This window comes from Rhynchophorus ferrugineus, unplaced genomic scaffold (genome assembly GCF_030347505.1).
Source record: "Rhynchophorus ferrugineus isolate W39M unplaced genomic scaffold, kcgeb_rfMv2 rfM8, whole genome shotgun sequence".
NCBI lineage: Eukaryota > Metazoa > Arthropoda > Insecta > Coleoptera > Curculionidae > Rhynchophorus > Rhynchophorus ferrugineus.
Window position 1 is genome coordinate 1,660,920 of NW_027472587.1, and position 61,296 is coordinate 1,722,215.

General features: G+C 33.1%; 1 protein-coding gene across 1 annotated transcript; it reads left to right on the forward strand.

Moving 5' to 3' along the window:
* The first annotated feature begins 40,989 nt into the window (after positions 1-40,989).
* LOC143201456 (GPI ethanolamine phosphate transferase 1) lies at positions 40,990-44,145 on the forward strand. Its single transcript, XM_076412544.1, has 2 exons — positions 40,990-41,081; positions 41,360-44,145. Exon 2 carries the CDS (start codon positions 41,368-41,370, stop codon positions 44,065-44,067), a length of 2,700 nt encoding a protein of 899 aa, XP_076268659.1. The 5' UTR covers positions 40,990-41,081; positions 41,360-41,367; the 3' UTR covers positions 44,068-44,145.
* Positions 44,146-61,296: the final 17,151 nt, after the last annotated feature.

The window sequence follows — 61,296 nt, forward strand, 5'->3', positions numbered from 1 at the left end:
CTCAGAATACATCAGGTCTTACTACTCAGCCTGGTTAGTGGTATGACTGGGACGGTTATTCCTTGCCGGATTTTCCACTGTTATCTAAAGATATTTACAATTACAATCACAAACATAAACGGTTATTTTGATGGATATAAAAGGCCTAGCAATACTTTCTTATTTATATTGACCATTGCGTATATTAAAATGTATTTTTATGGTATTAAAGAAGATGCTCCCTAAAAGTAATAACTACCAATGGATAGTGGGGCAGAGCAGGGTTATTTAATCAAGATTTTGTTCAAATCAGCGCACGAACGACTGAAAGAAAAAATTAGCAAAGAGTTATTCTCAAATCAGTTGGTTATTTATTTTACAGCATATTACGATGAAAAAAACGTATGGCAAAAAATCGTATGACTTACTAGACCAATGGTGGAATCTATTGAACTACCCAAGCTGGCCACTTAGCCAATGGATCATACAAACCTTACACTCATTAAAACATACGAAATATGGAAACAAAAGCATAACAAAATTTATTGGATACCTCCTAGAAATAAAAACAAAACTTAAATGAAATTCTAATTGAAGAAAAAGTAAATAAATTAATTTAGTCCCGGTCAGATTTCATGCAAACTTAAACAGCATTATATGCAACTAGCGCATTGTACCCACTCTTCCCTTGGGGGACAGTCTGAAATAATAAGACAGTGAAAATAATCCAATCCTTCAGTATCTGAAGGCAGCTTAGTTTTCTTTAGATTCTTGTTGTTGAGTGTTTTGATTATTTTTTTAACGGAGTGGTTATCTTCATCAGACTCTACGGAAACTTTTAAAACTTACTCTGCTCTGATTTTTTCTTGAGCTCTGCTATCTTCCTGTATTAAAACAGCACAACTTCTCTTTCTCCCTCGTGCTTGTTGCTCTATAAGCTCTCCTTTGCAGAAATGTCTTAAAAATACATAATTATTCAAGCATAGCGTGACTAAATATTTTACATTAAAATCATATAACATAAAATCAGTACAAACAAGCACCATAATAAAAATTAGTGGTCAAGTGAAGAGAAGAAAGAACTTAATATTAATTCAATATAGCTTACTTTTGAAGGTTAAGCCACTAATAGTAATCATATTGAAATCATAATACACTTAATTGATGGCTGTATGATGACATTCGTAATTTTTAAATAAAAATTCGTATAACAAAAAATAGAATATAAAAAGTGTTACAAAACACCATAATAAAATTTGGGGGTCACTTGAACATGACTCAATCAACCCCGGTTTTTTTTTGGTTCAAATGACCACTTCCTCGAATTACTTTTAATATGTTAAATAACTAAATATTAACTGAAAATACTTTATTTTTAAGCTTAACCCATTAATAGTAATCATGTTGAAATCATAATAACACAATTTTGTAACCAAACTGGCAGCATTGCGCACTCAAACCCAAAATAAAAAGCCGGCCGGCAACTAAAGTAGGGATGCTGAAGATATATCGATATATCGATATTTTGTCCTACAGTTTCTTGACCGATATATCGATATATCGATATATTTGTTAGTGAATATTTTTTGATATTTTTTCAAAAAAATTAAAAATATTCTATAAACATTATTAAAAACACATTTTAATTATTTCCAATACACCTTTTAAATTGGTAATATTAAAAGTTTATTAAAAATATCACTACTAATTAAAATATTTAGAGAATATCGTTAATTTTTTGGGCCGATATATCAATATTTTTATTTTTTCATATCAATACCTATATTTTTTGTAAAATATAGATATTACATTTGATTTTATTTTTAAATAAATTTAGAAGAAAATGTATTTAAAAGCTTTGGCGCAGTGGTTAAGGCGGCAGGACGATCCTCCTACTGATGCGATAATCGCGGGTCCAAATCCTGCTGGGGAGTGATATACTTCATGTTCGTAATTGCAATTGTAAATGACTTTATAGGCAACAGTGAAAAATTCGACAAGAAATAATCATCCTAATCACGCCAGTAACCAGGCTGGTTAAGACCGGATGTATTCTGGGATGGTCTCTAAATTGGTCACTGGCCAGCCGATAGGCTGAAAGCCGAAGATCGTCCTTCAGAACTTACATTACGCAGTAGGTCTTATCCAGATAAAACCTGGTTGGTAAAATAGACTCTAAAATAAAATGTCTCAAATATAACAGTCATCAAACCATGAATTATCAACAAATACTAATATTAGCACCATCAAGAAATTTTAATTACTAACTGATTAATGATCGAACTGTCAATATTAGCTAAAATCCTTGAAGAAGCGTTAATAAAAAAAATTAAAAATACTCAATTTATTAAAAATATTTATACAGGTACACAGAAGCAGCCATTTTCCTTGACTTAAAATGGTCGTAAATGAAACTGAATCGAATGATATCTGAGCATATACAATACATTCAAATATATGCGCCTTTCAACGTAACTAACAGCAAACATTCGTTTAGGATTTAACGTAAACACTCAATAATACAGACGTACGACGTAGCTGGCGGGGAAGAAAGAACGCTGTGTGGTCGCCTATCACGGGTACCCACTTCCATGCTGCAATGACTCTACCACCTGGACACAGTCATTAATCTGAATTTACCGAGAAATTTCCAACACCGCGGTTCAAACGCGTTTGAGTAAAAAGAAAACAATCCTTTCTCGCTTTTAATTTTAGAATGTTTCTTAATAGGTAGTAATTCTTATTTTCATCTTCGCGTATCGGTCATTTATACATCGATTTAAAAGAGAAATGCAAAGTTTTCAATTAATAGGTTTAAACTAATAAACGTTTATACTAATATAAACTAATATAATGTATATATATATATATATATACATATATATATATATATATATATATATATATATATATATATATATATATATATATATATATATATACTAGCGACCCGCCCCGGCTTCGCACGGGTGCAATGCTGATACTAAATTAAATACACTACAGAAAAAATATGAACGTTGTATATAAAAACATAGCGGCCCGCTCCGACTTTGCACGGGCATAAAATATATATGCCTATGTCACTCAATGAAAACGTGATTAAAATCGATCCAGTATTTTTGGTTCATTCATTACTGCCCTTGGCCTGCACGCATTAAATTTGGAGTAAAACAATTCCTCTTCCCCTATACTTACTATGAAGATTTCCTGCTATCTTTGGAATATCTAAATTAATACAATTTTTATTACATTACACATTTTTAAACGCAAATTTTAAATTTGTAATATCTCCGAAAATATTTATTTAATTTACATGCTGTAAGGAACCATATTGATCTATATTAATTGCACACTGTATTTAAGGTACTTAATTCGATAAGGATTAATGCCGTATTGCTTAAAATAGCTTCGTAAATAAGCCATTTTCTCACGTAAAAAGTAAACAATAAAAATGGTTAATGTGGGTTATCCCTAAAAGATAAACATATACCATCGCGGACTTTTTTGTAAACCTTTTTATGGTGTACAATACTGTAGTACATTAATTTGATCTAACTCATAGGGTTAGGCAGCGTTTTTGCTAATTGCTAAATAAGCCTAAAAAATAGGTTAATTTACGACATCACGTTAGAAACCTCTAAAATTAGCAATGTTGCCTTAGTATATTATGCATGTATTATACATATAAACCTTCCTCTTGAATCACTCTATCTATTGAAAAAAATCCATTGCATAGTTTTAAAGATTTAAGCGCACATAGGGATATAGGGACAGAAAAGGTGACTTTGTTTTATACTATATAGTGATATATATATATATATATATATATATATATATATATATATATATATATATATATATATATATATATAAATCACTAAAAAGCAGAACGAAAAAACCCAAACGAAACTAATATTGAACATAATTTGCCGGACATAGAAGCTGAAAATTCGATGATTGAATTAGTTACGCCGAAAGAGTTAACCAAAGTTATTAAAACTGACATTAACCCCAGGAAATCACCAGGCTACGATTTAATAACAAGAGAATTACTGCAAAAACTACCAAGAAAGGGAATTATAAAACTCACCAACTTGATCAATACAGCATTTAGATTAAAACATTTCCCAGACAGTTGGAAGATGGCGGAAATTATAATAATCCCAAAACTTGTTTTTTTTTTGTTCTGGCCTAAAAACCAGGCGGTGGAATGCATGACGCATACCTGGTCGCGGAGCCCTGGAGTGACAAGTTGGACCGGGTTATGTGGGACTGCCTCTGGGCTTACCAATACACCTACTGAACCTCCTCACAGTTGATCCCTGTGGATCACTACTGCTACTGCATTAAATTTGGGGATATGGCACCCGCTGATAGGGCAGCCGTTATTAGGCATGAGGGCCCGGCGATTCTATTGATTCGCGAACCTGAGTTAACACAAAACTGGATACTGTCGTATCGGGACAAAAGTTATGACTGTAGCGACGGATGAGGTCGTTTCAGCCTGGAAAAGGGGGGGAGCTTGGCGGTGACGCGGTGCTAAGCTCCCAACATGTCGACCAGCTCGCGAACAAGCGCGTTTTCTGAAGAACTAGAGCTGAATTGTTGTTTATAGAATGATTGAGATATGAAGTGCTTGATTTATGGAGTGTCAGTTTCCCTATGAATTTGATTATTTCTGACAAACCATGAAGCGGTTAATATTCTCCTGAGGAGCTTATTTTGGAAAACTTGAAGCCGTTTGACCTGGTTGGGTGTAATAAACTTGAAGTAGACATTAGATCCGTAGAGGAGTACGGACCGAATTAACATCTTATAAAATAAGCATTTGATGGAGATGGGAAGTCTGCTAGAAGGGCAGATCAGAGAAGATAGCAGGTTTGCTATCCCCGAACCTTTTTGGATTGCTTTCTGGATTTGGGAATGCCAACCGAACCGCCGGTCGAAGTGAAGACCTAGGTACGTGACGTTATCCAGCCATGGAATTATTGCGGTGTCGATCTTAAGTTGCGAGACGCGCAGTGCATAACGCTTCTTATGGAAAATGATGCCCTGGGTTTTCAGGGGGTTGATTTGCAACCTCCAGAATTTGAACCACTTAACCGCATGATCAAGCTGCTTCTGTAAACGTTCATGAATTGTAACTTTTACTTACTTTTCTCGGCAGATCTGAAATAAAGATATGTCAGGAGATTGAAGCAAACAAAACCATACGAACTTATGTAAAGTGTATACATTTAGTGTAAACTATAGCTATAAGTTAATAATTAATAAATAATTATAATTTTATAATAGAGGAATACATACTGATGTATTTTCTTGCACTCGTCTTGCTTGTTAATTAATCCAAGTACATAGGAACAGTAGTAATAAATTAATTATAAATTAAGATTGTACTAAGCGTATTTACTAAAGATGTTATAAAAAAAATCTCTGTTGGCTGCCTATTTAGACCCGTACTTATTGACTAAAAATAATCCGCGTTCCTCAATCATTACGTTCATAATGAATCTTCAAGACCGAAGATGTGATATTGAAGGTTCCTTAATCAGATCATCATATTTAAGCAAGTACCTACCACGGCGAATGATCAACCCTGCTTTGTTGGATAATATCTCTGCTTTTTCGTGGTCCGCTGACTAATTCAAATACAGAATATGTTTATATGTATTATGTTTATAGTCCTCGTTTTTGTTGAGATTATTTTGGTGTATATGAACCTCAAAATCCCCTCTATTTTTCTCTTAAATTAGACACATAAAATTAGCGAAAACAAAACCTCAGCTTTATTGAACTAAATATTCATGGGGACAGTATTTTTCTAATCTTCAGTCAAAGCTAACACCTTCCTCTCTTCCTTTGTCCTTTAAATAAAATGTTGATCTTGTGTTCCATTCCATTACCTTTCCAATATGACCAGAAAAGTTTGTTGATGTAATGCGAGGACCGCGTTATTTCAACATTTCATTTTTCATTTTTATCTTCTCCTATTTTCCTCTTTATAGTAGGAGAGCTTGCCATGACAACTGCATATGTAGGTACAAGGCTTTAGTGGGGTGCTAGCTAATATTTTGTTTTCAAAATATTCCATGAAGATGCTAACTGTGAGAGGCATATGTTCTCTCATAGTTAAGGTCTCATGTCTAAGGTAACCTTGAACTTTTGCTGAAACTGAAAATATGTGAATGAAATAACTCTTGAACCGAACACTGTTTTCGCAGGAGCGAAAAGGTTGCTTAATATTTTTATTGACTTTTCGATTATTTCTAGATATAGATGATATAAATTGATCCCTGTTATTAGAGAGTTTTAGTTAGGTACTTTGTAAGGTCGTAGGTTGAACTTCCGAAGTTGCTGACGACATCATTTCATCCACTTTTTTTGTTTAATCAGTAAGAGGCATACTTTCATACAGGCAATATATAGGTGGCGATAGTCCAACAAATGTAGCAGCTTTCCTTGAGTTTCTTTCTATTTGGTGCTTGAAGTTCTCGTATTCATCTTAAATTAAATAGTAATTCAGTAAAGTTTACAATTCCTCTCCCATGCTCAATGGCTTCCAATACTCTCCAAGGGCCAGCTAGTCATTAACTTTGTTATAATTTCCGAGTAATGATAGGTTGATCCCGCCTATTAAATAGATTCACTTATTCCTAACAGACATTTTTCTAGAATATTTCATTAGCCCGTAAGTTATTTCCTCATAGATCTTGATTTTTAATCATAAATTTATCTTAATTTCATCAAATAAAAAATCTATATAAACGCTAAGTTAACCTAAGAATATTAATTCATTAATTGATCAATGTAAATTTCTATGTCTATGTATGTTTCGCATGTCTATTTACAAAAAAATTGTAAAAGTACAATTTTGATAGTTAAATATATTCCTTCCATAACTAAAGTTTGTTACAGATTTTGTCAGTTCATTTCAAATGTTTTCTTTTACTTAAATCATTGACCACACAATTGTTCTTGAATGTTACACTCTAAATGAAATTTCAGACAGAAAATTCGTTGAACAAGACCTCACTTTTGAAAATGTATCGACAATTCGTTATTCATTAGTGATATTATATTTATTTCAGAATTGGGCTATTTCGAGGAGATAAACTGGATGGTAGACTAGTTCGGTTACACATTCGAACTTATCAGACTTTTTTTTAACTAAAATAAAATGAGAAGGAAAATATTGTCTTATTCTGAAACGAATTTATAAATTGCGGCAAGCAATATAATAAACATCTTAATGACGTATGTACAATACTTCTTTGGATAGACTATGCTTTAATATTATATATTCAATATATTAATATTATAAAGCACAGAATTACTTACAAAACTCATATCGTCAACGTAATAACAATATTTTGGCATCAAACCATTTGTAAAGGAACAACTTCTTTTCGGCTATAGCAGTTTCGTGAGACTGAATCCTATCAAGATCCTAAGAATCAATGAATCGATTTCATACAATCATCCCCGCGTTCAAAGGTCCATTGTTGCGGGTTAGTTGTTATGACCGCGTATCGATATAATTACAATAGAAGATGCCATTTTATCTTGGCATTTCGTTTCGTCAAGTGTTACGTAGAGAGCGTCGCTGAGATAGTATCGGCCCTGATAGGCACCACCCATTGTTCGCGGCGGTACCACCGTAAAGACGTTTTCGATCCTTTCACGCGGGTTCGTGTTTAGGCGTGACGGTATATGCGCTGTTTGCATTTATTGTTACAGTTTAAACACAATCTTCCGTATAGATAGCGCTAATTTGCATCCGGACGGTGCCGAGGAGGTGCTGGGACTTGGGACGCGAACGCCGAGAACGGACTTAACGGGACGACGTGGATTTGTGCACTGGCCATAACAATGAAGCGATAATGCTGCGGCATTTGCTTAAATTACTTACGGATCTTTATAACGCTCGTAAAATTGTCTTCTTTTTTTTAATTCATTAGTGTTCTATTAGATAATTTTCCAACAATTTAAACAGCTACAACGTTAATACAGATAATTAACAAAAACAACCAAAAATTATATATACAGGAAATGGATAAAATAATATGAACACCTGCCATATGCACAATATTTATTTATTAATAAGGTTTAATATACATATTAAATTATTAATAAAATTATTAAGATTAAGGATAACCATAGAAGGCAAATTAAACATGAGTTTCCTGCAAGGGCCAAATTCCAGATTATCGAAAATATTGCCTCCCTTAACACAAAAGGCGGACATTTAGGGACGTAAAGTTTGGCACGGTTAAATCTTCAATCAAGGGAGAAATTTTAGGTCTAAAATTTTTATATAATATTCTATAAATAAGTGAATTTCAATAAAAACGACTAGCCGTCAGATTGGTGACACAAAATATATAAACAATTATTTTAGGCTCTATTTTCATTTAACCTAGCCGACCCACTGTCAGCTACCACTCTTATACGACAGATTATTCGTCGTTTCTGTTGTACGTAATTCAACCACGGAAACGTAATCTTTAAAATCAAAATCTGGCAGTGCTCTACCGCAAAAATGCCGGCAGACATATCCCTAAATTTTACATTAGAAACGATATTAAAACGTACAGTGAGTGTGCTAAAACATTATTATACGAAGTTATTTCATTTTAAGCAGTGTCATTTAAAGTTCTGTCTTACTTTCGGTTATTCCAGTATTTTTGGAACTATTAAAGAGTTATGGCAAGTTTGGATAAAAAACGATTATAAATAGTTTGTCTACTAATCATGTAATGTCACACTTTATATTTTTTGTAGAGAGAGTCCGCTTTATCGAAAATTCGATTTTAACGTAAATTTCAAACTAACAGAGATTAACAAAATTCAAGAATAACAAGAATCCTCTATCCTCTTTGTTTATAACGCATTTAGGTTTTCGCAAGTAACTTTAGCTTCAATTTGTTGTTTAACGAGTACAAAATAGCTAAGCAAAATTAATTTTGCTTAAGAAATTTTGGTAATTGATATGATTCTGGTGAAATAGTATATTATTGTACTGAGGCATTTCTAAAGGTTAGTAAGATGATTCTGTAAATTTTACATGTGTTAACTTCTAATTAGTTTTAGATTTCATTAGTAAATATATTTCCTAACAAAGAACTAACTGAATATCGCAGGAAATATATACGTTAATTTGCGCATCAAGAGTTAAAATGAATGTTGCAAAGAATATTAACAATTATAAAATAGCTTCATAAAATGTTAATTCCTTATTTGTTGGTCAGTTATTAGTTGTTATGTGGGACATAAAACAAAATAGAAGGCAGTAGATTAAGGATAGCAATAGAAGGCAAATTAAACATGAGTTTCCTGCAAGGGCCAAATTCCAGATTAACATAAAATACCTGAAATACTAACTTAAAATAAATACATCTAGTGGTAGGAAAAAAACAGCTACTCTTAGAAAAATGGAAGAATGGTATAAATAAGCAAAAAACGAGGAAATTTTATTTAAAAATATATCTAAAGAAATTATCCTTCTAAGTATCCTGGTGTATTTATTGTTTTTCAATATATATTATAGGTCAGGAATACGGATAAAATATAAAGATTATATGAATATGCATAAATGAAGTAATGAAAATATGCAGCAGTAAAAACGAAACTAACTACAAAATTTACCTAGATAGAATATATAGAACAGATAAAAAAATTAATTATTAACAGCAAATTAAATTAAATTTTGTAAACATTTTAAAGCATCAATCGATTATTTTTATCACTTACTTTATAGATTTGATATTGATATATAATAGATCAATTGAAAAGTCCCCGGCCTGACACATAACATAGCTACTAGAATTAAATCCATAGGTTTCTTACTAAGCCCTAACCATCAAAAGATGTATGTATAAATTTGACAGCTGTCGAATCACTAGTTTGTGAATTAGAGCATTTTGAGTGAAGCAACTTTTGTTATTCTGAAAAAATGGATAAAAACAAATTTCGAGTGTTGATAAAATTGCTTTTTGAAGGGAAAAAATACAGTTGAAGCAAAAACGGAACTTGATGCCGAGTTTCCGAACACTGCTCCAGGAAAATCAACCATCAAGGATTGGTATGCTAAGTTTAGACGTGATGAAATGAGCACCGAAGACGGTGAACGCAGTGGACGCGCAAAAGAGGTTGTTACCGAAGAAAACATTTTAAAAAAGCACAAAATGATTTTGAATGACCGTAAATTGAAATTGAATGAAATAGCAGACACTCTAAAGATATTAAAGATGTGAATTGAACGTGTGCATCATATCATTCACAAATATTTGGGTATGAGAAAGCTCTCTGCAACGTGGATGCCACGCGAGCTCACATTTGACCAAAAACAGCGAAGAGTTGATGATTTGGAGTAGTGTTTAAAGATGATGAAGCGTAATAACCCCGAGTTTTTGCGTCGATATGTGACAATGGATGAAACATAGCTTTATCATTTCATTGCACTCGAGATTCATCCGAGTGGACTGCACACGATGAACCCGCTCCAAAGCGTGGGAAAACGTAACAGTCGGCTGGCATGGTTATGGCATCTGCATTTTGGGATGCACATGGAGTAATTCTCATTGACTACCTTGAAAAAGGAAGGACAATCAACAGCGACAATTACATATCGTTATTGGACCGTCTGAAGAACGAAATCACCGAAAAACGGCCGCATTTGAAGAAAAAGAAAGTGTTGCTTCACCAAGACAATGCACCGTGTCACAAGTTAGTGAAGGCGATGGCAAAAATCCATGAATTGGGCTTCGAATTGCTTCCTAGTCCGCTGTATTCTCCAGATCTGGTCTTCAGCGACTATTTTCTGTTCTCAGATCGCAAGAGAATGCTCGCTGGGAAGAATGTTCGCCGAATGAAGAGCTGATCGCCGAAACTGAGGCCTATTTTGAAGCAAAGGACAAATCGTACCACAAAAATGGTATCGAAAAGTTGTTGTGTCACCCCCCTTATGATGAATAAAAAAAAACTATTTTGAACAAAAAATATGTTTTACTATGGTAGGCCACGGACTTTTCAATTGACCTCTTATTATTTCATTTATTATTCCATGCCTATGTTATGATATTATTGTTATAATGTTAAGTGCTGTAGTAATTTAAACTTATCAACACTTTGTTGATTATTGAAACTTAATGAAAATTAGCTTTAATTATCTACAATTTGAAAAAGAAACTGTTAGTTCTTGAGAAAGTTCGCATATACTTTAATAAATTATTTTAATGAAAATTATTTATCAAATATATCTATCTTATGTTGAAAGTATTGCCAAAACAAGTTTTAGCACCATAATCTATCATTTTTGAATTATAATCTTTACCCTATTATATGAGAAACATTATTAGCATAAAAAATTGTGGTCGAATTTCGACCATTGGGTTATTACTAGTTATTTGTTAATATGCCACCATTGCTTATATAACAACTACAATTCGTCACCGAATAAATTTGTAGAGTTTCCAACGATATGTGGCTCTATTCTTGTACCAAAACATCCGCTAATTAATCCAGTGACATTGGAGATAGAAATCTACACCTTAATCTCTGCTCTAAAATTTATTATAACGATTCAATTATTTTGAAGTCTTATGATTGTGCTGGCCAGAGAAGATGTATTATGATATTCTGATGATATTTAAACCAAGATTGACTTCTTTTCGCTATGTGTATGAACTCATTCTCACGTTGGAATATGACAGTGTTTGCTAGCAATAGTAAGATGGTAAGGATTCATTATTAAGGATGTCGAGATATTCATTCGCAGTAATCCTCCCAGTGATGTGAATGAGAAGCCATCTAAGTATTCCAATATTGCCACCTAAACCATATAAAGACCTTCCCCATGCTTGACTGTTTCTCTTCATTTTTTTCTGGACTGTTTTGGAGTTCTGCAAACATAAATCCGGCCGTTTGTATAAAGAAATGTAAACGATGATTCATCAGACTACATTCTTCCAATCATTAAGTGACCAAATATTATGATCATTGCACCACTTCTTTTACAGCTTAGATTTGGCTTCCGTTATAAAGGGTTTCCCAATCGCAACACTTCCATGGATGTTACTCAAGCGAATGTTGAGTTCTGCTGTCACTTGCTACGATAGATTTGTGTTATCCTTCTTAATGTTTGTCGGTCACTGTCAGTTAATTCTTGGTTTATCCCACTATTAGTTTTCACCGATGAAGTTTTACAATGTTTTTCGGTCAATTTAACTTTAAACAATTCTGCTATTTTCGTCACAAACACTCCAGCTACCCGAACAGAAATGATTCTGAAGTCTGAAAGATCACATATAAAAGCAGTATTGCTAACATGTAACAAGATATCTATTATTTTGTCTGCCCCTATATTGTGTGCTTCTATGAATAGTGATTATTTTTTCACTTTAAAAGGGCATTTATTGAGAAACATTGGTGCAGTATATATTAATCAAATCATTTCCCATCATTTTCCACAACTTTTTCCGATTTTTGTGGCCACGTGGCAATACCATGTCGAAAAAATTGTGCTGGTTCGTCAGCAATCCAATCATCGATTAATATTGTCACAGTGATTACAATGTCCTATCCTTCACAACTCTTGCAACGTGGACCTAACGCTGTCATATAAGAGGTTGACTTTGCTCAATTGGCGAAGATAGGCATCCATGATGTCACTAATGCTTGGACAGATTTTTAAGGTATTTTATTTTCTGGAAATAAGTATTGTTCCATGGTGATTTTTAATAAGTGACCACAAACAACTCTGCTCTCATATTCAGTTATTTTATTGTTTACAACGGAACATATAGGTTAATATTGTCTTGTAAGTCCACCCTCAATCTTTTTCAGGCTGTTCATTTGTTTGTTAGTGATAGCAAATAATAGGAGAGTTATCTGAAGATATATTATAATTGTTTCCAATATTAATGTCATTACTTGATATATTCAATTCAATACGAAGTCCAATAATTCTGCCAAGATCTGCTGTTTTGGTCACAACTGATGGCCACTACGTCGGTTTTCCAGTAGACTGATATACACATTTATTTTAATGGCGTTATGCATAGTGTTTACGCTTTGTGGTAATAAGTCTCGACCCCAAAATTAACAAAAGCTATTATTTTAATCTTTTCCAAATATGAAGTGATCATTCACTAAAACACCCAACTTATAGTGACAATGATTACATATCTATCACGCGACTGTTACGTCACTAACTCCGGACTACACTGCATATTGAAATGCTTATGTTATGATCGAATGGCATAACACAGTGATATGTGTAAAATAGACGTCATCAAGATAGGTGTTTTGTGTTTTGTAATAGATAAAAATCCTCAGTGTCGTCTTGTACCGCTGTTCAGCAAGTCTTCTTCTTTCAATATATTAAAATAGTATTATTTAGTAAAATAATTATTTTTCTATCTTAAATCCTTTCACATTTTATAACTGGTGCAGTCGGTAAGATTTCAAGAAGATCATAAACCTATACTCTATTAAATCCATTCATTCAACCGGAATCAAATCAATAACTATTAAATTGAGTTGGAACGTTGAGTTGGCAATCGTTCCGCGGTTACTCACAGCATTCCTTGATGTAGTTAAGCACAGTTCAGAAAATAGTACCGCTGATGAAACTGTAAGATCACAAAAGGTAGATTGAAGGTGCTAAAAGACCTCCGGCCATAAACTATTCCAACTAGAAAGCAATCAAGCTTTGGAAAACGCCCCTACTCCGTATAATCTCGGAACAATCATCACAGTTCAAGGTGTAACGCTACCAAAAGCAAACTGAAGTTGCTGTGAACAAGGATAACCTACTGGAATTTGGACAGAATCTTGCAGTTGAAGCAGATTGCAGTACTCCAGTTTCTGATCCGTGGAGTATTGGAACTTGAAATCACCAAAATTATTGAGAACCCATTCCAATTTGGGCTTAAACAGCGTAATTTAAAAGATCAATAAAGGCACACGCGACAATCATAAATAATTTTACAATCGTTATTTCATTGGCCACGCACTACGCGGCATATTCAAGTACTTGTACTTAGATTGAATGGTACAGTGAATAACATGTCAAGCCATAGACGTTAGCCAGATAAAATCCCTCATTCATCGTAACACTTACGCCGTTCAATAATTCGCCTCTTCTTTCCATAAAATAAAATAGTTTTTGTAACTAAAATAATAGCTTTCTGTTTTGAACCTTTACACATTTCATAAATTATGTAGTTGCTTATATCTCGCATGTTACATACATAAAATCTTTATATAGTACATATCCAAAGTAGCAGTGAACTAATGTCATCTCATTTTATGACGTCATTGCAATGTTGCCGCTTTTAACGTTGACAATTTACCCATTTTAGTATATTTTGAAACAAAACAACTTTCTAATATAAATAAAATAATGAAACAAAAATATTATAAAATATAATTCATTTTAACGTTATATTATATCTAATGCATACATCATCGAAGAACTCAAACTACAGTTAATTAGACAGCCGCTATAGTTTGTAGGTTAGAGTTATTTTATTTTATTTACATTAAGCTCCTTTGTAAACCACCTATGGTATCCCCTGGAGACTTAAGGTACATAATTAATAATTGTACATCCAATCAATCTATTTTATTTTAATTAGAAAACGTATCTGCCTTTCTATGTGTAGTACTTCTTTCCTTCGTTACTGTATGTCTTTTTCAGATCACTCTGATATCACTGTATGTCTCCCTAGTTGCTTCTGTTACTAGCTGTGTACATTTTTCTTGATAAAATTAAATTTAATCACTGCATTATCCTTAATGCATTTGCCATAACTCCAAAAGTAATAGTATTCATTCTCTCCTAGAAAATTTTAACCAAACGCTCATATATATTATGAACAATTACACAAATATCTACATTACGATTTTCCACAGTAATTCTATATTAATTATATACTCACCTTTAGTTGTTTCCACTCTCGTCACTCTGTCTTGGTATTATCAATAATGAATCATAATCTCTCATCCAGGAAGTTTCATTCGCTCATTGTCACATTCTGAATCACTATACAAGTCAATATCTAAGCTGTTATTTTCCAATCTAATACTAGTTCAAAATTCCACCATTTGTCAATTTCTTCTTCTGTATGTCTGATGGAATTCATCCAATCCGAAGGGTGTTATTGTATACAATCCTTTCCACATATTCAAATAGTTCTTGTCTGTATATCCTTCCCATAACAAATCGATTTGATTGAATATCTAATAAAGTAAATTGTATAAAACGATTGAAGATTTCATTTATATTTACCAGGTAACAATTTGAAATACTTGACCTGTTCACATAGTATCTTCAAAACATAATTTATGTTTTGCAAGCCGTTTCTAAATTACAGGCTTTGCCAAACACTTGTTGGAATCTTTTTATTCGATTCCTGTTTCTAGCATGAAGAGAGAGATATCTGCAATGAATTATTAAAAAATGTTATGATTTACAAAATTTAATCAAACATTATTCTAACTTTTACCTTTTTCCATCAACTTTTTTATTAGCATCTTGCCAAAGGTGGCCTAATGTTCTTATTTGAATTCCTATATCTGTACAAAAATTGAAATAACAAGTCTTTAATTTTATTATATACTTTTAACCATTATTCTTTTAAAAGAAATGTCCAGAACTTTTCCATTGGACCTTTTCGAGGGTTATCTTTATATCTTTATATCTATTATTATGTTTTTTCATTTTTATTTAAGTACTGTATTTACTAATAGATGTAACAGATCAATTGAAAAGTCTCCAGCCTACCATAGTAAAACACATTTTTTTGGCAATTTTTTTTTATTCAACATAATTCCCTTCAAGAGTAACACACTGATTATAGCGACCCTCCAACTTTTCGCTATAATTTTTGTAGTACGATTCGTCCTTTGCTTCAAAATAGGCCTCAGTTTCGGCCATCACCTCTTCATTCGACAATTTCGAATTCGAAAATTTCTTCTCAGCGATCATTCTTTGGAGATCTGAGAACAGAAAATAGACGCAGGCGACCAGATCTGGAGAATACGGTGGATGAGTAAGCAATTCGAAGCCCAGTTCATGGATTTTTGCCATCGTTTTCACTTACTTGTGATACGGTGCATTCTTTTGGTGAAGCAACACCTTCTTTTTCTTCAAATGCGGTTGGTTTTTGGCGATTTCGTCCTTCAAACGGTCCAAGCACGCTATGTAATAGTCGCTTTTGATGGTACTTCCTTTTTTAAGGTAGTGAATGAAAATTATTCCATGCGCATCAAAAAATACAGACGCCATAACCTTGCCAGCCGACTGTTGCGTTTTCCCACGCTTTGGAGCGGGTTCATCATATGCAGTCCATTCAGATGACTGTCCATTGGACTTCAGAGTGAAATGATCGAAGCATGTTTCATGCATTGTCACATATCGACATAAAAACTCGGGTTTGTTATGCTTGATTATCTTCAAACACTTCTCCGAATCATTAACTCGTCGTGGTTTTTGGTCAAAAGTAAGCTCGCGCGGCACCCACTTTGCACAGAGCTTTGTCATACCCAAATATTTGTGAATGATATGATGTATACGTTCAGTTGATATCTATAGAGTGCCTGCCATTTCATTCAGTCCACTGTGTTCACCGTCTTCGGTGCTCATTTCACCACGTCTAAACATAGCATACCAATCCTTGATGGTTGATTTTTCTGTGGCAGTATTCGGAAACTCGGCACCAAGCCAAGTTTTTGCTTCAACTGTATTTTTTTTTCGTCAAAAAACAATATTTTATCAACACGCGAAATTCCTTTTTATCCATTTTTTTTCACAATAACAAAAGTTGCTTCACTCAAAATGCTATAATTCACAAACTAATGATACGACAGCTGTAAAATTTATACATCTTTTGAGGGTTAGGACTAACTAAAAAAACAATACGGATTTTTTAAACTTTACTTTAAGCGGATTTAATTCTAGTGGCGCCATCTTTGTGTCAGCTCGCAGACTTTTCAATTGACCTGTTATACCCCTAAGCTTTATATGAATACCTTTCCCACTTTCTATCAGTTATTGTACTAAATTATGTTTGTATTAAAAATTACTCACTATTATTATACATTTCATAAATTTAATCTTGAATAGAACTATACATATGCAGATGCTTTCTTTTCAGTGAATCCAAAATTATATTGTTCTTCTTTTCTTGGGACATTGCACCTTTAATAGTATCAATACTTACCTCTATAACAATTAATTTACTGGTAAGAACGGGTGACGGTAGTTCGAAGTTATTGACTAGATACGTAAACTGTTCCTGACTGACTATTTATTTGGCGTCGCCATTTTCAACCTGAGTAATCATAAATATTAAGCAGCGATTTGAAATTAATTAAAACAAGCAAAGCGCCGAAAGAATGTTTGCCGGTTTTTAATCTCTTATCACTTATTATGTGTTGAAGAATTTTGCACACATTTGACAACCGAACGACTTTTGCATGCTGATTCGATTGCGTGTTCGAACGTATCAGACAACAGCATCTCTGTTTAACTAGAATAAAATGATGAGGGAAATATTGTCTGGTATACATCTTAGTGACATGAGTTACTGTTATTTTGGATGGACTATAATAGTTGTTTATAAAACATCTCGCTCTATTGTCTAAGTGAATAGTATGATACAGCTTGTAAACTTACGTTTTTAATAGCGGATATTTAAATTATTCCTTCCCTGAAATAAACGTGTTAATATCTAACATCAAATATTTTTCATTCCATTTCAAGAACAACCTGTTCTTATTGCAAAACCCCATAGAATACAGCAAGTTAAATAATGTCTAATTGCCCGACTTTATAATATTTTCTTCCTATTAACATTTATACCAGGCTTAACAACATAACTCTTATGCTCTCAGAGAGATCCTGTAACCATCTGCAAGCCCCAGGATGTCCAACAGTATTTTTCCTCATCGATTGCATCCATAGAGAGTTACCTCGACACGACACCCGTCCGGAAATCTAAATTATCCTGAAATATCCGCGCAGTTTTCACCACTGAAATATCGACCCACGTCCGGTACACTACCTGCTATCGATCCATTACGAAATTAAAAAATCCATCCACATCTCCAATCGCACATTACGGAATTAATTTTCGCGGAAGAGGCAGAAATATGATTATTGCTGTGGCGAGTGTGCCCGGTCTTCAGTCGCCAAGAACACGGAATATCTCTCTAATAAATGATTGGCGGTAAATCATGGGAAGGCTGAGAGAGTGTAGACCCGATGAATCTTGTCCGTTTTTCTTCCTCCGTCTTTTTTCTCCATTTAAATCCGAGCCATAATTTAATTAAGTTAATTTACGATATTGCGGGATGGCAATTTAGTGTCATAACCATGAAATGAGTTAGTTATGTGCCTTACGGGGCCGTGTCCAGCTGATAAAATTCTACCAGGATCGCTGTGTCTTTTTCTCCAAAATAATTATTTCGCTACACAGACATGTAAGAAATGCATTCACTTTCTATACGTTGTGCGACAGTATTCGTCACTAATTTCTTCCTCAACTGTGCATCTATCATTGCATCTTAATTGAAGGACATTTTTAACACAATCTCGTAGAGAAATCTGTAAAATGCTCCGTCAGTCAGTCAATCTTACAGATGCTAAAACTATTCCAATATCAAAATTTCTAAAATATACAGAATATTTGTCAAAATAGCCATTCGAAAAAGCAAAAACTTCTACAGCTTAGTCGATTCGACTTATTCCTTGAGCAGTAGATTTCTTCTCCTACTGACCTCTACTGACCGCAAATACTTGAAATACTGCAGTTACTCAAACTGGATCCCGTTGATATTTAAAATAGCAGGCGATCCATCAGTTTTCTTCTCTATTAATTCTCAAGCTATATAGCTCTGCAATACCAACTATATCATGAAGAATGTTAGAAATTATATTGAACTACTATGTTGAACGACATCTCTTTGGCGATCATCACGTCGGATCATAAAATCGTAAGATCCTTGAAGTAGTTTAATAATTCTTAAGGGTCATATTCAAGTTTCAAAGTTGTTCAAAACTAGGACCAATATGGATAGCTCAAAATAAAACGAACATTAATAAAACCGACAACACCATGCTTTCCACATAAAATACGATCGGTCACAATCAAGACTCGATTGCGAAAATCTTATCTACACAATCGCGATTCTATCTAAATCCCATATTATCTTCTGAGCTTGTCACTGGTGACCCCTTTGTAGTCTCATTTATATGATTTTCATAAATATTTTTCGATAACTAATAGAAGGCTTATTCTTCGATAATAACACACAAAATTGTCTATCTTTCAAACACTCCTTTCAAATGATGAGTTTACTTATGAAAAGAAGGAATATAGGAAAAAGCAAGAGCGAAAATAGACGCACTTATATAATAAAAATGTTACAATTAAAATCCATAAATAATTTAAATAAAATTAAAATTAATAATGGTTTTGATTCTAAGTTTTTGTTTCAATTACAAAAAAGGAAACTTTTGCATTTGGTTTTTACAGATAAAAAATAGCTCTGTTATAACACTTTTCAGAATATTTTAAAAACTTCAATTTACCACCATTTTTAATAAAAATGAAGTCCTATAACAATGCGTTATACATTGAACAATATTTGGGGTTGTTCATTTATTATATACAAAAATTTTCACTATTTTCTCGCCTCTCTTTATACAAGAAATTATAAGACTTGGTTGAGTAACTTCCTTTTCATTCAACGTTACTTAAACTTAGTTACCTAGTTACTTAGTAAAACTAAAAAATATTGAGAAAGAGAAACAACAGTTAAATTTACGTTTATTTGTGAGAATACATTTCAATGGTTTGGTAAAAAAAATACACTAAAATCTGAAATAATCACTCAGATGCATAGAAGATCAGTCTCTGGAAATTATCTTCTATGGATTCAACATTCAACGATATCAATATTATTTTCTCATCTTAACCTTGTCCGCAATCGTAAGAGACGTTTTCATAATCTTACGCAATTATCATAAAGACTCCTTTATGACACCCTTGTAATAAGGAATATAAATAAACACTGTTCAAACTCTCTCCCCCAAATTGTCTTAGAAATGAAAGGTCCCATTTCACCATTGTAGTTTCATTATTAACATGGTATCATACAGAGAAAAAACATAATAGCAGCACACCAATTTGTCAAATAGATCGTACAAGCAGCAATAACATTAAATAATACTATAATCCCATATAGCAATAACCCTAAATATCTCAGAATGAATTTTGATGCAAAACTTCGCTGAAAGGAACATATAAAAAAGAAAAGGAAAGAACTGGAATTGAAATAGAGGAAAATTTACTGGCTAATTGGAAGAAAGTCACAATTATCAGTACATAATAAATTGCTATCATATAAGCAAATACTGAAACCTATATGAACATACGGAGTTCAATTATGGGGATGCTCTGCAAAGAGTAACATAAATAAAATACAAATTTTTCAGAACAAATTCCTAAGAGGTATTGTGGGCGCACCCAAATACTATAGGAGTGATTACCTACATCGAAACCTTCAGATACCCACAGTCAGTCAAGAAAGCAAGAGAATTCCAAGGGGGTATGAGGAAAGACTCCATTCTCATGAAAATATTGAAGTATTGCAGCTTTTTCATACCCCCAGAGTAGGACAGAGGCTCTAAACAATCAAACTATCTGATCTTGCGTAGTGAGGTGCATATAATAAAAATACATCGGTGACATATATAAACATTATTTCACCAGATACTGAGATAGGGCCTATGGGTCCTCCTAGTTATATACCTAGATTTAGGTTATCCTAAAGACAAATTGTAGGTTAGTCCGAAACGACTAGCAACAATGTAATAAATAAATAATAAAAAAATAACAGATTAAATCGAATATATCGTTTTTAAGAAAAATTATAGCGTCAGACTTATATTTAATAGCTCTACTCGGCTGGCCTGAATTTCTTCTGAAGGATGAACATAGTTGTATTGAATGCAGGAAATATGTATTGAATGCAGGAAAGTAGCAGTGAACCTACGTCGTCTCAATTTATAACGTCAAAGCGGCGCTATGTTGTGGCATCAACTCTGAATTTTAATTTATTTCGACTTTGACATATAACAAAATTCTAGTCTGAATAAAATAGCGAAATAAAAATGTCATCAAATATAATAAATTTTAACATTATAGTTCATCTAGTGCATATATTATCGAATAATGTAAACTACAGTAAATTATACAACCGCAATAGTTTATAGGTTAGAGTTGTTTTATTATGTTTACATCGAACTCTTTTCCACACCACCTATGAGGTAGAGATCTAGACGCGTTTTTTATGTAATGGTATCACCTGGAGGCCCAATCCACCTAATTAACAATTGTATACCCAGATAATGTACTTTAGTTTCATTAGAGAGCATATTTAAGTTTCTACGTTTAGTTCATGTTTCCTTCGATGGTGTGTTTCCTTGTCAAGTCATTTTGATACTACTCTAATTTTTGTTTCTTCTGCTGCTACCTGCATACACAGAATTGTACCCAAGTATTCTCCCTATGCATTTATCATATCTCCAGTTAATATATACACTATCCTCAGACATTCTCACCTAATTCTCATATATAATTCTCATATATAGTTCACTCGTTTATAGTCACGTTTAGTTGTTTCTACTCTTATCACTTTGTACTGGATATTGTCAGCTTTAAATCAAATTCCCACTTTCAGAAAGTTTAATTCAAGTGAATAACTAAGCTGTTAATTTCCAATTTATTTAACATTTGCTCACGATTTCATCTTTTGTCATTTTCGTCTTCGATCTATCTGATCGAGTTCATCCAAACGAAAGGTGTTATTAACCATTCCAACTCAACAGTTCTAAGAACAAGAACAATATATCTGCAATGAATTATTAATAAATGCTATGACTAATAATACCTAACCATAAACTTTTATTATATTAACACTTTTTATTAACATATTGCCATCAGTGACAGAATGTCCCATTCTGAAATATCCTTGTCTCATCTAAATATATAAATTGAAATAATAAGTCCTTCCTTGATTTTATTATATGTTTTTAAAAATTGTATTCTTTTAAAAGCATAATCTGTATGAGTAATCTTTACTGACCATTTAAATCCTATATTACCTAACAGTGTACGAAGAGATATTCTACATCCCTCAAAGGCCATATCTCATAGCTTTAAGCTATCTATGGATACATTGCAGAGAGTTTTCTTTGAAATAATTGTATTAAATTTTGATAATAATTAAAAAAACTACTCACTATTCTTATACATTTCATATATTTGATTTAATGATAATCGGTACAATGTATTTCATTCAAAGTATTGTCCATCGCTAACCGCCATTTTTCTCCCATGTTTCAGTCAATTTCAATTTCAATATCAAGATTCCATCTCGAAAGGACAAAGTATTTTGAGGCTAAACCAACTCATTTTTGGTATCTTCATAAAAAGTGTTCCGAGTATCTTTTCACCGGTTTTACATATAGCCGAGCATTCTCATGCTGAAGAATAAGCATTGTTGTGCCTTTGCTCGTACTCCGACCGTTTCTTGCGCAGTGCTTGGCTCAAACGTATCAATATTGATCCCTATTGATGGTTCCATTAACAGCTCATCATAACTGATACCACCAAATATAGAGTATTAGAATGAAGCAATCGATATTCGGCTTTACCGTTAATAATGTTACCATATGGGCACCAAGTAGTCTCCAAATATTTATTGCTTTGGATTATCGTAATAAATCCACTCCTCCCTACCAGTAAGAATACGATGCATAAAACCTTTCTGAGTTTTCCGTTGGACCAATGCCTTTCAATGTCTCTTGGTTTCCATGCAGCACTATATTTTCAAGCATTCGAATCATTCCCATGTTCCTCAAACGATTGAAAAACATTTCTGGTGTTACTCCCAACAGTTCTACGCATTCCTCTTATATTTTACATTGATCAGCATCGAGTAATGCCATAAAGTCCTCATCTTCGCATTTTGTTGGCTACCCAGGACGCTCTTTGTCTTCGTTGTCAAAATCACAACTTTAAAATATCTAAATCAGTATTCACATGTTAATATTAATGTAACATGCTTGCTATAAGCTTCATACGGCATTCGATGACCTTCAACTGACCTTTTCTTCAAATAAAAAATAAAAATTAACACTTCCCACAAATGCGATTTACTCGGCACAAATTCAGACCTTTTTAATACATATAAAAAAGCCAACACTAAAAACTTCAGGAAACTGTTGAGTAGTTAATTAATAAAGAAAAATAAACAACAAACGCTAGGTATTAACTCCAAAACTTAATATATTGTTATTATAATCCAATATGAAGAAAAAATACTTATTAATATATTATATATAATAATAACTTATTATAATAACTATTAATTTAAAATCTATATTGTTTATATTATTATCAACTCAAATCATTCAACAAAATACATTGCCAGTTAGTCACGATCAAAAATGATAAAAGCCAAATTAGTAAATTAATAAAGAAATCTTTAACAATTTCTACAAAGTAAAAATTGGGTGGTCGACGTAATTTTCATAGTTATCTCGAATATGCCGATTCACTTCTTATCAACTCTTCACGAAAAAAAAACTCTAAATACGCAATTATTGAATGTATCCCTCTCGGTCGAAGCATATATTTGTTGCGCGTGTATCATTAATAAAGTATAATAACCGAAAATTTGAACGAACCATACTGCCAAATCCGTTTTCTGGGTGGCCACCAAATTAAATGCATCAGCTCTTAAACCGGCTATTACGGTTAATGACTGAATTATATTAGTCAAAGCTGCCTGTACCTAAACAAGACAGGAAGACAGCAACATTAACGATTTTGTAATTTTAATCGAGTCAACTTCAGAAGCTTTAAATATAATTTAACATTCTGCTCATTCTGCTTAGATATATATATATATATATATATATATATATATATATATATATAAGCGAGGACGAGGTGAGAATGTGTGTCTGTCTAAAGTCGGCAAACGTTGTTTTAAATCTTTCTTTTAAGAGATTTGAAATCGCCGCGGTTTTTATTGAAGATTTTTTACGCCTCTTTTTCGCTAAAAAGAAACCGTGTTTATGCGAAACAGGTGACGAATCAAGATCAGCTTGGTGTTCCAGAGATCAAATATATGAAATGTATAAAAATGTATAAAACAGTTAACACAATTATTTCAGAGAAAATTGTTAGTCTGGAAAGTATCCATAAAAATCCAAAAGATATACAGCTATTTGAGAGATGTAGAACATCCGTTCATACATTGTTGGATGATATAGGATTTAAGTGGTGTAAAGATAACCCACGAAGGGGTTTAATAGAACTTCCAGAGATTGCTTTTAAAAGATTACAGTTTTAAAAACATATAACAAAATCAAGGAAGAAATATTTAAATTTTCAATCAACAACTCTAACCTATAAATTATTGTGGCTGTAAAATTAATTGTAGTTTTCTTAAAGTTCTTCGATATTAAATGTATTTGATGTACTATAATGTTAATATATATATATATATATATATATATATATATATATATATATATATGTATGTATACTAGCACACCCTATCAAACTTTAATTATAATATTTGGTTGAACTACTTCAATTTTCACACCGAATTGTGATGTAGAATCAAGTTTTCATTTTTGTTTGAACACACGTGTACGGATATCATGACGATACATTGACCTGGCAACAACAAAATTAATTTAATTTCATTTTTCGATTGCCCATAAATGTGATGAATAGATTTTGTCGACCGTGTGCACACACAAAAATCATGGCGTCTTGAATATATTCTTGCATAGGACGCGGACTACCAGCAAATGGTGATGGAAGAATATATGCGGTACCGATGTTGTCGATATCAGTTGTTCCATCTACGTTACTGATGATAGCATCAGGCAAATATGTATGTAGTCCTCAGAATGAAGCTTCGCTTGATTAAACTTATTATAACTCATGGACAGAAAAGTCTTGGGCCTAACATATAGATGGCGCTAGTTTTATTGTATTCAGCGATTTTTCAATTAGTACTAACGTTGGGAACCATTGACTGAAAGCAGTCGGAACAGTCAGTAGTCGAAAAACTAATGACTGAAAATAGTAATTACTATTATGTAGATATGCTTTCCTTTATAAATTGTGAGAGAGGAAAGGACGGAGATAATTGCTTGGAGAAGTTAATTCAATATGCGCTTATATTTTTCAACGTTATTACGGTAGTATAAGCGAAATGGAGATGTTCATATCCTTTCATCTACTAACTTTAAAAAAAAGGAAAAAGAAAGAAAGAAAAGAAAAGGAAATTATTACTGAATACTATTAACATAAAATTAATAATTTCATTTTAAAGGAAGTAGAATTACTTTTAATTTTGAATGTTTTGTGAATCTGTGAAAAGGAATGGAATAATAGCCCACAATTTTTTTTATCGTATTTTAATATGTTAATTGCAATTTTTAAATAATACACTATAATAAATGTAAAAAAATAAATACAATAGATCTTAAGCAAAACCTAAAAACTAAAGATCTACAATAACCATAAGTACTAAATAAAAATTTAAATATATCTAATCATAAAAAAACTAATCCTTGTGACATAATTAAAAATAATCGTACAATAACTACTAGAGTTTTTTAAATGCTTTATTTATTATTGAACAGAAATATTTTTACCAAAATATTACCTATTATTATCATAAGAACAGTCAAAACTGTTCTACTATTTATCATTCATAATTTTAATCCTTTTGTCCTATTCCATTAACATTCTTGAAAAATATCGTTCCAAAATGCTGCTATATTAATAGACAATATATTGTTATTTACAAGCAAACTACCAAAAAAAATCAAAAAACTATGTATATTACATATAAATCTATGTAAGCATAAATTGGATACATTATTGTCAAGGGCCCGGCTAGGACGACAAGGCCAGAACGTTAAAAATTAGTCGAATGAAACCAGTAGAACCAAAAATGGTAACTAAAAGGTCGACTGAAACAGTCGATAGTAAATAGTAACAAAATCAGTCGGACCGAATATAGCGACCGAAACACTCACTGGTAAAAAGTAGTAAAACCAGTCGAACCAAAAATAGCGACTGAAACAGTCGATAGTAAAAAGTAGTCACTTAATAAACAGTCGATAGTCAATTTCAGTCGAAAGTTCCGAACGCAAATTAATACTAACCTTTTAAATAAAGCTGTTCAAATTTCATGATATTCGACTCATAAGTTTGTAAGTTATTGTGCTAAGAGTGATAATACTTTTGTTATTTTCAAAATAGTGGATCAAAAATAATTTTGTGTTTTAATTTTACACTGCTTCTTTGAAAATATATCGTTCAAGCGAAGCAATGGCTTGAAAAGTGTTACAAGGACTCCGTTACATCTGAAACAACAATAAAACGGTGGTTTGCTGACTTCAAACGCGGTCGTTCAGACACCGATGATGCAGAAAGCAGTAGACGTCCAAATGAGGTGGTAACACCAGAAAACATTTAAAAATACACAAAATCGTTTTGAATGATCAAGAAGTGAAGTTGCGTGAGTTAGCTAACATCGTAAATAGATCAAAAGAACGTATTGGTTTTATATCTCATGAGCATTTGACTATAAGAAAACTTTGTTCAAAGTAGGTACCGCGTTTGCTCACTTTCGACCAAAAACAAGAACGTGTTGATGATTCTGAGCAATATTTGTCCAACTTTAAACGTAACTAACTTGTGGCTGTGTGGCTCTTGATGCAAGGCCAATTTTGAACTAAAATAAACGTGTTTTCTTTGTTACTTCCGGCACTTCTCAGCCCATATGTTATAGTAATCGCTCACTCACATCTCATCAATCGTTATGTATATAAGTTGATTACGGTAACTTCCTTGTTAATTTTTGCTCCTGAGCAATGAAAAGATAAAAAAATACAAATAAATTACTTGTACAAAGAACACAGGCCACAGGATTTCTTTGTTTAGTATTTAAACGATACCTATTTTGTGATACCTCCTCTTCATATTCATACGTGCTCTTCATATAGTAGTTTGTCTGTTTCAATTTCTACTCATCGCCCATAAAATAGAATTTTAAAAATTTTAGATCGGCATCAAACAAAATAAATTATAATAACAACAAATAGTAAATCCTGATAACAAGACTTTAACATAAACTTTTAACTCTTACAAAAGTATTTCATGCGATGTAGTATAAATTACGGAATCTATTGTGAATACCTCAACATTCTTTCCACAATCCTAGTTTAAAAACTTAAATTATAATGTGACAAATGTAACTTTTTTTTTTAATAATTAAGTCACATTAGATTTTAATTAATTTACCACTACTTAAAAGTTTGTGAGACGACTAGAAATATAAATCTAACATATGTATTGAAATATTTTTCGTTGCTATTTTCACATATTTGTTCGTTAATCAATATATTTAATGTTACTTTATTTTATACAAGTTACTCTACTCTTGATACTATATTACCCATTAAATCAAAATAAGAAAAAAAAAACATATGCAACTTCGACTTTGGAATCGTCATTCTAAATTACATAGAGAAACTAGTAAAAATAGACCCGAAATCATTTTAAGGTAAATAGAACCGTTGCTAATAATTCACATACTTATCAGGTAGCTATAAAGAAAAAAAATAGCTTTACATTAGTTTGGATTTATAAACAAACATTTAGCAATTGACAATAATCATAAATTTGTTTGAAAATATCTACGTATATAAAAAAATATATTCAGCAAAACTATTAGAACGTATTAACTGTTAAAAGAGGGCCTGATATGTTAAAGTATGTCTAAGCACAGATTTTGTTAAGTAATTGATGAAGTTTTGTAATTTCATATGCTTATAAGATTGTAAGGCTATTATGAAAATGAACTTCAAAATTGCAATTTGCACATTTAATTTATCCAAATATTACAAGGTAATTTAATACAATATCGCGTACACCCTATTGTTCTACAGAGCTGCTAAAAGTTTAAGAAAATAAAACATCCATCAATAAATGCTTATACTTTAAACTTTTTTTTATGTTGTAGTTACTATCAAATATGCAAAATAAATATTTTGGTAGCTCTGTCAAATACATTTCCATATGTATCTTCAAATTATCATCATAGAATGTATCAGTAAGTTTGATATCGATAAATATTTTATTTATCTCCGCGAACACAGAGTACTCGATTTCAATAATACTATGCTCGCAGTTCCCAAGTGGCGATTGTGTTATTATGGGGTACTCTTTAGAGTTATTACCTGTTTAGGGTAGATGATGTGGCTCTGTGAATGGAGGTAAAATGAAATGAAACAGAGGTGTTTACATGATGTGACCGTTATTTATTGGCAATATAAAAAAAATTGAAAAATACAAATAATAAAACGGATGGCAGCGGTGTTACCTGGAGACGAGGCTTGGGCAGTCGATGGTGCCACATCTAAACCAAACGAGGGTTCAGCACTGAATGACCAAAATACCCTTCAATAACATCCCAGATAAACGTCTCGGGGTTGCCGCCAGCTATTCGTTGTTGGGTTCTAGTTGGCGCTGCTAAAACCCCGCCCGTGTTCAACATCTGGGATTATATTTCTGGGTATTTTGTAGACCGTTATTCCACGATGTAAAATTCGACACGCCTGCATTTATTGATTTTCTTGCCAACTGTTATAATTATAACAGTTTTACTTAATGTTCTTCACTACTCTACCACATTACATAATTAGTGTGTCTGGAATACTCACTCACTTCACAAATTTAGGTTATTTGCCTTGATAAATCCCAGTTCAATTTTCTCATTTATCTTTTCTTTCCGTGAAATATAAAAAATACAAGATAAATTATCCAAATAAAATACAAGCGCGCTGCTAATTTTAAACCTTGGAATGCGGATATGATGATTAAGGAACGGTAAGTGATGTCTATGTTTCGTAGCGCTTCTGATTGGTGTTTGACTTCATGTTGACGAATTTTGAAATGTTGTGTTTTTATTTGGTATACCAATATAAAATCTTAATAATCCCCTCCACTTCAACTTATAATTTCAAAATAAATGTATTTTTAATAATCTCTTTATACTATATTATTATTATAAACCAATATATTTGTGATTCTTTATTACAGTCATCTAGCTCATTCACATGTTGACATCTCTGGAGCATGGTTTATATAAGCTTCACAGGGCATTCGGTGTCCTTCAACCGCTTTGTTCTTCAAAATTAAGAAGTAGGCTTCCCGCAAATACTATTTACCCAGTACAACGCACTGAAAACAATTTTTTCAGATTTCGAAGAATCAACAGATGTTGAAAAGTGAGACTTAAAATGAAGTTGGTTACAAATGTACCCTATTCGACTAATTACAGAGTACCACCATCTGTTGTCGGTCCCTTAAAATTAATGTATATTCCTGTATATTGCACCTGCAATAATTTTTAACAAATGACATTTTAAAGTAAAAAATAAACAGAATACATACACCTAACAGAGCCATTATTGTAGAAAGCAATAAGATACTAATACAGATAGAGATAACGATCAAAAAACAATTTCGTCCTCTCCAATATCTATTACAACGAAGGACGGCCCGCCATGTTGTGCCAGGACCTCGACTCGATGGTGGTTGCTATGTTTTTTTTTCTCCTTTTTCGTAACAAGTTCACGAAATCATAATTATTAACGACTGAGAGCACGTCGAGTCACAATAGCTCAGTAGAACCGAAAGGTGAGTTCACGACAATCGTGATCTCGCTAATAATTAAAACAAATGTAATTATAGAGTCGTACGATCGATTTCTCGGCGGTCGATGAGCAGCAGGGTCTTTTCCGCAATTTATAGGTTATTGCTATCCTTACCGGTTGCCGAGATGATGCTCGCCGACGATGATGATGACGACCCCGATAAAGATAATCTAACTCTTGAAAATTTTATTTCAGAGATTGTATAGGGACGTTTATAGGAGAGTAGAGAATAAAAAATGCAATTAACTGCCACTTATACCATTTTTGGTGTTTAATCAATAACTAGTGCTTGCCCTATGGTCGAAATTCGACCTAAATTAATCAAAATTAATCATGTTTCTTTCGTAATAGGAAAAAAGGACTAATTTAAAAATGATATGTTACTAAAACTTTTTTTCATAGATTTTCATATAAGATCAGAAATGTATCTGATATATAACCTTAATTGAAATAATAAATGTCTGTATATTAAAACATTAAAATGTATGCAAACTATCTCAAGAACTAACACTTACCAACATTTTTAATAAATATAACTTACTACGCCACTGAGCATTATAACAAATTATCATAAGTAAGATTATTTTCAGAACTCTAACAATTTCAAAGTATCAAATATAAGTATACATGATCTCTCTTTACTTTTATGTTATAAACATGATGGAAGTATGGAATAATAAATAAAGTAATACACATTTGTATAATAAAACAGAGAACATATGAAAATGGAATATGGAAACATATGTTAAAGGAATGTATTTACAATTATTAAATTAACTATTGATTTTCCAAAACTTAGCCATATAAAATAAATAATCAAACTAATTGATACCATCAAACTAATATGATTACAAAATTTGAATTACATAGCTAATAATAACCTAAATATCTTGAATGTAAATATAACTGTCCATTCTTGTTATTCTCGAATTTGGTTAATCTATGTTGGGATAACATTTTTGCATATGTCGATTTTTTTTCACCGTCTATTTCTACACTGTACATGATGAAGTGAACATATTAGTTCGTTTTCTTTGCAAAAAATGTAAAATATAACTTTACGTGACCATGCTATTCTTAATTTTTTTTTATCCAAACTTACCATAACTCTTTGGTAACACGACTCTACGAAAAAATGTTCGTTCTTTATCCTAAAGCTTATTTTATGATTTTCCACTTAGTTATGAACAAAAATGAAAAGAAAATACCTTTTGTTGGTATAAAGTTTGCTTTTGTAACAGTTATAGTAATAATACTCATATTTGAAATATTTATAAATTTTTATTATTTTTAATACATTTAAAAATACCGCACGATCAGAGTGGGGTTTAAACGTTCGCATAGAGCTGATAAATGGTACTAGAGTGATAAACAATGATCAGGTATTTTGTACAAATATAGAATACCTTAAAATGTTGTCGCGAAAGTGTAAATATGATGCTGATGAATTTTGTTATATATGTGGACAATTTAATAAAGTTCGAGACGTAAAATACGAATTAAATACATCTCACGTTCTCTGTGAAGCCTACGAAGCATATTTTAACTGGCCTGTTCGGAATCAAGACAAGACATGGGCTCCACATGTTGCTTGTAATAATTGCAAAAGATGTTTGGAAGGTAATCAGCAAATTTAAATTAAATGGTGAATTAAGTATAATAGACATATTAAATTCTATTTCTGTATTTAGGTTAGTATTGAGGTGAGAAAAGGTCAATGAAATTTGCAACACCAAGAATCTGACGAGGACCAAAAGATCACGTTAACGACTGCTACTTTTGCATTGTGAATCCGAGTAAATGACGTAGAGGTAAAATGCAAAACCTATCGAATATCCTGATCCGGAATCCTCTTCTGCTCCAGTCGCACATGATCTGACACAACCAGTACCTGAGCCACCGAAAAACTTATCGCGGAGAAGTAGCTCATCTCTTAGTTCTCATAAAAGTAGTTCCGATAAGAAGTTTTTACCTACACCAGAACAATCAAAACACCATCTTATTACTACAGAAGATTTTAATGATTTAATTCGGGATTTAAATTTTCCAAAAAGTAAAGCAGAGCTTTTTGGGCTCTCGCTCAAAACAATGGAATTTGCTTGATGATGTTATACATACATGAATACAACGAAAACATGATAGGAGACTTATTTGGGGTTTATTAAGAGATAGTACCTATGAACATAAAAGAAAAAGTAGAAGCGTGCACTTCTAATTTATTTTCTGCTTTTTTGTTAGTTATTTTGATAGTAAAAGTTAATAAAAATAATTAAAATGTTCATTTAAATGGTTTCATTTTCAATTAAAGATTAACACCACAGATTTTGAAAAACATCGTTCGAGCAGATATATATATATATATATATATATATATATATATATATATATATATATATATATATATATATATATATATATATACTAGCGACCCGCCCCGGCTTCGCACGGGTGCAATGCTGATACTAAATTAAATACACTACAGAAAAAATATGAACGTTGTATATAAAAACATAGCGGCCCGCTCCGACTTTGCACGGGCATAAAATATATATATGCCTATGTCACTCAATGAAAACATGATTAAAATCGATCCAGTATTTTTGGTTCATTCATTACTGCCCTTGGCCTGCACGCATTAAATTTGGAGTAAAACAATTCCTCTTCCCCTATACTTACTATGAAGATTTCCTGCTATCTTTGGAATATCTAAATTCATACAATTTTTATTACATTACACATTTTTAAACGCAAATTTTAAATTTGTAATATCTCCGAAAATATTTGTTTAATTTACATGCTGTAAGGAACCATATTGATCTATATTAATTGCACACTGTATTTAAGGTACTTAATTCGATAAGGATTAATGCTGTATTGCTTAAAATAGCTTCGTAAATAAGCCATTTTCTCACGTAAAAAGTAAACAATAAAAATGGTTAATGTGGGTTATCCCTAAAAGATAAACATATACCATCCCGGACTTTTTTGTAGACCTTTTTATGGTGTACAATTCTGTAGTACATTAATTTGATCTAACTCGTAGGGTTAGGCAGCGTTTTTGCTAATTGCTAAATAAGCCTAAAAAAATAGGTTAATTTACGACATCACGTTAGAAACCTCTAAAATTAGCAATGTTGCCTTAGTATATTATGCATGTATTATACATATAAACCTTCCTCTTGAATCACTCTATCTATTGAAAAAAACCGCATCAAAATCCGTTGCGTAGTTTTAAAGATTTAAGCGCACATAGGGATATAGGGACAGAAAAGGCGACTTTGTTTTATACTATGTAGTGATATATATATATATATATATATATATATATATATATATATATATATATATATATATGTATATATATATATATATATTCTTTCGTCTAATTACGGCCTAAAGAATTAGAATAATTGAAAGTAGCACACAATCTTACATAACTGCTTATTATTAAATAATTTCATTTAAGATTTTTTTAATTACTAATTTTCCGTCTTCCGATTCAAAAATGGCCAATAAAAGATTATGTGTATATATTTTATCTGTAAAAGAGTTTATACGGTCTTATTCGTCGATTCTGTTGTACGTAAATCAACCACGGACTCATAATTTTTAAAATCACACAAAATTTAAATTATTTAGCGACTTGAAACACTCACTTAATTTTAACGAACACTATACTTTACTTTATAAACTTAAAAAACCTTTAGCGTCCGCGAGCTAAATTTTTAGCCCGTACGAATACGCGCTATGTTTGTTCATATATTTTGTGTCATTGATGTGACGGCTATGCCTGATTGCTTGATTTGGGCGTTTTTCGTTTTATTAAAATATATTTTTTTGTAGCGCAAATTAGCCAAAAACTGTGTAAAATATCTTAGTCTAAAATATATACCGATAATTATTTACAGAAATCACCTTTAAGTGAAAAATGTAAGAAAGAATGCTTAGAATTTCCGAAGAAAATATCTCATGGAAAAAAGTGTCGTCATGTAATATTTTAGGACTAAACGAAATTCAATTTGGATGGTCCTGATGATTTTAAATCGCAGACAGTTGAGTGGGAGAAGTGCTACGTGTTGGGCTGCTATAGGTTTGGAAGAACAGAAGGAACATATATGTAATATATTGTAGAATTTTGCTGATAGTTGAAAATATTTTCTGATTTTAAAACGAATTTACAAATTGGGGCAGGCAATACATTAAACATTTTGATGACGTGAGTTCACCGTTATTTTGAAAAGACTATATATATATATCTTCTGTTGTTGTTGGTGTTTAAGTTTGAAATAATTTCACTACGGCGTATGTTTTTCGCTGATAGACCTCTCGCCTTTCAACTGTCCTGCAGCCAGCCGGTCATTTTTGCAGTTTTGGAACTGGCGGATGCGATACACGTGGTTTCTGCCGTGAAGCGGGCGGCCAAGAAGGTTCCGCCGAGGCAGAGGGAGCGTGGGAACAACCTGTGTGCCGACCGGCACTACACATTTCGCGAGAGCCTCTCATTGCAACGCTGGGCGTACGTAGTACGTACCGTCCGGGCTCAGCCGGGTACCGTACGTACCATCGTCGATCTTTTCACGCGACGACAGCCAGTACACACGCAATTAAACTGATTTTAACGATAATAAAAATAGGAAGCTCTAATTTAACCATTACTAATCAAAAAATCTGTCGATTTTAATACATGAATAATAATAACAGGGGAATGAGGGTTATATATACCGTGCTTAATGCCAATGTTGACATATAGTTCAATTTGTGGATACCAAAACTTGTCTTACATATTTCCAATCACACCTTCACAAAATATTTTCAGAACTAAGTCGGTTACAATTACGGGGTTAACAGGTCAATAACAGGTCAAAAGTGCACGGCCTGACACATAGATGGCGCTACTAGAAATATATGTATAAAATATATGTATAAATTTGACAGCTGTCGGATTATTAGTTTGTGAATTATAGCATTTTGAGTGAAGCAACTTTTGTTATTGTGGAAAAAATGAATAAAAAGGAAATTCGCGTGTTGATAAAATATTGCTTTTTGAAGGGAAAAATACAGTTGAAGCAAAAACTTGGTGAAACGAGCACCGAAGACGGTGAACGCAGTGGACCCCGAAAAGAGGTTGTTACCGACGAAAACATTTAAAAAATCTACAAAATAATTTTGAGTGACTGTAAATTGAAATTGAATGAAATAGCAGACACTCTAAAGATATCAACTGAATGTGTACATCATATCATTCACGAATATTTGGGTATGATAAAGCTCTGTGCAAAGTGGGTGCCGCGCGAGCTCACTTTTGACCAAAAACAACGACGAGTTGATGATTCGAAGCAGTGTTTGAATATGATCAAGCGTAATAAACCCGAATTTTTGCATCGATATGTGACAATGGGTGAAACATGGCTCCATCATTTCACTCCGAAATCCAATCGACAGTCATCCGAGTGGACTGCACACGAAGAACCCGCTCCAAAGCGTGGGAAAACGCAACAGTCGGCTGGCAAGTTTGTAGCGTCTGTATGTTGGGATGCGTATGGTATAATTTTTATTGACTACCTTAAAAAAAGAAGGACCACCAACAGCGACCATTACATAGCGTTATTGGACTGTTTGAAGGACGAAATCGCCGAAAACGGCTGCATTTGAAGAAAAGAAGTGCTACTTCACCAAGACAATACACCGTGTCACAAGTCAGTGAAAACAACAGCAAAAATCCATGAATTGGGCTTCGAGTTGCTTCCTCATCCACCGTATTCTCCAGATCTGACCCCCAGTGACTATTTACTGTTCTCAGACCTCAAAAGAATGCTCCCTGGGAAGAAATTTTCGTCGAATGAAGAGGTGATTGCCTAAACTGAGGCCTTGAAGCAAAAGACAAATCGTACTACAAAATTGATATCGAAAAGTTGGAGGGTCACTATAGTCAGTGTATCACCCTTGAAGGGAATTATGTTGAATAAAAAATACTAATTTTGCCAAAAAAATGTGTTTTACTATGGTAGGCCGGGGCTTTTCTATTAACCTCTTATATATAACAAAATTTTATAGTTTTTATATTTATTCATATACTGGCTGGCTCGACAGGCGTTATGAATGCTATGAACTATGAATATTCAATTCGAACTGAACTAAATAATTTTGTTTTAATATTTCAAAACCATGGTGTTTATTGTAATGCTTTATGATGTAAAACATTGTTAGTTTTGTTTTTGTGACACTTAAATAAAGAATATTGATGATCTTCTACCTTTTGAACGAAGAAATTCACAATAAAACACTAATTTAAATTGAGGACAAATGCTAGATGTGTACAAATCTATATATTAATTGCCTTCGCGAAAAATTTGCCTCCCTTTTTTGAGGAAAACCTTAAGACGTGAAATTTAGCACGCTAAAAGCTTATATAGAGGGAGGAATTTTAGGCCTTAATTCTTTGAACAATATGGGCTACCAAAAAATATATTCCAATAAAACAAAATGCGCCCAAATCAAGCAACCAGAAATAACCATAAGATCGGTGACATAAAATATATTAACAAATATTATAGGCTCTGGCCGATGGGCTGCCAGCTCCAACTTTTATATATTTCAGTAGTTAAAGTGAAACTAACTACAAATTTGTATAGATTTGTATAAGTAAATGTGTAAACATTTTGAAGCTTTGATAAGTATTAAGGTGTTTAACGATTTATGTTATAAGATATATGATTATATGAAATTTTATTGTTTTATCTTTGTATCAATTATTTTGATGATTTACCTTATAGATCTAAGTTTCAAAAAATCAAAAGTTAATCTAATGATTGTAAATGCATTCCTTTAATATACATTTCTAAATTGTAAAAATTAAATTACCTAAGTCTGTTCGTTATTGATTTAACATACAAGCTAAACTCCAATATCAATTTCATAATTGTTTTATTCATATATTATCTGCTGTAATATACAAACATGTATTACTTCATTTATTATTCCGTATTTATGTTTATAATATAAAAGTAAAAAAAGATCATGTATACTTACATTTGATGCTCTGAAGTTCCAGTTCTGAAAATAATCTAACTTATGATACGTTGTTACAATGTTCAGTGGTGTAGAAATTTAAAGTTTTCAATACTTTGTTGTTTGTTGAAACTTAATGGAAATTAAATTGAATTAAATGCCGTTTAAAAAATGTTAGTGTGTGTTAGTTCTTGAGATAGTTGTTTTAGGATATTTTAATATATAGAAATTTATTATTTTAAATAATGTTATACATCAAATACATTTCTGAGTACTACGAAAGTAAGTTTTATTATCATATCCTTATAAACTTAGACATGATCATTAAATTGTGGTGAATTGTGGGAACTTCGACCACAGGGCGATCACCAGTAAGAGATTAATACAATTAGGAATGACAACGCCCAATGCAAGACGCATTTAACCAAGAGTTGTGATCAAGAGAGTGAATCAAGATTCTGTGATAGCCAAGGTGTTGCAGCAAAATTTATGAATGCATGTGAAATAAATTATTTTTATAATAAATTAATAGTTGTGCCACGAGACAGTTTTAATCTAGAATTAATTTAAAGAAAGTAAAAACAAGCTCATGAATGTAGTAGCTCTAGTTGCTATACCAATAGCGACACTCTCACTTGACCACTGGCGCAAGAAGTCGAGGGACTTTATTCGAAACTTAAAAGCTTTGCAATGCCCACACACAACCTGCATTGGTCCAATAGAAAGTATTTGGTGTGAAATATAATGGATTGCCGCATTATATTTGAAAGCGGCTTGATGAAGATTAAACGCAACATTTCTACGTTATTCACATCGATTCCACCAATTCCGTTCAACTTCATTTTACGCTTCGCATTGCTCGACGGTTTGTGGACGACCTAAGTTAGTACATCTAATTGGTGGCATGTTGACGAACCTAATTCAAACGAAAGTAAAAAATTGACTCCCTTATTTTTCCTGTGTAACCATGTGTACAACGTGTTAGTCTATGAAAACTTGCTAAATATCGATATCAAATAACACTTTTAATATAAGGCGTGATTGCGATGAAAACTGCCAAAAGTTTTCAAGTAAATTTTTCAATATTCTGCCTAATTATCATATATTTTCTTGATTAATGAATGAAATCGGTAAAGTCGTTTATAAGTTATGGCGTTACCAAGGGAAATAGAGATTCAATTACATATATATAGATGTACCGGAAAGTCATTACAGGTTGTTCTGACAGATTTCGCTAGACTTAAATATGGAATGTTATGATTTGACACATATGTCATTTTATTCCACTGACATGAAGCTTCAAAGCTGTACATGTTATATTTTGTGAAAGTAAGACCGTCATAGATTTTTGAAAATGTAAAGTTTCGTGCCTGTATACTGAAAAAGTTTGAAGATGCGAAACTGCAAGAGTTATTGGATGAAGACACAACCCGGACTCAGAAACAATTGGCAGAAGCGATAAATGTGGCCCAAGAAACAATTAGCAACCGATTACAATGGGGAAGATGAGCGCCACATCAATTGAATGACAGGAAAATGGAAAATCGGAAAATCGTCTGTGAAATGCTGCGTCAAAGCTATGACCCGAAGTCACTTCTGCATCGAATAATGATGGTTAATAAAAAGTGGATTTTTTTGAAAACCCTAAGAGCAACAAATCATGGTTATCACGTGGCGAAGCCGGCCTATCAATTCCAAGGCCAATTCTGTGTTTGGTGGGACAAGAGTGGCGTGGTGTATTACGCACTGTTGACTTATTTTGCCCAGAATGGGCCCAAAGACAGGTTAAAATGATATTACAGCACGATAGCTCGCGTCTCATAAGGCAAAACCGGCCAAGAAGCGTTGAATGCACATGGATGGGACATACTATCGCACCCGCCGAACACTCCAGAGCTTGCCCCGTTCAACTATCAACTTTTCCCATCAATGGGACACCCGCTTGCAGAGGAGCACTAAAATAGCTCGATGAATTGTTTTACCATAGATTGTATATAGATGTTTTACTTAAATAGGCGAAACCGAGGAAATGTTTTGCATGGTCCAACTAATGGGGGCTCTGAGACCACTTTTTTGATTAGTTCATTTGAATTGCCCTACAGAGAAAATTCCAATTGAATTGACTCATTTCTATAACGCCATTAATTGTTTCGGTTTGTTTATGGAGCCATTTAAAAAGTTGCCCTTTAAAAAGTTGTTTGTAAAGCACCATTAATTAAAGACTTAATTATTTTTACGGCGTTCATTTATTTGATACGAAAGCATATTGGTTGAGATACTTATAATAAATATTTTGACTTAAGACTTTTTAACCGAAATAGGTGAGATTTTTTGGTTTTGCTTTTCAACAACGATGTTAAAAAATACATTAGTACAAAATAAAATAATACAATTTTTAAACCAACAAAGTAAGCCTGATTCTATAAACGAGCAGGAGCCTGATATATCATGATTGTTTTGTTATATTATTAATATATCCTTAAGCTGACTCTTTAACTCCTCCATTTTACCATAATAAGAGCACAGTGGTAATTTTAATATAGAATGTTGCCAATATGTATATATATATATATATATATATATATATATATATATATATATATATATATATATATATATATAGAATTGCCTTAGAGATGGGCAAAATGATGTATAAGATAGATAAAATAAAATGTTCGATACTTTCAATCAATAAATTTTTCCATTTTCTTGAAAATTTTGTAGGGTTTTCCGAAAAAAAACGGTAATGCCTTTCTGGTACGCATGGTATATATAGATAGATTATTTTACGCATATACGCATAGATACGCATGGTATATATAAATTTTAACTTTTAAATCTTATACTGGTATTTTTATGTTATTAATATATATTTATTTTTATTTTGTCTCTGTATTTTAATAGACTATCTAACGTATTATATATCTATTATATTCATATGTAATACATTTATACAATATGTAGAGATAAATTATACATACTCTCTATATGTATAATAATAGTTTACTTAATGTATTGCAATACTTAATAAATAAAGCTAAAAGGTTCTCTAACTCAAACCAAATTTTAATAATTTTATGTTAATTATCTGAGATTTAAGCATGCTAATTACAGTTGGTGGTGGCCCCCAGCTATGGCTTGGTTCATTCAGTTGAGTCCATTTGATTTGTAGGTCATAGCAATTCACAGTAAATCACTCCCTACTGGTCCCCACAAACATTCAGATTGCATTTGCAGCTTAAAGTGGTGATTTGCTTAAACTATGACTTTTTACGATAAAATATTTATTCCTTTTTATTGTCAAAACAGCAGATCGGTAATCCAAAAACTTCTCCAATATCCCTGTGTTTCAATTCGTACGAAAACCAACTTTCTTATGTATCATTTCCAAGGTCAGTCCCAATAAAATGGCTGACACAAATTTTTATCGATAAGTTCCTCCAATTCTTCATAGATGAAGTTTGTCACCTTTCCAGGTGGTTCGTTGTCTTTGAATAAAAAGTAAAAAGTAAAAAGAACACTTCTAAAACGAACAAACCATTTACAACACATTTACTCAGCTAGAGTATAGTTACTATATATTCCCATAAAAATATCCTGATACACACACACACACACAAACAACAATACATGTCCGAGGGTCCAGCATATTTGATAAAGTAAAAATTATTGTAAATAATAATCCAAATAACAACATGTATGCTCAATATCCACTCTTTTAGGAAGAATAAAGTGTTAGAGACACTGCAATACTTTATTATCAACGCTAGCTTTTGTAAAACACTATGAATTAATTACAACATATAATATTAAATTCAGTAAAGAAGCACAAATAAACACTGGCATTGTATTACAGTAAGACAAAGTCCTGAACATCTAAGTGGTGAAAATTCATTATAGTTCATACTTTCCTCTCCAGCTAATCCCATTATCAACACAACACATTAAAAAATCGATTAAAAACAGGTACAATCTAATCAGTTAAACTATTTAAAGAATAAAACGTTGAATCCTTTAAACTATATAATGGTTACTAATAAATATGCATTCAATTCACTTGCTAAAACATAAACCATTAACTACAATTAAAAACATTTTATATGACAATTAAATGTTTCATTACATAAAAGGAACCTTATCTGATAAACGGCAACGTCGCATCCATTAATGTTTCCTCAGAGCGACGCTACAACACAGGCGGACGAAATTATTTTTGAGGTTAAGTGATGTTTATATCTTCATGTTTTTAAAATTGCCTTACCCAAAAGTAAGTGATATTTAATAAATGAACAATTTAGATAAGTTAACGGAATCACTGGCTTGTTTTATTACATTCTCATAGACATAGTTTGATAGAGTTATGTTCGTGCATCATAATATTAGTTACGGTAGGCATGGTGGCGACATCTCTGAGTATTTTATCGAACTACGGAGTTTTTCTTTAATAGAATTCTGTATTTAATAAACTTTTTGTTTGACTTTACCATGACAAGTTCGTGATAGTTTTACAATGGCGCAAAATTGAGACATTGTTATTTGTTCCAGCTTTCGCCATGTACTTTAAAGAAAAACTACTGGTTCCCAAGAACAAGAAATACCAAATCATTATCTTAGGCTTGCTAATACATTTAGTGATGTTGTTCGCGGTGTTCGACATATATTTCTCCAGTCCTTTGGACCACGGCATGGAGTCCGTGCGATCCACGTTCGATCCGCCAGCTAAGCGATTGGTTCTCTTCGTAGCCGACGGTCTCAGAGCTGAAGCAGTTTATGACGGGAAAACCGAGCGAATCCCGTTTCTGTCCCGCGTCATGAAGAAAGACGGTTCTTGGGGCGTTGCCCATACCAGAGTGCCCACGGAGTCGAGACCAGGTCACGTGGCACTGCTTGCGGGCATCTACGAGGATCCCAGTGCCATTATGAAAGGTTGGAAGGCAAACCCTGTCCACTTTGATTCGGTGATCAATCAAAGCGCCCACGCCTGGTGCTGGGGGAGTCCAGATATTTTGAATATCTTCAACAAGGACGCACGACCGCACATCAAACTACAAACCTACGACGCGGAGTTAGAGGATTTCGGCGCTAATGACACCGGACTCTTAGACAAATGGGTCTTCGATCGTGTCCGAAGTTTCTTGACCGAAGATGTGAAAAAATGTCGTAAACAGGACTGTGATAGATTCCACGACTCGGGGAATGTATTCTTCTTGCACTTGCTGGGGATAGATACTGCAGGTCACGGCTTCAAGCCCCACTCGAATCAATACATCGACAACATCAGATTGGTGGACAGGAACACGGAGATCATCTACCAGTTATTTCAGGACATTTTCAACGACAACAATACAGTTTTCGTGTTCACAGCTGATCACGGCATGACCGATTGGGGTTCTCACGGTGCAGGGTCGTCCCACGAGACTGAAGCCCCTTTCATTGCATGGGGAGCAGGAATTAAGACGGAGGGTGCCCAGAAGGACGTCAAGCAAATCGATATAGCTCCCCTATTGTCTTCTCTGATCGGGATCAATATACCCGTCAACTCCATCGGTGTAGTTCCACTAAATTATCTCGATATGAATGACGAAGGCTTGGGGGAGATCCGACTCTCCAATACGCTTCAATTATTGGAGATTTTTAACGTTAAACGAGAGAGAACCGAGAAGAATTCCTTGATATATTTGCCCTATAAAGGATTATCTTCTCAAGAACTGAACGACAAAGTACAACACCTAAAAAGACTGAAATTAGAGAGGAAATTCCGGGAATTAAAAGAGGACTGTGAAATATTTATGACGACATTGATTGAAGGACTGGATTATTATCACAATTACTATCAATTTCCCTTGCTGATGTCGATCTCTTTGGGTTTCATCGGATGGATATTGTTCCTCGCTGTGTCAATATTGTATGAGAATATCACCGACCAACAAATGCCCGGAAGAAGAACGTTTCTCTATAAGTTAAATTTAATTCCAATCATTCTGTGTTATATGCAAAGCTTTCCTTTGTCATATTATATCCATTTTAGTTTCCCTTTTTTGTCCTTTACAGTATTACATCAAGATATATCGAAGCTTCGTGGCATGTTCATCAAACTAAGATGTGTTCTATTTAGTCACAATATTTATAACATTCTTATTTATTTTATTGGTCTAGAGCTACTAGTTTTCGGATTCTTTGAACGAAAGGCTTTCTCTCTTTTAACGGTGTTGATTGGGACTTGGATTTTCTTCACTGATTCATTTGGAAGACATATAAATGACAAGGATAAAATTCTATGGGCGGTACTGTGGGTGATACTGTCGATATTCCCTTTGTGTCCGGTGATGAAGACCACTTTCGACCTGCCCATGTACGTTTTGGGTAGTGTGGCGTGGTTTGTACTGTTCTACGTAATGTTTTGTCGTTCGAAACTGCAGAATTTGGTGGGACGCAACACCGGAGCCTACAAGATATTCATCTTCCAGTTCCTGTGTCTGGTTTTAGCCTCTTTATACAGTATTAGTTTGGAACTGGGTTTCATCGCTAACAGTTCTTCGGTAAAGTATTTCTCATGGTGTCTCTTGTTCATGCCCGTATCATTAATACCATTCTCTGGTCATCAGGTTGCTGATCGCCTCACCACAACTTTCTTCGGTTTTGCTCCGTTTTATCTTCTGGTTTCGTCAAATTACGAAGCGTTATTCTCGGCAGTGTACGTTGCACTACTTTGTATTTGGTTACTAATAGAGAGCAAGATCCTCCAAGCTATGGATTCAACGAACATCATCTACTATTCTACTTTCGACACGTACAAGAGCCGCGCCAAGATCAATTCGGACATGTTCCGCAGGGCATTCCTGTTTATAGTTTTCATATTCATCGGTTTCTTCGGCACTGGTAACATCGCCAGCTTGAATTCCTTCGATCCCATGTGGGTACGAGCGTTCCTAACCGTATTCAGCCCGTTTAAGATGATGGGTCTGATCTTGATGAAGATCACTGTCCCGTTTCTCTTCAGTTGTTGCGTATTCAGAGCAATTAATTCGATCGGAAGAGAGAACATTCTTCAAATGTTCTGTATAATATTGATCTTTTCTGACCTCATGGTGTTACAGTTTCTGTTCTTGATCACCAACAAAGGTTCTTGGCTGGATATCGGTTCCAGTCTATCCCATTTTATTATAATGGAAGGTTTCGTTACCATTTTATTGCTATTATATGGGTTTGCTCATATAGTTACGACTGCATCTTACAAAAAATTAGTGATATAATGTATTTATGTCATGTATTTATAATATTTACCGACTTTATACCTGTTATATTATACACAATATATTTACTTAATTTTCTTTAGTGTTTTATTATATTATTTGTTTTCTAGTGTTTTTTTATTTATATCTGCATACAAGTACAACAAAGTGACATTTCAGTGTTGTTTCCTTTTCTTTCGACCCATATTGCTTTCAATCTCTCGGAATGGGTTCTTATTAGTTCATCTGACCACTTGGATCCAGGTTTCCTGGGCTTCTCTGTCTGGTCCACCTGTCGCAAACTTGCCGTCTGAAAACCTTTCTTTCCTATATATCTTGTTGTGTTATTTTGACTCCTTCCAGATCCTCCCTAATCTCAGCGATCCGTTTCATTGTTTCAATCTTGGCCTTACTGTGAGCTTCATAGAATTCCACCACCTGTCTGGTCAATCTCCTTGGTTTCATTGTTTTAATATGTGGATTAATTTTATATTTGGACTTCTTCAATGTCTCTGTTCCTGTTCAAAATAAGAGCTTCAGCTCTGTAAAGGCACTCCAGCTTGATTACGGTGTAGTAATGTCTCAGTTTTGTATATTTAGAAATATATTTTTTGTTATAGATGTCTTTCGTCTAAAGTCTAAAAGCTTTATCCACGTTTTGACAGCAAATTATATAGCTATCCTTTCCAGTTCAGTTTCTTATATAGTTTCCCCAAACATTTGAAATGATACACTTTTTGGATTTTTCCGTATTTAGTTCTAAAAATGTTGGTGTTAATTTGTTGTCAGTCTTAAACACTGTTTTCTCTTTCGATGTCTCACAATATTGATCATATATCTATACTCAACTAGTACAACCTAAGTAGTATTAGTATCTTATATTTTATACAGGACGGACCATAAAAAACTGTACGCTTATAAAGTTACGACCGCATCTTACACAAAAGTAGTGAGTACTGTATTAGTGAATTTAGTCATTGAACTTAATGACGTACTTTCAGTAGTGTAGGGGAGGAGTCTTAAAGAATTCTTCAAAAAACTAGTTGTGGGCGTATGTTCTGAAGGATATCTTAATAATATATTTCCCAAAAAATTAATTAAAATTATATTGCACTCATTTGAGCTTAAAATATATTTAAACCTTATTAATAACTCTTGTAATTTTATTTTGTAAGGAATAAAAATTTAGTATGATATATTTAAACAAAATCAAAGACGAATGGTGTTAAAAATTGTCTAAAACAATTCAATAAACAAATAATTATTATATATTAAGATTTAGGAAGAATTATGTTAAAAAATCTTTTATCTGTACAGGAATGCATTTTTTGTTTTAACAATCTATATATATATATATATATATATATATATATATATATATATATATATATACATATATAAAATATAATCGTTCTTCGTTAGTTTCGCTAAAACTCGAGAACGGCTGGACCGATTTGATAACTTTGGTCTTGAATTATTTATGGAAGTCCGGGGAAGGTTCAAAAGGTGAATAAGTATGAAAATGCTCGATATTAAATAAAAACAACGATTTTGTTTTTTCGTTGATGTCGAGGATCGAATCCGACAATCTACGTGCGCGAGAACTTTCTTAACTTCGGTGATCCTTTGTGATAGGGACATTTCGAATTATGTGCTTTTTTGTTGTTGATTTTTGTGATAGTGACACTTTACTGCTAAGTGCGCGAGACATTTTTTCACTTTGATTAATTACAATTTACGATGCCGAGGAGAAGACTACCTGACTTAAATCAAATCTGTCAATCAAATGTACGAGGAGCTACCTCACGTGTTAGCCGCACTATGTCAGAATTGCATTCTTTAGAGAGTGACAATGAAGTAGATAGGCTTAGAATGCAACGAGTTCGTGCACACTAAACACAACAACAGCGAGCACGACATAATGAAATTGAGCGATTTCGACACAGTGCTCCTGTAATCCTGGAACGAGCTGCATTCCACTATGATGCGGCAATAATGACAATAATTTGTAAATATTGTATGAGTTTAAAATACAGTGGTGAATCTACTGGATTATATTGTTCTGCAGGTCCATTAAACAAACTCTCCGATAATTTCTATATATTTTTATACCTAGCTGGATTTAGATTTCATGAATATTCAAATAAATTTTTATAAGCTCAGTTTATCAAACGAATGCATATTTAACATTTTCTCCGGTAATTCTTTGAACTGAGAAAATATCGATGAATGTTTTTTAATTCCCGATTTTGTAAATTTAGAGTAACAGGGAAACACAAAGTACTACGAACACCATGTAACAGTAAGTAACAGTTAGTATATCTTCTTGCATGTTGCCAACATTGATTCCAAATAAGTTATAGGACGCGTATATATTGCTCAGTTTACATCTTGTGGGATTGTATCTTGTATCTTTCACTTTATTATACACTTTGTTCTGCAACAGTTAAACCAAGCGATCGGTGATATATATGATCTCTCAGACTACTAAAAAAATAAAATTGTTGGTGCTCGGTTAGGGAGAGCTTCTATGACGAAAGCACCTGAATTGTTTAAGGTTTCACGAACGAGAGTATCTACGATAATGATAGCATATACAAAATGTGATAAAACACCATCGGTGAAGAGGAATATTGAAACAAACCTAAAGTTAACTAACAGAGACCGAAGAACGGTGGTAAAGAGGTATTACAACGATCATGAAACCTGGACACTTAATGATTAAAAGAATGTGATATGGCCCGATTAAACATCAAGAACCTCAAAAGAAGCCTGCGCTCCGGACTGTCTGCTTCCTACAGTCAAGTATGACGGAGATTCCTTATGATTTAGGCAGAAAGATCAGAATACATCAATATCTCGATATCCAAAATGATGAAGTTCTTACTATGACTAACATATTGCTGCCAAATACCAAGTTGACCAAAATATTCCAAGATGATAACGCCCAAATACACAGCAAAAAAGATTCAATCTTGGTTTGATGCTCTTTAAACCAAGATTGATGCTCTGAATATCAAAAAACATCTTCCCTGATCGGCATAATCGCTAAACCTCAACATAATTGAACCGTTAGGGCGTGTTTTACAGCAAAGAGTAAGGAGTAGATATTCTCCAACAACATTGCTACAACAGTGGGATAACATTACGTTGGAAAAAATTCTGGAGTTCTGATTGAGGGATCGGGCATCCGTCAAGTGATATAATTAGGTTTTTATCAAATTCTTACTATGACTAGCATATTGCTGTCGAACACTGTCATATTCCAAGATGATAATGGCCCCATACACATAGCCGAAAAAGTTCATTCTTGGTTTTATGAACATCAGGATATTATCAAGCATCTTACCCAGCCAGCAGCACATAATTGAAACTTTATGGGGAGTTTAACAGCATAGAGTGGAGAGTAAATTTTTAACTTCAAAATCATTGAAATAATTGGTGAATGTTTTAGCACAAAAATAGAACAACATTTCGTTGGAAATTATTCAGACGCTCAACATGAATCTATTACGCGAAGCAATACAGAAACACAGCGGTTGTGTTGAAGCAAATAGTTGCTCAAGACCTTATTAATAAATTAATATTATGGGTTTCATCGGATATATATTTCCTTGCTATGTCAATATTGGATGCGAATATCCCCGACCAATAAATGCCCGGAAGAACGTTTTTTTTATAAGTTAAATTTGATTTCAATCAATCTATGTTAAATGCATAGTTTTCCTTTGCATGCATAGTTTTTTTACAGTATTACATCAAGATATATCGAACTTCGTGGCATGTTCATCACACTAAGATGTGTTCTATTTAGTCACAATATTTATAACATTCTTATTTATTTTATTGGTATAGAGCTACTAGTTTTAGGATTCTTTGAACGATAGACTTCCTCTTTTATAACGACGTTGATCGGGGATTGGATTTTCTTCACTGATTCATTTCGAAGACATATAAACGACAAGGAGAAAATTAGATGGGCGGTACTGTGGGTAATACTGTCGATATTCTCTTTGGGTCCAGTGATGAAGACCACTTTTGACCTGCCCATATACGTTTTGGGTAGTGTGGCGTGGTTTGTACTGTTCTACGTGATGTTTTGTCGTGCGAAATTACAGCGCAGACTACAAGATATTCCTCTTTCAGTTCCAGTGTCTGGTTTTAGCTTCTTTATACACTATTAGTTTGGAACTGGGTTTTATCGCCAACAATTCTTTGGTGAAATATCTCTCATAGTGCCCCTTGTTCATGCCCGTATCATTAATACCATTCTTTGGTCATCAGGTTACTAATCGCCTCACCACAACTTTCTTCGGTTTTACTCCGTTTTACTTTCTGGTTTCGTCAAATTACGAAGCGTTATTCTCAGAAGTGTGCGTTACTATACTTTGTATTTGGTTTCTAATAGAGAGCAAAATCCTCCAAACCATGGATTCAACGAACATCATCTACTATACTATTTTCGACACGTACAAGAGCCGCGCCAACATCCATTCGAACATGTTCCGCAGACCAGTCCTGTTTATAGTATTCATTTTCATCGGTTTCTTCAGCACTGGCAACATCGTCAGCTTGAATTTCTTCGATCCCATGTGGATACGAGCATTCCTAATGGCGTTCAGCCCATTTAAAATGATGAGTCTGATCTTGATGAAGATCACGGCCTCATTACTCTTTCTCTCGCAAAGAGAACATCCTTCGAATGTTCTATATAATGTATAATATAAAATATTCTGTACAATATTCTGTACCATATTCTGTATAATATTCTGTAATTCTGTAATAATATTCTATATAATATTTTTACTAAATTCATATTGTATATGTATTTCCGATTAAATCCTTACAAAAATTATTTTGTCTTCACTGTTAATTTAATATTTTAATAAGAGTGTAGGTTGAAATAAGAAAACAAGCCAAAGGTCGAAGCGACTGGAATTGTTAAGGTAAAAACATAAGGTCGTGACCCGACGCGTTACTTCTCGAAAAGTCCGCCATTCAATCTGATCCGGACCGGCGAGTTGTTCCATGCAAAATGCGCAACCGATGGCGTATCGTCCGCTGAATACCGTGCAGGTGTCGGGTACGGTCAGATAGAGGCCGATAGTTTGAACTACGAACTCGGAAATAGAAGCACCGGGCGCTACGGTCGGAATTAATTTTCCCTACTTTTTCCCGAACCGCACGATTCCAGATACAAGTCAAATTTATTCCGCCGTACAGTTACCAAGTGCGATTTCTCGCTAATGGAGAAACAAATTTACACGTCGTTAATTGCCGGTCTTACGTAGCTTCTTTCTTTATCTTTATCGTGCCAATTTTATATACTACGAGACACGTTTGCGCCGATAAAAGAGATTAACGCGTCTCGACGCGAACGATCCCCATCAATAAATTTCCTGATTTTATCATTCGGCCATCGCAGAGAAAGAAACGCATTTCTTGATGTTCCCATCCAATTTCTTATTTCTTTGTTTTGCATGGCTTCTGATTTAATACAATCTTAATTTATAAATTAATTTATTGCTACTGTTTTGTTGTACTTGCGTTAACAGTCAAGCTAGGCGAGTACGGGATTATAACAGGTCATTTGAAAAGTAACAGGCCATAGTAAAACATATTTTTTTGACAAAATTAGTTTTCTTTTATTCAACATAATTCCCTTCAAGGGTGATATAATCATTATAACGACCCTCCAACTTTTCAATACCATTTTTATAGTACGATTTGTCTTTGCTTCAAAAAAGGCCTCCGTTTCGGCGATCACCTCTTCATTTGACGAAAATTTCTTCCTAGCGAGCATTCTTTTGAGATCTGAGAACAGGAAGTAGTCGTTGGGGACCAGATCTTGAGAATACCGTTGATGAGGAAGCAATTCGAAGCCCAATTCATTGATTTTTGCCACCGTTTTCACGGACTTGTGACACGATGCATTGTCTTGGTGAAGCAGCACTTTTTTTCTTCAAATGCGGCCGTTTTTAGGCGACTTTATCCTTCAAACGGTCCACTAACGCTGTATAATAGTTGATGGTTCTTTATTTTTTAAGGTAGTCAATGAAAATTATTCCATGCGCATCCCAAAATATAGACGCCATAACCTTGCCACTCAACTGTTGTGTTTTCCCACGCTTTGGAGTGGGTTCATTGTGTGCAATCTACTGGGATAACTGTCGATTGGACTTCGGAAGGAAATTATGGAGCCACGTTTCATCCATTGTCACATTCTGACGCAAAAACTCGGGTTTATTATGCTTGATCATCTTCAAGCACTATTCCGAATCATCAACTCGTCATTGTTTATGTCGAAAGTGAGATCGCACGGCACCCACTTTGCACATAGCTTTCTCATACTCACGTTCAGTTGATATCTTTAGAGTGTCTGCTATTTCATTCAATGTACGGTCATTCAAAAACATTTTGTGGATTTTTTAAATGTTTTCACCGGTAACAACCTCCTTTGGGCGTCCACTGCGTTCACCGTCTTCGGTACTTATTTCACCACATCTAAATTCAGCATACCAATCCTTGATGGTTAATTTTCCTGAGGCAGTGTCTGGAAACTTGGCATCAAGCCAATTGTTTGCTTCAACTGTATTTTTTCCCTTCAAAAAGCAATATTTTATCAACACGCGAAATTCCTTTTTATCCATTTATTTCACAATAACAAAAGTTGCTTCACTCAAAATACTATAATTCACAAACTAATGATCCGACAGCTGTAAAATTTATAATCGCATCTTTTGAGGCTATGTGTCAGGCCGGAGACTTTTCAAATGAATTGTTACATCAGCAGGTATTTCCAAAATTAAAATAAACATCTTTTATGAGAGATGGATTGCATCCCTTTTCCTGGAGTGCTTCTCTAACTTGGTCGTCTGTTATTGATTCCAGTAGGCCTCTGATGATGCCCTTCAGTTTCCTCTCTTGTAAGGGTGTTTAGAAGTGGAAAGAATACTTCCTTCCTCCAGGATATTGGTTGCCAGTCTGTAGTAGTCAGCGGTTTTGGGGTAGAATACCACTCCCTCGGGTCTTGTCCTCGTGTTGCCGAATTCGATTGTATTATTTTTAAATATACGGACGATTTCCATATATTTGGTTTTGTACCGAAGTTTTATCGGCGTGATTCTTCCTTCCTTCGTTTGTTGTTTTGGGTTGGGCTGGATTGGTTTGTTAGTTGTTTCGGCAGTTTGTTGTTTTTCCAAGTCCTCTTCATTACACGAGGAAACAGTATAGTTTACCGCCCTTTTCCTCGTCTGTGATGCCTGTAGGAAGTTATGTGTTTCTTGTTCCATTTCGTTCTGTGTTTGTTTTTCATTTTCAATTTTCCTGATTTGCTGTCTTAATTTTTTTCTCGTGTGAGCTCTTCGTTGCGGGCCTGTATTTGCTAAAATGCATCCTTGTTCATGTCTTGTAGGGCTTTTATCCTTCCGTCTTTTCGTATAACTTCATGATTGAGTTGTTTTATTTGGACTTTTAGTGATTCATTGTTCTTGTCGTTGAATTTTCCATTTTGAAGTGAGTGATCTGTGATTTTAGTAATTGTTTCCGTGTTAAGGTGGTGTTTGGAGTTGATTGCGCCATTGGTGTATCTTCTGCTTTGTTTTTGGTTTCCATATTGGATTGCGGTTCGGCCTTTTTTGATTTCTTTGAAAAACCCTTAAAATCTCTTCAAAGAGCTTTTCATCTTGGTTTGATCAACCTCGACTATACTCGAATATAAGTTCTAAAATGTTATTTGAGTTTTTTGAGTAATTTCGATTTTTTCAAATCCAATCTATATTGCTGTTCGTTAGTCCCGTTAAAACGGAAGAACGGCTGGAGCGATTTGGCTAGTTTTGATTTGGAAATACTAACTACTGGGGGTATTAAAAATACAATTAAAAATATTATTCATATTGTAAGGGGTAAATTAAAAAATAAAATTTTTATAAAATATTTTATTTAAGTACTACTTTACATTTCTCAAAGTACATCAAAAACAAAATCTAATCTAACATCTAATAACTTATTTTCCAATTGTGTATAGCCTTAAATATTATAAAATAAAAAAATATAAACTAAAAAATTATTTGTCCGAAATATATTTAAAATTACATTATTTGAATTTACTGATCATAGTAAGTATATGTTACAATTTTGATTACTCCTTTTCTTCTTTATATAGTTTTATAAGTACACAATTGAACACCATACATATTGTATGTAGGTATACAACATTTTTCATTTCTGCCCTTTGCTATCCTATTAATTTTTTCAATCTACCAGAACAAGCAACGCCTAATTATTATATTTTTATTACATTGTCTTTGCTCTATATCTTGTGCACAATTAATCACTTTAAAAAAGATCACCATTTCGTTATATTTAGTTATGTACATTCTTTTACCAATAGCAGAGATAGCTGGAGATCTAGAAAGTCGAGAGATAGCTTTCCACACAAACAAAATAGATTCCAGGTACCTTTTAATTAACATTTAGATAATATAACATAATTATGTAATATAACATAAAGATATGATATTTGTACTTACTTTTACTGCCTTTTGAGGATTCTAATATGGATTGAGCAACTGCTAATTCCAATATTTAACTTAGCCATATTTTCCTTTTCGATAGGTTAAAGGAAATGATCTGTGAATTTACGCATATTATGGATTTCAAGTCAATTAACAATGTCAATTTTAATGAAAGATTTACTGTTAAAATTACAATTAGTAATAACATCATCTTAAACAATGATATTCCACATTTGGATCAATAATCATCTAGTCGATCTACAATGCAAAATTTTCTGTTGAAACACTTCATGTAAGAGATCATAAGAGGTTTCGTGAAGTATATCTTTATTTATTGTTAAAAACCGCTTCTGCTCTAGCGCAGAATCCTACGGAAAATACAGTCATATTATCATTTCACGTTTAAACAAATAATATTTACATATAACAAATGTCTTACAATTATGCACAAAAATATCGCATGTTACCCGAAAAATTAACATAGTAGACAGTATTTCTCCAAATAAACATGCATTAGTTTTTGTATAATAATGCTTTCAAATATACGAAATAACGGTGGGCTTCAATTTTAACCCTTAATAGTTATAATTGACGATTATTGACTTCGAATGTTGCTGGAAATTTGGGGAGAAATAGTGATTAACGAAAAACAATTTTTTAATGATTTGAAAAATTTTCAGGCAAAAACAGGCGGAAATTATTCAAGATCATAATACAAAATTAAATTCGCAGAAAGAAGCATTTTTATTTTCCAGGAAATTCGCGGCGTTTTGCACAGCCGACGGATTTATGATGCACTATAAATGTCGTTTAAATAAATTAATCAAGAATGTCATTGTTATATAATTTCCTAACCGCATTCAGATAACTAAATAGTAAGATAATTATTTTTTCTCACACCGAAATTCGACGGAAATAATTTATAATGTTGACGGAGGATTAATTGAAGATCTACCGAAAAAATTGACAATAAAAAATTATAGATGATATATAAATTAATGAAGCCAGTGAATATATATTTTATAACGATATGACAAGGTCGAATCATTTAATATATATACGAAATCATCATACATAAAATACACACAAAAATAATTATGTCAAAACTCTTCCGTTATTATCTAAACGCCATGCTGTTAGAAACTTATAATGGAAGTTAATGATAAAAATTAGTGAATGTTGGTTTCGTTGTTTAATCATTGATTGATACGCATGTCATTGATAGACAGTTTAATAAAAGATTAATACACAGACCGTATATCGTCTATCCAAAGTTATTTTGTACATACGTCATCTAAATTTGTGATGTCAAAATGTCGCAATGTTGTATTAATTCTAACTTTTAGTTCCGTTTGGCTTCACTAAAAGGCTTTAGTTTACTTTAATTTTAAGACAAAAGCGGCGGAAGGTCATCGAATGCTGTGTGAAGCATTGTCATAAGCTTCAGTGACGGTGGTTTTGACGTTTTAAAAGTGTTAATTTTGACACCGAAGACAAAGTGTGCTCTGGTCTGCCAAAAAAAAAATTGAAAAAGAGGATTTGAAGGCATTACTCGATGAAACCATCAATGGGTGGCACTATCGACTACAATTCATGGGTTTGAGTTCAGCACTCTGCGAAAAACAGCCGGTGTACGTAAATGGGTCGATTCGTGGATAGTCTCAAAAGATACATTCTTCATTAGAGATGGAATCCGTAAATAGCCTGAGAGGTGGGAAAAAGTGCGAATACATTTTCACAATAAAGCTTCTAATTTAAAAATGATCCTTTAAAACTAATTTATAGGCCTAATATTCACGGTTTTGGTAATATGTACTGGAACGCTCTAACAACGTTATTTTGCATTATCCCTTAATCACTTGATAATGGTATTCCATATTCCCCTGATATGTGTTACTCTCAATATTTTACTATCTTAGATGTATTGAAACTTTCGATTCCTCATCTACACCTTACTTCTTCCACTTTGTCTGTGACTACAATTTCACCATCTTTAAGCTTTTGAATCATTCCGGACAACTTGTTTCAACTTAAGTCAGCACTTCAGAAAAAATTATTGTCTATCATCTCCAAGTTTCCTTAATTCAAAGAAGCTCCAAGCAAATGAAGATTAGACAGGTACCCAATCTTAAAATATGATTTTTTAACAGACAGTGCTTTATTACCTATATTACCTATATACATATATATATATATATATATATATATATATATATATATATATATATAATCTCCGCTGGCAACGAAAAACGATTATTCTATGATAATCCTGAGCAGAGAATAGTGAAGTTATGCAACAAAAGTTAAAAAAAACTCAAATATTCATTGCTCAAATTTAGCAAAAGAAGTGATTGAAATTCAAAAAGAACGAAACAAACAAATCACTTCTACAAATCTTTTCAAAGTATATACAATTGATAAAGGAGAATAACTGAAAGATGACGGACTTTCTGTCAAAATTTTCAGCATTTGCATAAATTATATAACAAGAAAAATATATGAAAGTGCACTAAGGTGTACCATCAGTAGGTGGATAAATATTAGTGTATGAATAGTGACCTAGTTGTAGTAGCTAAAATAAGATACAGAGTTAGAAGCATTAATCGATCAACATTCTAATTCGAAAAAATCTTATAAATATAAGAGAATAATTTTATATCAAATCTCCGCTGGCAACGAAAAACGATTATTCTATGATAATCCTGAGCAGAGAATAGTGAAGTTATGCAACAAAAGTTAAAAAAAACTCAAACATTCATTGCTCAAATTTAGCAAAAGAAGTGATTGAAATTCAAAAAGAACGAAACAAACAAATCACTTCTACAAATCTTTTCAAAGTATATATGTAATTGATAAAGGAGAATAACTGAGAGATGACGGACTTTGTCTTTTGTCTAACGTGATGCTTCCAATTTAATCTACCGTCAAGATGGATTCCAAGGTATTTTGCTCATTCTGCATGAGGAATCGGGCATCCATTGAGTGATATAATTAAGTTTTTATTATTTCGCCTTAATGCAAAATTAACGTGGACAGATTTGGAGCTATTAAGTTGAATTTTCCAATCTTTTGTCCATTTGTAGATTTTGTTGACTGCCACTTGCACTTTTTCTATTGCCCTAGACAGAAATATATCTTTTTCCATAATAACTGTGTCATCAGCAAAGGTTCCAAGAAGTGTTTCTTTTGTTGTTGGAATGTCAGCAGTGTAGAGCAGATACAGGAGAGGTCCTAAGACGCTACCTTGTGGAACTCCAGCCGAGATATTTTTAAATGCCGAGAACGCCATTTCGTGCGATACTCTAAATTTTCTTCCGAATAAATATGACTCCAGCAATTGACAATAGTTACCCGGTAACAGTTTGCTCATCGAAAACCAAATTTATGTGAAATATAGAATTGTCCAAATCTATATTCCAATATATAATAGTAGCTTAATACCTTTATTACTCTTGCAATTGAGTCAAGCAATTTTTTGAATTAAATAAATATCACGTAATATCACGTAGTTTATCGCGTATTTTGTTTGTCGTTATTTATTGATAATAAATTATCTGATAATTATTCATAAAAATAAGCAGGTTGTTACAGAATAAAAATGGCCCAATTAATGTTCCAATTAGATTAAGATAAACGAGTTATTTCTTTTCAGACACTGATGTTCAATGTGATATATTTTATTCCATCAGTTATGTCATAATTTTTATTATTTTATATTTTTGAAAGATAGTTCAGATTCTGCAACCAAAGAAAGAAAAAATACTGATATAAGTACATTGTATTCAAGGATGATTACTTTGGAGGCAAAATAAATATGCTATTTTCTTTAAAAGTTTTTTTTTTGTCATAGTAGTGTTTCAAAACATAATATCATGACGTTTTCTTTTTTCACTTGTTCTTCCAGTTTCAGCTTAATTTTAAGTAAAATGTTTTTAATCACTAGATAACTGAAAAATAAATAGCAGTAAGCTCAGTTGAATTCCGAACAAATAACACTACTTCATTATCATATCGTCAGTTTAAATATAAGGAAATACTCATATTTACTAATAACATAATAAATAACAAAAATATTTTTAATTCTTATTTTCTTGATAGTGGTATCAAACCGTATGTAATATTTACGTTTGATATCAGTTATTGACCACGAAAATAGTCAGGCAGGATACTGTCAATTAAATAGTTATAATACAGAGGTGTATTAAAATATTTTACAGCAAATATAGGGTTTTTTCAAGAAGAGTAGATCGATGTTGAAATAAAATTAAAGCTCCGTAATTAAGCTCTGTAAAGTATTTAAATTTTTTTGTCATATAAATTGATAGTCATCTATCGATACTCATCACTTCAAACTCCCTAATAAATATGACAGTTGTGTGATAAAATTAATAACACAAACAATGGAACTAAAAATATAAATATTGTATATAACAGGTCAATTGAAAAGTCCCTGGCTTGACACATGGATGGCGCTACTAGAACTAAATCCATATATTTTTTAGTTAGCCCTAAACTTCAAAAGATGCGTGTATAAATTTGACAGCTGTCGGGTCATTAGTTTGTGAATAATAGCATTTTGAGTGAAGCAACTATTGTTGTTATGAAAAAAATGAATAAAAACGAATTGCACATGTTGATAAAATATTGCTTTTTGAAGGGAAAAAATACAGTTCTAGCAAAAACTTAGCTTATACCGAGTTTCCGGACACTGCCCCAGGAGAATGAACCATCAAGGATTGGTATGCTAAGTTTAGACGTGGTGAAATGAGCACCGAAAACGGTGAACACAGTGGACGCCCAAAAGAGGTTGTTATCGACGAAAACATCTAAAAAATCCGCAAAATAATTTTGAATGACCGTAAATTGAAACTGAATGAAATAGCAGACACTCTAAAGATATCAACTGAACGTGTACATCATATCATTTACGAATATTTGGGTATGAGAAAGCTCTGTGGAAAGTGGGAGCCGCGCGAGCTCACTTTTGACCAAAAACAACGACGAGTTGATGATTCGTAGCAGTGTTTGAAGACAATCAAGCGTAATAAACCCGAGTTTTGGGTCCATATGTGACAATGGATGAAACATGACTCCATCGTTTCACTCCGAAGTCCAATCGACAGTCATCCGAGTCGACTGCACACGTTAAACCCACTCTAAAGCGTGGAAACAAGCACCAGTCGTCTGGCAAGGTTATGGCGTCTGTTTTTTTTTTGGGATATGCATGGAATAATTTTCATTAACTACCTTGAAAAAGGAAGGACCATCAACAGCGACTATTACATAGTGTTATTGGACCGTTTGGAGGACGAACTCGCCGAAAAACGGCCGCATTACAAGTCAAAACCGTGTTACAAGTCAAAAACGATGGCAAAATTCCATGAATTGGGCTTTGAATTGCTTCCTCATCCACGGTATTCTCCAGATCTGGTCCCCAACGACTATTTTCTGTTCTCAGATCTCAAAAGAATGCTCGCTGGGAAGAAATGTTCGTCAAATGAAGAGCTGATCGATGAAACTGAGGCCTATTTTGAAGCAAAGGACAAATCGTAGTACAAAAATGGTATCGAAAAGTTGGAGGGTCGCTATAATCAGTGTATCATTTTTGAAGGGAATTATGTTCAATAAAAAAACTAATTTTGTCAAAAAAATATGTTTTACTATGGCAGGCCGGGGACTTTTCAATTGAACTGTTATAATTTAGAAATGGATACAAATTCAATTCAACAAACACAACCATGACAAAGTAGAGGCTCCATCCAGACAGCACACACTAGCATCCACACAGAAGTGGTAATGGCTATTTGGTCAGCGACCCTTACCTCGGCATAGATTAGACTCTATAAGGATAATCGATTTCTAGTAGAAATCCGAGGATTCTGTCTACATTTTCTCATATTAAGGAATTCCTAAAGTTGTACAGCCCAGGCATAACCATAATCTGGGTGAGACATAGACAGTCACCCAGTATGTGGTAGACTGCAGTAAGGACAAGGTGATAAAACTCGCATTAGCAGGCGTGTTTGAAGTCATCAAGTGACCGTGCGAGAAACGACAATGACCCGATCTCAGTCATTTCAGAACTACGGCATGGTGACGAAGAGGGGAGACAAATTCCGTTTTAATCTTAAATAACTTGTTATGGTTAGCCTCCTAGGACCAACGACACTATACTTCGTTCTTGGTGAAACACGAAATGAATAAGATATGGTCAGTGTAGATACAAACATTTGTGATAGAGGGGGAGGTAAGCCTGCCGATTTAGCGGCACTATCTGCACGCTTATTTTCTGGTATACCAATGTGAGAAAGGATCCACACTAAGTTATCTGGTAGCTATTCAGATAGAGAGTACAGACGGATGATTGACAGTGAGTCGGTGACCAAGGGATGGTTGAATTTCTGACCCAGGAAACATTCGAGGAAATTTCAGGAATCGGTAAGGATAAGCCATTGTTTGAACAATTTTACTGCAATATAGGATAAAGCTTTGAGTATCGCAAAGAGTTCATCGGTCAATATTGAACCCTGGTCAGGGAACTTGAAGTGGAATGCCCGGTTATCCATCATAAATGCACTAGCAAGCCCATTGTGAGATTTAGAGCCATAGGTATATATGTGCTTACGGCCTGGTTAAGAACAGAGAAGTTCGCAGAACATGGACCGATAAGTTAAGGACAATGTTCTCTCCTATAAAATTGATATAAGAATGTGTTTATAAAGGGGGTAGTGAAGATCCAAGGGGGGAAATTGAGGTAGTGGAAATGGATGAGATGATGATTGTGTTGTGATGGCCTCATATTTCCTTAATAAAACAGCCTTTTATATTTCGGGATTCTGTTAAAGGAGTGTTATTAGTATATTATTTAAATTCAATGCATCGTCGACAATAATATGACTATAAAATAAATTATAACGGAAATATTTATTAAAAGTCATATCTGATTATTTGATATCTGATCTGATTTGTGTGTAGTTTACATGTATTAAATTTAATAAATAATTACACGACTTAACAAAAAAAAAATAATGTAAGATAAATGTTTTTATTTTATAGTATATAATAAAATTACGCATGAATACTATATTAGTCATTAAGGATTGCAGTATTTAACTGATAATTACACTATTTTAATTTAATGAATTGTTTCATATGAATAATTATAATGATGCAATCTATTAGACATATAACTAGAAGGTTGATGTTAATATAGAGTGGCCTAAAAATAACTGCCCGTGCCTATCAGTGTAGTGGAAAAAAGTTTCTCCGAAGAGCCAGAACTCAGAGAGAACTAAATCTGACAAATAAGCTAAGTAACAAGATCTTAATTCAATAATATTGGAGTGTTAAGGTACAGATAAAACTATTTTTAACTATCAATAAATAATTCTTATTATATAATATGAATATTATATGAAATAATTCTTATGGCCATATGAGAAACACGAATTTGCATCAAATTTTACTGTGTTTAGCTTGTTTGTTATTTCAGTATTATCAGTAAAGTCTTAATCGGCATCGAATACTTCTGTAACTATATTCATATCAAGGGTTCAAATAACAGCACAATTTTTTGAATTTATGCTTTTCTTTTTGAGCTTAGATCACATTAAAAGAAGTATAAAGGTTGGTTTCAACATTGGAGTTAATGGTTTTAATAAATTTGGGATGATGATGATCATTAGTATTTATTTATATTTAATTTTATTTTCGATTTATTTACTATTTTTATGTTTGACACTGCGCAAAGGTAAATAAAACGATGAAACAATAAAAAGCACAAATAATGTCGAAGTTTGAACAGAGCAATATGATACTAATAGTATAATTTTGCATTGTAGTTTGCATACTAAGCTTGTTGAAAAAATGTCGATATACCTATAAAATCAATGCAAACATATCTACATTTTTTTCCAAAATATCGAAAAGTTATCCAAAACTCTTTGCAGAACATCCCCATAATTGAACTCCATATATCCATATAGGTTTCAGTATTTGCTTATATGACATATACGATAGCAATTTATTATGTACTGATAATTGTGATTATTTTCCAATTAGCCAGTACATTTTCCTATATTTCAATTCCAGTTTTTTATGTTCTTCTTTATATGTTCCTTCCAGCGAAGTTTTGCATCAAGCTTCATTCAGAGATATTTATCCTTGTTGCTATTTGGAATGATAATATTATTTAATGTTATTGGTGCTTGTATGGTCTGATGTGAACTGCACATTCACAGATTTACTTTCATTAAATTTTACTTTCCAAGCTTGTGTCCAATTATTTATATTGTCACTTGCCTGTTGTAATTTTCGTGAGGCTTCTTCACAGTTGTCTCCGACAACTATAATCGCGATATCATCAGCAAATGTAGCCATACTAATATTCTCCATTTGTGGTATATCACAAGTGTAGATTAGATAAAGCAATGGCCCCAGTACACTTCCTTGTGGTACACCTGCCTTAGCTTCTTTTATTGTAGCTTCTTCTTGTTTGTTTCTAAATATTCTGGTTGTAATGTATGATTTTAATAGTTCGGTGTGTTGTTTTGGTAACATTTTTTCATACTAAACCTTATCGAAGGCTTGTGCTACATCTAAGAATATGACTGAGCATAATTTTTTTCTTTCGTAGGCTTTTTCAATAATATATATTATTCTGTGGACCTGGTCAATTGTTGAATGCTTGTTGAACCCAAACTGGTGTGTTGGTATTAGGTTTTTTTTCTCTATG

Bases quoted from the DNA above. Each gene is read 5' to 3' on its own strand.
- LOC143201456 (XM_076412544.1), top strand. From the start codon at position 41,368: ATGTACTTTAAAGAAAAACTACTGGTTCCCAAGAACAAGAAATACCAA.